The following is a 50963-nucleotide window of genomic DNA, read 5'->3' as shown; positions in this document are numbered from 1 at the left end:
AAAGAGACAGAGTTGAAGGAACTAAAAGAAAAAGAGGAAAATACAAGCAGACAGGTGAAGGAAGTAAACAAAACAACTCAAGACCTGAAGATAGAACTAGAAAAATTAAAGAAAACACAAATGGAGGAAATAATGGAGAGGAAGAATTTAGGGAAGAAAACAGGAAGTACAGAGGCAAGCATAACCAACAGAATACAAGAAATGGAAGAAAGAATCTCAGGTGTAGAAGATACAATGGAAGAAATCGATGTATCTGTCAAAGAAAATGTTAAATCCAAAAAATTCCTGACACAGACCGTCCAAGAAATCCAAGACAATATGAAAAGACAAACTCTAAGAATAATAGGAATAGAGGAAAAAGAAGACTCCCTTCTCCAAGGCCCAGAAAATATTTTGAACAAAATCATTGAAGAAAATTTCCCCAAGTTAAAGGAGAAGCCAATAAGGATAAATGAGGCCTACAGAACACCCAACAAATTTGACCAGAAAAGAAAATCCTCCCGCCACATAATAATCAAAACAGTAAGTATACAGAACAAAGAAAAAATACTAAAAGCTGCAAGGGAAAAAGGCCAAGTAACATATAACGGCAAACCCATTAGAATCACACCTGACTTTTCAACAGAAACTGTGAAAGCCAGAAGGGCCTGGACAGATATCATGCAGACCCTAAGAGAACACAGATGTCAACCCAGGCTACTATACCCTGCAAAACTCTCAGTCCTCATAGACGGAGAAAACAAGATATTCAATGACAAAAACAAATTTCAACAATACCTACACACAAATCCAGCATTACAGAAGACACTGGAAGGGAAAATACAACCCAAGAAAATTAGCTTCTGTCAAGAAAACACAGGAAATAATTAACTTTACTACAGCAAAACAAAAAGCAACCAAGCACACAACCTTATGAACACAGCCAACATCAATATCAAAGGATCTATCAGCCACTGGTCATTAATCTCTCTCAACATCAATGGACTCAACTCTCCAGTAAAAAGACACAGATTAACAGAATGGATATGTAAACAAAACCCAGCAATCTGTTGCATACAAGAAACACACCTAAGACACAAAGATAGACATTACCTGAGGGTAAAAGGTTGGAAGACGACTTTCCAAGCAAATGGACCCAAGAAACAAGCAGGAGTAGCCATTCTAATATCTAATAAAATAGACTTTCAACCATAATTAATAAAAAGAGATGAGGAAAGACACTTCATATTCATCAAGGGAAAATTCCACCAGGAAGACATCACAATCCTGAACATCTATGCCCCAAATACAAGAGCACCCACATTTGTAAAAGAAACATTGATAAAATTTAAACCACATATACATCCCCAAACATTAATAGTGGGAGACTTCAACACACCACTCTCAACAAAGGATAGGTCAACAAAACAGAAATTAAACAAAGAAACAATATCTCTGACAGAGGTCATGAATCAAATGGACCTCACAGACATCTACAGAACTTTACACCCAAACACAAAAGAATTTACCTTCTTCTCAGCACCTCATGGAACCTTCTCCAAAATAGACCATATAGTTGGTCACAAAGCAAGCCTCAACAAATACAAGAAGACTGAAATAATCCCTTGTATCCTGTCTGATCACCATGGAATAAAGCTGGACTTCAACAACAACAGAAATAGCAAAAAGCCTACACACACATGGAAACTGAACAACTTGTTACTAAATGACAGCTGGGTCAGGGAAGAAATAAAGAAAGAAATTAAAGCCTTTCTAGAACTCAATGAAAATGAAGACACAACATACCCTAACTTGTGGGACACAATGAAAGCAGTGCTAAGAGGAAAGTTCATAGCACTAAGTGCCTTCAAGAAGAAATTCGAGACAGCTCATTCAAGCAACTTAATGGCCCACTTAAAAACCCTAGAAAAAGAAGAAGCAGACACAACAAAAAGGAGTAGACGGCTGGAAATAATCAAACTCAGGGCTGAAATCAATCAATTAGAAACAAATAAAACAATTTAAAGAATCAATGAAACCAAGAGCTGGTTCTTTGAGAAAATCAACAAGATCAACAAACCCTTAGCCAAGCTAACTAAAAGGCAGAGAGACACCACCCAAATCAACAAATTCAGAAACGAAAAGGGGGACATAACTACAGACACTGAGGAAATCCAAACAATCATTAGGACTTACTTCCAAAGTCTATATGCGACAAAATTTGAAAATCTAAATGAAATGGACAATTTTCTTGATCGATTTGACTTACCAAAGCTGAATCAGGATCAGATAAATCAATTAAATAGTCCTATATCCCCAAAAGAATTAGAAGCAGTCATCAAAAGTCTCCCATCCAAAAAAAGCCCAGGACCAGATGGCTTCAGCGCAGAATTCTACCAGACCTTCAAAGAAGAGCTAACTCCAATTCTCTTCAAACTATTCCACAAAATAGAAACAGAAGGAACATTACCAAACTCATTCTATGAAGCCACAATCACCTTGGTACCTAAACCTCACAAAGACTCAACAAAGAAAGAGAATTTCAGGCCAATCTCCCTTATGAACATTGATGCAAAAATACTTAACAAAATACTTGCAAACCGAATCCAAGAACACATCAAAGATATTATCCACTATGACCAAGTAGGCTTCATCCCAGGTATGCAGGGGTGGTTCAATATACGGAAATCCATCAATGTGATCCACCATATTAACAAACTGAAAGAAAAAAACCACATGATAATCTCCCTAGATGCTGAAAAAGCATTTGACAAAATCCAACATCCATTCATGTTTAAAGTACTGGAGAGATCAGGGATACAAGGCACATATCTAAACATAGTAAAGGCGATATACAGCAAGCCTATAGCCAACATCAAACTGAACGGAGAGAAACTTAAAGCAATCCCTCTGAAATCAGGGACAAGACAAGGCTGCCCACTGTCTCCATATCTCTTCAACATAGTGCTGGAAGTCCTTGCTAGAGCAATAAGACAGTCGAAGGAGATCAAGGGGATACAGATGGGAAAGGAAGAAGTCAAATTATCACTATTTGCAGATGATATGATAGTATATATGAGTGACCCCAAAAACTCTACCAGGGAACTCCTACAGCTGATAAACACCTTCAGCAAAGTGGCCGGATACAAAATTAACTCAAAAAAATCAGTAGCACTCCTGTATACAAAAGACAAAAGGGCTGAGAAAGAAATTAGAGAAACAACACCATTCACAATAGCCACAAATGACATAAAGTACCTTGGTGTAACCCTAACCAAGCAAGTCAAAGACTTGTATGAAAAAAATTTCAAGTCTCTGAAGAAAGAATTAGAGGAAGATATGAGAAGATGGAAAGATCTCCCATGCTCATGGCTTGGCAGGATTAACATAGTAAAAATGGCCATCTTACCAAAAGCAATCTACAGATTTAATGCAATTCCCATCAAATTGCCAACACAATTCTTTACAGACCTGGAAAGAAAAATTCTCAACTTCGTATGGAATAACAAGAAACCGAGAATTGCTAAAACAATCCTCTACAATAAAAGATCTTCTGGAGGTATCTCCATCCCTGATCTCAAGCTGTACTATAGAGCAACAGTTATAAAAACTGCATGGTACTGGCATAGAAACAGAATGGTGGATCAATGGAATCGAACAGAAGACCCAGAAATAAATCCACACACTTACGGACATCTGATTTTTGACAAAATGCCAAAACCATACAATGGAAAAAAGATAGCATCTTCAACAAATGGTGCTGGTCCAACTGGATGTCTACATGTAGAAAAATGAAAATAGATCCATACTTATCACCCTGCACAAAACTGAAGTCCAAGTGGATCAAAGACCTCAACATAAAACCAGACACATTAAATCGGCTGAAAAAAAAGTGGGGAATACCCTAGAACTCATTGGTACAGGAGAAAACTTCCTGAACAGAACACCAACAGCACAGGCTCTAAGAGCAACAATCAATAAATGGGACCTCATGAAATTGAAAATCTTCTGTAAAGCAAAGGTCACCGTCATCAAAACAAAGCGACTGCCTACAGATTGGGAAAGAATCATCACCAACCCTTTATCTGACAGAGGACTCATATCCAATATATATAAAGAACTAAACAAGCTGAAAAGCAACAAACCAAGTAATCCACTTAAAAAATGGGGAACAGAGCTAAAGAGAGAATTCTCTGTAGAGGAATATCGAATGGCAGAGAAGCACTTAAAGAAATGCTCAACCTCATTAGCCATTAGGGAAATGCAAATCAAAACAACCCTGAGATTTCACCTTACACCCATCAGAATGGCCAAGATGAAAAACTCAAGGGACAACACATGCTGGAGAGGTTGTGGAGAAAGGGGAACCCTTCTCCACTGCTGGTGGGAATGTAAACTGGTACAACCACTCTGGAAATCAATCTGGCGCTTTCTCAGACAACTAGGAATAGCGCTTCCTCAAGATCCAGCCATACCACTCCTAGGCATATACCCAAAAGAGGCACAAGTTCACAAAAAGGACATTTGCTCAATCATGTTTGTAGCAGCTTTATTTGTAATAGCCAGAAGCTGGAAACAACCCAGATGCCCCTCAACTGAAGAATGGATGCAGAAACTGTGGTATATCTATACAATGGAGTATTACTCAGCAATGAAAAATAAGGAAATCATGAAATTTGCAGGTAAATGGTGGGACCTGGAAAGGATCATCCTGAGTGAGTTGTCCCAGAAGCAAAAAGACACGGATGGTATATACTCACTCATATAAACATACAATATAGAATAAACCCACTAAAATCTGTACATCTAAACAAACTAAGCAAAAGAGAGGACCCTAACTAAAATGTTCAATCCCCATCCTGAAAGGCAAAGAGGATGGACATCAGAAGAAAAAGAAAATAGGAAACAACCTCGAAACCTGCTACAGAGGGCCTCTGAAAGCCAGAAGAAAACAGGAAACAACCTTGAAACCTGCCACAGAGGGCCTCTGAAAGCTTCTGCAGTTTAGACTGTCAAAGCAGATGCTGAGCCTGATGGCCAACTGATGGGCAGAGTGAATGGAATTCTATGTAAGAAGTGGGAAATAGTAAGAGCTGGAGGGGACGGGAACTCCACAAGGAGAGCAACAGAACAAGATAATTTGAACACAGGGAACTTCCCAGAGACTCATACTCCAACCAAGGACTATTTGTGGAGATGACCTGGAACCCCTGCACAGGTGTAGCCCATGGCAGTTCAGTGTCCAAGTGGGTTACATAGTAATGGGAAGAGGGACTGCCTCTGACATAATCTGATTGGCCTGCTCGTTGATCACTTCCCCCTGAGGGGGGAGCAGCCTTATCAGGCCACAGTAGAGGACAATGCAGCCATTTTTTATGAGAACTGATAGACTAAGATCAGAAAGGAGAGGAGAACCTCCCCTATCAGTGGACTTGGGGAGTGGCATGCATGCAGAAAGGGGAGGGAGGGTGGGATCGGGAGGGAAGGAGGGAGGGGCTTATGGGGGGATACAAAATGAATAAAGTGTAATTAATTAGAAAAAATAAAAAAAAGAAGGTATACTCTTTTGAATATGGGTGAAAAGTTCTGTAGACATCTATTAGGTCCATTTAATTTACGGTCTCTCTAAGTGCCTTTATTTCCCTATTTAGCTTCTGTCTAGATGATCTGTCCCTTGGTGAGAGTGGAGTGTTGAAGTCTCCCACTATTAAGGTGTTGGGATCAATGTGCGATTTCAGCTTTAATAATGTTTCATTTACAAATGTAGGCGTTCTTGTATTTGGGGTGTAGATGTTCAGAATTGTGATGTCCTCCTGGTGGATTTTTCTTTGGATGAGAATGAAGTGCCCCTCCTCATTTTTTTTTATTAATTTTCTTTGAAAGTCCATTTCATTAGATATTAGGATAGCCACCCTAGCTTGTTTTCTGGGTTATTTGCTTGAAAAACATTTTTCCAGCCTTTTATTCTGAGGTAGTGTTTATTTTTGTTGCAGAGGTGTGTTTCTTGGATACAGTAGAATGCTGGATCCTGTTTCTGCAACCATTCTGTCTCTTTTTATTGGAGAGGTGAGTCCATTGATGTTAGATAATATTGACCAATGAATGTTCATTCCTTTTATTGTGGAGTTGGTAGTGTTACTGTGATTCATTGCTTGTTTTCCTTAATTTTTTTTTTTTTGTGAAAGTTATCTGCATCCTATGTTTTCTTGGGTGTAGTTGTTTTCGTTGGATTGGAGTTTCCTTCTAGTGCCTTCTATTGGGCTGGGTTGCTGTATAGATAGTGTTTAAATTAGTTTTGTCATGAAACATTTTGCTTTCTCCATCTATGTTTTTTGAAAGCTTTGCTGGGTGGAGTAGTTGGGGTTGGCATCTGTGGTCCCTTAAAGTCTGCATGACATCTGCCCTGGCCCTTTTGGCTTTCATAGTTTCTGATGAGAAGTCCAGTGTGATTCTGATAGGTCTACCTTTATATGTTACTTGGCCTTTCTCCCTTGCTGCCTTTAATATTTTTTCTTTGTTCTGTAGGTTTTTAGTGTTCTGACTACGATGTGATTTGAGGTTTTTTTTTTTTTTTTTTTTTTTTTTTTTTTTTTTTTTTTTTTTTTTTCTGGTCTAGTCCATTTGGTGTTCTGTAGGTTTCTTGTATGTTTATGGACATCTTTTTCTTTAAGTTGGGAAAATTTTCTTCTATGATTTTCTTAAAAATATTTTCTGGACCTTGGTGCGTGGAATCTTCTTTTTCATCTATTCCTATTATTCTTAGATTTCGTCTTTTCATGATGTCTTTAATTTCTTGAATGTTTTGTGTTTGGGACTTCTCCAGTTTTATTTTTTCTTTGAGAGAAGTATCAACTTCTGCAAGTATATCTTCAGCACCTGAGATTCTCTCTTCCATCTCTTGTATTCTATTGGTGATGATTACCTTTGTGGTTCCTGATCTTTTCTGTAAGTTCTCCAGCTCCAGGGTTTTCTCTGTTTGTGTTTTCTTTATTGATTCTAATTTTGTTTTCATGCCTTGCACCATTTCCTTCATCTGTTTGAATGTGGATTTCTGTCTTTCTGTGATGGCTTCTATTTTTTGGCTTGTTTCCTCTGTATACGCCATTAATTGTGCCTCTATATTTTTGGCTGTATTTATCTGTGTTTCTTTAAGAGCTTTGTTCATCTCCTCCTTATTTGCCTCCATTTGTGTGGCTATTTCTTTGAGATCTTTGTTCATCGTCTCCTTATTTTCCTCTACTTGTGTGGCTATTTCTCTGAAAGCTTTGTCCATTTCCTCTTTATGTGCCTCTAATGACTGGATAAGCATAGCTTTAAAGTTATTTTCCTATGTTTCTCATGAATTGAAATATCCATTGTTTTTTGGGGTTGCTGGTGGAGCCATGATGTCTTGAATTTTGTTTGATGTGTTCTTACGCCGACCTCTGGCCATCTGCTTATCCATAACCTTCACTGTTTGTTCTTGTAGTCTGTACTTCAGACTGGGTTCATCTTTCTCTGGTGCGTGGAGTATTCTCAGGAAGATGAGAGAGGTCCACTCATTTGAGAGTGTGTGTTGGTGGCTCAGCTGTACCTAAGGAAGGAAGAGACACTGGGGCAGAGTCACAGTTGTGGGGGAAAAAGCGTGTGTGTGAGAGTGGAAGTATGTCTTAAAGGAGAGAGTGCTAGAGAATGTAGATGCTTGGAATGTGGGAGGGGGTGCAGGTGCAGCAGGGGGTGCTTTCCTGAATTCATCAGTGGTCTACAGTCCTGTCATACTGTCCTTCTGGAATTCAGATCTGTCTGGGCTCCAGGAGTTGTTTGCTTCCACTTCACTGTAGACCCGCAGAGCAGGGGCTTTAATGATGAAATGCTGTCCCACGAATCCCTATGTTGCAGCAGAACTTGGGGGCTGGTGTTGCGGTCCACTGAGAGTCCAGCCACCGTGGCAGAACTAAGAGGCCGCTGGGACAAATGCCTTCTAGAAGGCCCTGGGGCCCTGGGGGCCTGGTTGGCCTGGTGGAGCCACCAGCACTGCGCTCTGTGCTAGGAGCTGCGCCACTGTGTACTGCACACTGCGCTCTGTGGCAGGTGCTGTGGGCCGCCTCTGAAACCTCTGCCTCCACCAAGGAGGGAGGAGGGAAACCTGTCAAGGGGAAGTGCCTGGGGATTGAGGATTCTCTGTCTCTAATCTCAAACACAGGGTTCTGTGCTAGGAGCAGCCAGCACTGTGCTCTGTGCTAGGAGCTGAGTGCACTTGGACCTCTGCGGCCTCAGGCCTCAGGCTGCTGCCTTTGTGCCTCCACCATTGAGTAGGGAAGCATTTTAAAGGGGAAGTGCCTGGGAATTGAGTCCTGTGGAGAAGTCCACGGTTCACCTGAATCCTAATGGGTCTCAGTTCAGGGTTTGTCCCCTTTCTCCCCGGAAACCTCAATTTCTATGTTCTGAGCTTCCACTCACCAATTTTGGAGTTTCAGTTCCTCTGTCCCTCAGATACGGTGTGCACTGCTCACCACCATCATGGATCCTCCTCTTTTTCTGTTTCTAATTGGACTTCTATGGGACTTCTACAGGTCTATAGGAATGTCTCTTAGGATTTTGTTATTGGCTATACTGGGCAGCATAACAGCGTTAAGAACAATTCACTACTCTATGTATGCTTTAAAGATTGACTTGCAAACCCTAAAAAGAAAAAACAAAACAAAACTGCAATGAATCATGGAATTAGTCTGGTCTAGCTGCTTTGAAAAACGTATGTCATAGGTTTTTCAGGTTAACATTCCATGGCTTCTGGGACACTGTGAACCTTTCAGTTCCTGAGAACCCAAGGCACCCCCTCAGACTTTAATGCAATCTGGCTGCTTTAAAACCTTCTACTCCTACCTGGTTAAGATTCATTTCTCATCAGCCAAATTAGGTAACCATGGCCAGCTGTAAGCAACCGCTGGTGCCTACACTGAGCAGCACTAAAATATCTTGATACATTGTAAATTAAATAAGGCTAAAATGTCTAATTCATAATTTAAAAAGATTAATATTGCCCACCAGATAAGTCAAGTGTTTAAAGGGTTCAGAAATACATTTATAATAAAACCCTGCTAAGACCTGATACAGTTAATTACAAGGTTGAACTTTATCTAGCCTCTTGCTTTATGTTTTCATGGCTAAGCCTAGAATGGGTAATTAAATATAAACACAGGTTGTTTAGCTCAGCTATGCTTAACAGACACTTCAGAGATCTGCTGAATATGGCATTTAAATGTTTAATGAAAAAGCTTAACAGTAACCCAAAGGTCCCCTAGAAAATATGGCCAAGGCCACAAAGAACTGCACATGAATTGTGGTATAATAATCACTGAGCAGGACTGTCCCATTGTCTCACCTGCTGCTAGAGCAAATACAAGGAACTGTATAAAAGGACCACAGCGTTAGGAAAGCTGACAACTACTCTCTTAAAGTTTCTGTAGACTTTTCAGACGTCTCCTCAGCTGGGGAGGAAGTGTTCAACTACACAAGCCTATGGAGGCATTTCCTACTAAAACCATCACAGCACACAGTGAAAAGCGTTTAGAGAACGGACACATTTCTCTCCGTCCGTATTAGTAAAGGAAAATGCTTGCTTTTCTTCTGCCAATATCCTTAAAAAGATAAGCATGACATAAGAAACATTTATTATGTCTGTCATTTCCTTTTATTCCTATTTTCATCAGGATGCTTTGTTATTAAGAAAAGTATCTTGTTTCCTGTTTTCTTCTTCTTCTGATGTTCATTCTCTTTGCCTTTCGGGATGGGGATTGAGCATTTTAGTCAGGGTCCTCTCTTTTGCTTAGTTTGTTTAGATGTACAGATTTTAGTAGGTTTATCCTATATTGCATGTCTATATGATTGAGTATGTACCGTGTGTGTCTTTCTGCTTCTGGGACAGCTCGCTCAGGATGATCCTTTCCAGGTCCCACTATTTACCTGCAAATTTCATGGTTTCCTTATTTTTTATTGCAAAGTAATACTCCATTGGGTAGATGTACCACAATTTCTGCATCCATTCTTTAGCTGAGGGGCATCTGGGTTGTTTCCAGCTTCTGGCTATTACAAATAAAGCTGCTACAAACATGGTTGAGCAAATGTCCTTATTGTGTACTTGAGCCTCTTTTGGATATATGCCTAGGAGTGGTACAGCTGGATCTTGAGGAAGCACTATTCCTAGTTGTCTGAGAGAGTGCCAGATTGCTTTCCAGAGTGGTTGTACAAATTTACATTCCCACCAGCAGTGGAGGAGGGTTCCCCTTTCTCCACAGCCTCTCCAGCATGTGTTGTCACTCGAGATTCAGAGGGCCTCTGAAAGGCTCTGCCCTGCAGACTATCAAAACAGATGCTGAGACTTATGGCCAACTGTTGGGCAGTGTGCATGGAATCTTATGTAAGAAGTGGAAAAAAGTAAGATCTGTAGAGGACAGGAACTCCACAAGGAGAGCAACAGAACCAGAAATTTGAACACAGGGGTCTTCCCAGAGACTCATACTCCAACCAAGTAACATGCATGGAGATAACCTAGAACCCCTGCACAGATGTAGCCCATGGCAGTTTAGTGTCCAAGTGGGTTTCATAGTAATGGGAAGAGGGACTGCCTCTGACATAATCTGATTGGCCTGCTCTTTGATCACCTCCCCCCTGAGTGGGGAGCAGCCTTACCAAGCCACAGAAGATGACAATGCAGCCACTCCTGATGAGATCTGATAGACTAAGATCAGAAGGAAGGAGAGGAGGACCTCCCCTATCAGTGGACTTGGGGAGGGGCATTCGTGAAGAAGGGGGTGGGAGGGTGGGATCAGGAGGGGAGGAGGGAGGGGCTAATGGGGGGATACAAAGTGAATAAAGTATAATTAATTAAAAAATATTAAACAAAAAAGAAAAGTATCTTAAAAACAAAACAATAAACAATAAAAAAAACAAAAAAGAAAACAAAAAGCAAACAAACATTTCTTTTCTTTTGTTCTCTTTTCTTTTTTTTCCTTCTGACTCTCCTTCACAGAATTACAAGGAATCAACTTCTTGTCTGCCATATTTCCCAGAAGTTGCTCCGATTGATTTTATTTTCAGTCCCTCTGCTTTGAGACAACTTAAAGCTTTTTGTTTTGTTTTTTGCTTTTATTCTGCAAGACTTTTTTCTTACTTTGAAATTCAACAGATTACCCAAATATATTTTAGGTGTAGAGATGGAATGGATTTCTATGGCATTTTTCACTTCCTTGTGGTTTTATTTCTGGAAACATTTTCTGTCTTTCTTTTTTTCAATGCTATTTTTTTTAGTTGTTTCCTTGAGTTTTGACGTCTGTGTTGCACACAGTAGTTTTCAGACCCACTGTTTTTCTTCATTAAACATTCTATCTCAGTTTCTGTAATGTAATGTGGTTGGAACATCAGTTTTATTTAAACATTTATGCTAGAGCCTGGCCTATAAGCTGGTCAAAGAGGTCACCTGCAGTTATTTGTTCCACATTGCCTGGACAAGGTGAGGTCAGCCTCTCCCATGTTCATCTTCCAGAAAAGGACTCTCAGGTGGCTGGGCCCGACTGCCAAATACCACTATTGCCCTGGACCTGTGCCTCCAATAAAGCCATCAACACCACAGTAGCCTCAGGAGATAGCCAATTGGGTAATGGGTAAGCCTTTGCCATTTTAGTTGATACAGAGGATATTTCCTGCTATAATGTATTCTTTTCTGGTCTCTGATGCATTTAAGGACTAGACTAATAAAAGAAGCAACTATTACTATTCCTTTTTCTGAGTGAAACATTACTGCTTCTGGTAATCAACCATTTATCTCATGGTAAATAATTATATTTAAAAATGTTTAAGGATACCTCAATCAGTAGAGTCTTTCAGAGGTAGGCTGAAAATGTGGTAGGCTCCTATGTTGGTATAATATTCTTGTGGAATGTATATAATTTACCCTTGTTCATTCAAACGCTGATTTCTCTACCCCACTAACTGGTTTCAATCCAGACATTGCATTGTGATGTTTATTCTAAGCATCACCTGTCTCAAGTTTGTGTAAACATGCCACCATTTGTTCTCTGTGTTGTCAATAAAACAATCAGCCTCAAGGCTGAGCAATGGAGAGAACAGGGTGGGACATCCTGGTCTAGAGGGAGGAGAAGGAAAGGAGTAGGAGGAAGAGAGGAGAGATTAGCAAAGCAGGACTTGGAACCATGAGGAAGGGTGAACCAGACTTAAGATATTACTAAAATCAAGTATAATGGGTGAAATCTGAATGGTAGGAAACTATGTGGGCTTGGAGGTTTAGTATGGAGTAACTATTGCCTAGCATTGTGCTCTAGGTTAAATAAATTAATCTTAGTCTCTGTGTGATGATTTGGGCATACAGCTGGATTAGAAATAACTGCTGTATAACTCCAGATAAATCAATAATAAATATTAATAACCCACAACACTCTGTTTTGTTTCCTGTCTTTTCCCACTTCTGATGTCTGTCAGGTTTGTCATTCTGAATGAGGATTGAGCATCTTCCCTAGGGTCTTCCTTGTTGCTTAGCTTCTTTAGCACTGTAGATTTTAGTATGTTTATCCTATATAATATGGCTAATATCCACTTATATGTGAGTATAGACCATAGGTGTCTTTCTGCTTCTGGGCTACCTCACTCAGGATGATATTTTCTAGTTCCCACCATGTGCCTGCAAAATTTCATAATTTCCTTGTTTTTAATAGCTGAGTAGCATTCCATTATGTAAATATACCACAATTTCTGTATCCATTCCTCTGTTGAGGGACATCTAGGTTGTTTCCAGGTTCTGGCTATTACAAATAGAGCTACTATGAACATGGTTGAGCAAATGTCCTTATTTGAATAGTTGAGCATTAGCAGAGGCTGAGACTCATAGCCAAACTTTGGGCAGAGTGCATGGAATTTTATGAAAGAAAGGGGGGATAGAAAGAACTGGAGGGGACAGGAGCTCCAAAAGGAGCCAAACAGAGCCCAACAAAACAAAACAAAATAAAACAAACCCCCCAAAACTAGGCCATGGGGTCCTGCAGAGACCAACCAAGGACCATGCATAGAGAGGACCCAAAACCACTGCTCAGATACACCTTATAGACTCAGTCTCCAAGTAGGATCTCTATAAGATGATCAGGAGTTGTCTCTGGCATGAACTCAGTGGCAGGCTCTCCGAAAACCTCACCCTGGCGGGTACAGCCTTGCCAGGCCACAGAGGAAGACAATGCAGCCAGTCCTGATGAAACCTAATAGACTAGGGTCAGATAGAAGGGGAGGAGGACCTCCCCTATCTTTGGACTATGGGAGGGGCATAGGGGGAGAAGAGGAGGGAATCTGGGATTGAGAGGAGATGAAGGAGGAGGCCACAACTAGGATACAAAGTGAATAAACTGTAATAAATAATAAATGAAAAAAATTTAAAAATACTTAAAAAACCCCAAAAATGTTTAAGGTTGGTAACTAGAAGAATACTTTAATATTAATAAATAAAAATTATAGAGGTCAAAGAGTGTAAAAACTTCAATGATGATAAATAATTTAAGGTACTATTGTATTAACACTGTGTAAGGCTTTAACATTAATCAGATTTTAAATTGTTTCCCAAGCCAGTTTGTTTCCTTTCATAAGCTTAAAAAGATTCTTATAATCTTCAAACAAGCAAGCAAACAAACAACAACAACAACAACAAAACCTAAGGACCCACCAGCTGCTATAGGTCAAATGTACTCCAGATAAGTAGACCCACCTGTTTCTGAAAATGGGAATTTTCCTTGGTCTTGGGATTCTTCATGTTCCCTAAATCTGATGAGGCCCCTAAATCTGTTCCTCCTGGTTATGTATCATGCCCTTTGCATGATTACATATGACACCCTCCTAACACTCAGGTAATAAAGTTGTCTAATTCCCTAGGGATGAAAAAGACTAACCTTCTGGTAGCTTCTAAAGGTACCTGGCTTGCATGTACCATGGGTTTCAATCCCTGTCTCTCTGTGAGTCATTTCACAAACAAACAAAAATCAGAGTTATCTATACTTATTCACATAGTATCACAGGTAATCTACTATGAAGGAACAGCGGCTGAGATCACATGGCCTTTCTCCCCACTCATATCCTCAAAGGGTCCTGATCCTAGTACCAGGCTAATTGGGATGGGAATTGCAGTTTCAGCAGCCACAGGGACCTCTGCTATGGTCACGAGGCAGATAAACTTTCACCAACTAGGTGAACAGGTAGATAAAGATTTGACTCAGTTACATTCAGCCACCTCATTCCTAGAATAACAAGTAGACTCATTGGCTGAAATGGTCTTACAGAACTGATGAGCATTAGCCTTACTGTTCCTCAAGAAAGGAGGATTGTGTATGGCCCTAGGTAAACAATACTGCTTTTATGTTAATTATTCTGGAATAATTAAAAACTTTGACTAAACTCAAAACAGATCTCAATAGAGAACAAAAAAGACAAGATATAAACTAGTTTGCAAAATGATTCAATTGTTCCCCTTGATTAACATCCTTAATTACTGACATAGTAGGCTCTCTATGTATGTTGCTATTAGCCCTAAACTGCAGATCATGCTTAACAATGCCCTCATGTCCTTCATCCACAGGAGAATCTCAACAATTAGACTTATGGTCTTACGGATCCAATATAACTCTCTGGATGTAGAGGAAGAATGAGAGTCAATGATTTGACTCTAGGCCCAAACTCAAAAGGGGAAAATATTGTAGCCTGCTACTTGAGCCAAAGCTGTACCATTGTATTCGGCTTCCATTTTGTTAAACTTTTCAACTCTGCTTCCTGGAAGTGCTTGTTCATAGCTGACCTTGTGATTCAATCCTGTCATAACACATACTTTGTTATCTATTCATTGGCTACATTCTGGTTGCACCCTTCTTTTTTTTCTGTTATTTTTTTAATTCTTTATTAATTTCAATTTATTCACTTTGTATTCCCCCTATGGTTCCCTCCCTCCTCCCATCCAATCCCTCCCTTCCTCCACCCTCTGCATGCATGCCCCTCCCCAAGTCCACTGATAGGGAAGGTCTTCTTTTCCTTCCTTCTGATCCTAGTCAATTAGGTCTCATCAGGAGTGGCTGCATTGTCTTCTTCTGTGGCCTGGTAATGCTGCTTCCTCCTCAGGGGGAGGTAATTAAAGAGCAGGCCAATCAGTTCATGTCAGAGACAGTTCCTGTTCCTATTACAGTGGAATCCACTTGGATACTGAACTGCCATGGGCTATATCTGTGCAGGGGTCTTAGGAATATTACTCAGCAATAAAAAAAACAAGGGAATCATGAAATTTGCAGGCAAATGGTGGGATCTGGAAAAGATCATTCTGAGTGAGCTATCCCAGAAACAGAAAGATGCACACGGTATATACTCACTCATATAGACATATAATATAGGATAAACCTATTAAAATCTGTACACCTAAAGAAACTAATCAAGAGGGAAGACTCTTGCTAAAATGCTCAATTCCTAGCCAGAAAGGCAAAGAGGATGGACTTCAGAAGAAGGAGAAAAGAAGGAACAAGTCAGGAGCCTGACACAGAGGACCTCTGAAAGGCTCTGCCCTGCAGACTATCAATGCAGATGCTGAGATTTATGGGCAATGTTTGGGCAGAGTGCGGGGAATCTTAGGAAACAGTAAGATCTGGAGAGGACAGGAACTCTACAAGGAGAGCAACAGAACCAAAAAATCTGAGCACAGGTGTCTTTCCTGAGACTGATACTCCAACCAAGGACTATGCACCCTTCTTAAGTACACACCTGGCTACACTTTGGATATACTCTAGAAGACCCTAAAGCCCTGCATTACTTACCTCACTTAGGACTAATCCGCTTAAAGGATAGCTGATAATACTTTGTCTAGTTAGTCAAAAATGTAATGTTGCTCTGTACAGTTAGCCAAAATGTTTTACTGCCATTTTGCATTTCCATGTATTTTGCATTTGGTTCTTTCTATAAAAACCCTGCTGTGAGAACTTGTAGATTTCAGTTAGTCTCTTGAGTCCTTACTATGACTCTGATTGATCAGCTTGGAAAAGACGTTCCAATAAACCATTCATATCTAACTGAGACCGTAGTCTGAGTGATTTCTGTGGCTATTTTTATACCAGAACACTCCCTATGTTTTTTTTTTCTTTTATATGTTTTTTAGCCAGAAGAAAACAGGAAACAACCTTGGAACCTGCCACAGAGGGCCTCTGAAAGCCTCTGCAGTATAGACTGTCAAAGCAGATGCTGAGCCTGATGGCCAACTGATGGGCAGAGTGAAAGGAATTTTATGTAAGAAGTGGGAAATAGTAAGAGCTGGAGGGGACAGGAACTCCACAAGGAGAGCAACAGAACAAGATAATTTGAACACAGGGAACTTCCCAGAGACTCATACTCCAACCAAGGACTATTCGTGGAGATACCTAGAACCCCTGCACAGATGTAGCTCATGGCAGTTCAGTGTCCAAGTGGGTTACATAGTAATGGGAAGAGGGACTGCCTCTGACAATCTGATTGGCCTGCTCGTTGATCACTTCCCCCTGAGGGGAGAGCAGCCTTACCAGGCCACAGTAGAGGACATTGCAGCCACTTTTGATGAGAACTGATAGACTAAGATCAGAAAGGAGAGGAGAACCTCCCCTATCAGTGGACTTGGGGAGTGGCATGCATGCAGAAAGGGAAGGGAGGGTGGGATCGGGAGGGGAGGAGGGAGGGGCTTATGGGGGGATACAAAGTGAATAAAGTGTAATTAATAAAAAAATAGATAAATAAAAAAATTTTATTTAGGTATGTGCCTTCATCATCTAAGGAGATAATCATGTCGTTTCTCTCTTTCAGGTTGTTTATATGATGGATTATTTTGATGGATTTCCATATATTGAACCACCCCTGCAGGCCGGGGATGAAGCCTACTTGGCCATGGTGGATGACATCTTTTATATGTTCTTGATTTCGGTTTGCCAGTATTTTATTGAGTATTTTTGCATCAATGTTCATAAGAAAGATAGGTGAAGTTCTCTTTTTAGGTTGGGTCTTTGTGTGGTTTAGGTATCAAGGTGACTGTGGCTTCATAGAATGAGTTTGGTAATGTTCCTTCTGTTTCTATTTTGTAGAATAATTTGAGGAGAATTGGAGTAGCAGCTTTATTCATAATTGCCAGAACCTGGAAACAACCCAGATGTCCCTCAATGGGGGAATGGATAAAGAAATTGTGGCACATTTACACAATGGAATACTACTCAGCAATTAAAAACAAGGAAATCCTTGTTGTATACTTGAGCATCTTTTGGATATATGCTTAGGAGTGGTATAGCTGGATCTTGAAGAAGCACTATTCATAATTGTCTGAGAAAGTGCCAGTTTGATTTCCAAAGTTGTTGTATAAGTTTACATTCCCACCAGCAATGGAGGAGGCTTCCCCTTTCTCCATATCCTCTCCAGCATGTGTTGTCATTTGCATTATTCATCTTAGCCATTTTGATGGGTATAAAGTGAAATCTCAGGGTTATATTAATTTGCATTTCCCTGATGACTAAGGACGCTGAACATTTCTTTTTTGTTTGTTTGTTTTTAATTTAATTTAATTTTATTAATTACACTTTATTCACTTTGTATCTCCCCATAAGCTCCTCCCTCCTGCCCTCGGGGTCCTACCCCCCTCCCCCTTCTTCAGGCATGCCCCTCCCCACGTCCACTGATAAGGGAGGTCCTCCTCTCCTTCCTTCTGATCTTAGTCTATCAGATCACATCAGGAGTGGCTGCATTGTCATCTTCTGTGGCCTGGTAAGGCTGCTCCCCCCTCAAGGGGAGGTGATCAAAGAGCAGGCCAATCAGACAAGAGAAGGCTGCCCACTCTCTCCATATCTCTTCAACATAGTTCTGGAAGTCCTTGCTAGAGTAATAAGACAATTGAAGGAGATCAAGGGGATACAAATTGGAAAGGAAGAAGTCAAAGTATCACTGTTTGCAGATGATATGATAGTATACCTGAGCGACCCCAAAAACTCTACCAAGGAACTCCTACAGCTGATAAACACCTTCAGCAAAGTGGCCAGATAAAAAATTAACTCAAAAAAATCAGTATATAAAAGACAAAAGGGCCGAGAAAGAAATTAGGGAAACAACACCCTTCACAATAGCCACAAATGACATTAAGTACCTTCATGTGAACCTAACCAAACAAGTCAAAGACTTGTATGAAAAATTTCCAGTCTCTAAAGAAAGAATTAGAAGAAGATATCAGAAGATGGAAAGATCTCCCATGCTCATGGCTTGGCAGGATTAACATAGTAAAAATGGCCATCCTGCCAAAAGCAATCTACAGATTCAATGCAATTCCCATCAAATTACCAACACAATTCTTTACAGACCTTGAAAGAAAAATTCTCACCTTCATATGGAATAACAAGAAACCCAGAATTGCTAAAACAATCCTCTACAATAAAAGATCTTCTGGAGGTATCTCCATCCCTGATTTTAAGCTGTACTATAGAGCAACAGTACTAAAAACTGCATGGTACTGGCATAGAAACCCGAGTGGTGGATCAATGGAACCAAACAGAAGACCCAGAAATAAACCCACATACTTATGGACACCTGATCTTTGACAAAGATGTCAAAACCATACAATGGAAAAAAGATAGCATCTTCAACAAATGGTGCTGGTCCAACTGGATGTCTACATGTAGAAAAATGCAAATAGATCCATACTTATCACCCTGCACAAAACTGAAGTCCAAGTGGATCAAAGACCTCAACATAAAACCAGACACATTAAATAGGTTAGAAGAAAAAGTGGAGGAAACCCTAGAACTCATAGGTACAGGAGACTACTTCCTGAACAGAACACCCACAGCACAGGCTCTAATCAATAAATGGGACCTCATGAAACTGAAAAGCTTGTGTAAAGCAGAGGCCACCATCATCAAAACAAAATGACTGCCTACAGATTGGGAAAGAATCTTCACCAACACTTTATCTGACAGAGGGCTAATATGCAGTATATATAAAGAACTAAAGAAGCTGAAAAGCAGCAAACCAAGAAATCCAATTAAAAAATGGCGAACAGAGAACTCTCTGTAGAGGAATATTGAATGGCAGAGAAACACTTAAAGAAATGCCCAACCTCATTAGCCATTAGGGAAATGCAAATCAAAATGACCCTGAGATTTCACCTTACATCCATCAGAATGGCCAAATGAAAAACTCTAATGACAACACATGCTGGAGAGGTTGTGGAGAAAGGGGAACCCTCTTCCACTGCTGGTGGGAATGTGAACTTATACAACCACTCTGGAAATCAATCTTGCACTTTCTCAGACAACTAGGAATAGCGCTTTCTCAAGATCCAGCCATACCACTTCTAAGCATTTTTCCAAAAGAGGCTCAAGTACATAATAAGGACATTTGCTCAACCATGTTTGTAGCAGCTTTATTTGTAATAGCCAGAAGCTGGAAACAGCCCAGATGCCCCTCAACTGAAGAATGGATGCAGAAATTGTGGTACATCTACACAATGGAGTATTACTTTGCAATGAAAAATAAGGAAATCATGAAATTTGCAGGTAAATGGTGGGACCTGGAAAGAATCATCCTGAGTGAGCTGTCCCAGAAGCAGAAAGACACACATGGTTTATACTCACTCATATAGACATATAACATAGGATAATCCTACTAAAATCCGTACATATAAAGAAACTAATCAAGAGAGAGGACCTTGACTAAAATGCTCAATCCCCATTTAGAAAGGCAAAGAGGATGGACATCAGAAGAAGAAGAAAACAGGAAACAACCTAGAAACTTGCCACAGAGGGCCTCTGAAAGGCTCTGCCCTGCAGAGTATCAAAGCAGACGCTGAGACTTAAGGCCAACTGTTGGGCAGAGTGCATGGAATCTTATGTAAGAAGTGGGAAATAGTAAGATCTGGAGAGGACAGGAACTCCACAAGGAGAGCAACAGAAGCAGAAAATTTGAACACAGGGGTCTTCCCAGAGACTCATACTCCAACCAAATACCAGCCATGGAAATAATCTAGAACCCCTGCACAGATGTAGCTCATGGCAGTTTAGTGTCCAAGAGGGTTCCATAGTAATGGGAAGAGGGACTGCCTCTAACATAAGGTGAACATTTCTTTAAGTGATTCTCTGCCATTCGATATTCCTCTATTGAGAATTGTCTGTTTAGCTCTATACCCAATTTTTTAATTGGAGTACTTGATTTGTTGCTGTTTAACTTCTTGAGTTCTTTATATAGACTGGATATTAGTCCTCTGTCAGATATAGGGTTGGTGAAGATCTTTTCCCAATCTGTAGGCAGTCATTTTGTTTTGATGACAATGTTCTTCACTTTTCAAGGACAGAGCTTTTCAAGGACATCTGTTCAACCATGTTTGTAGCAGCTTTATTTGTAATAGTCAGAAGCTGGAAATAGCCCAGATACCCTTCAGTCAATGAATGGATACAGAAATCGTGGTACATCTACACAATGGAATATTACTCAGCCATAAAAAAACAAAAAAACCAGGAAAATAATGAAATTTGCAGGTAACTGGTGGGAACCGGAAAAGATCATCTTGAGTGAGATATTCCAGAAGCAGAAAGATACACAGGGTATATATTCACTCCTAAGTGGATATAAGACATATAATATAGGATAAACCTACTAAAATCTGTACACCCAAGGAAGCTAATTAGGAAGGAAGACTCTGGCTAAGATGTTCAATCCCCGTTCAGAAAGGCAAAGAGGATGGACATCAGAGGAGGGAGAAAACAGGGAACAGGACAGGAGCCTACTACAGAGGGCCTCTGAAAGGCTCTACCCTACAGGGTATTGAGGCAGATGCTGAGACTCAGCCAAAGTTTGGGCAGAGTGCAGGGAATCTTATGAAAGAATTGGGAGATAATAAGATAATAAGACCTGGAGAGGACAGGTGCTCCACAAGGACAGCAACAGATCCAAAAAGTCTGGGCACAGGGGTCTTTCCTGAAATTGATACTCTAGCCAAGGGCCACCCATAAAGATGGCCTGAAACCCCTGCACAGAGATAGCCTATGGCAGTTCAGGCTCCATATAATGGGGACAAGGACTGTCTCTAACAGAAACTGATTGGCCTGTTCTTTGATCACCTCCCCTGAGAGTGGAGCAGCCTTGCCAGGCCACAGAAGAAGACAATGCAGCCACTCCTGATGAGACCTGACAGACTAGGATCAGAGGGAAGGAGAGGAGGATCTCCCTTTTCAGTGGACTGGGAGAGGGACACGGGTGGGGAAGAGGGAAGGTAGGACTGGGAGGGGTGGAGGGAGGGAGGTACAGGGGGATACAAAGTGAATAAACTGTAATTAATAAAACTAAAAAACAAGAAAATCATGAAATTTGCATTCAAACAGTGGGATCTAGAAAAGATCATCCTGAGTGAAGTATCTTAGAAACAGAAAGACACACACAGTATATACTCACTTATAAGTGGATATTACACATATAATATAGGTTAAACCTACAAAAATCTGAACACCTAAAGAAGGCAAGCTAGAAGGACGATCCTGGTAAGATGATCAATCCTCACTCAGAAAGGCAAATGGGACAGACATTGGAAGAAGGAGAAAAACAGGAAACAGGACAGGAGCCTACCACAGAGGGCCTCTGAAAGACTCTACTCTATTGTATAAAAGCAGATAATGAGAATCATAAACAAACTTTGGGCACAGTGCAGGGAATCTTAGGAAAAAAGGGGGATATAGTAAGACCTGTAGAGAACAGGAGCTCCACAAGGATAGCAACCAAAATATCTGGGCACAGGGGTCTTTTCTGAGACTGATACTCCAACCAAGGACCATTCATGGGTATAACCTAGAACCCCTGCTCAGATTAGCCCATGGCAGCTCAGTGTCCAAGTGGGTTCCCTAGTAAGGGGAACAGGGACTGTCTCTGACATGAACTCAGTGGCTAGCTCTTTGACCGCCTCCACTGGGATAGGGGAGCAGCCTTTCCAGGCCACAGAGGAGGACATTGCAGCCAGTTCTGATGGATCGGGTAAGCTAGGGTTAGATGGAAGGGGAGGAGCAACTCCCCTATCCATGGATTTGGAGAGAGGCATAGGAAGAGATGAGGGAGGGAGGATGGGATTGGAAGTGGACAAGGGAGGAAACTGTAGCTGGGATACAGAGTTAATAAACTGTAATTAATATAAAAAATTTAAAAATGTATGTATGTATTTATTTATTTATTTTCTTTCCATCCTGGTTGTAGCTTTCCTCCTCTTCTCCCAGTACTGCCCTTCCTTCCACCTACCCCTCTTCTATTCCTCAGAAAAGGGCAGCCCCCTATCCATCCACACCAAGTCATCAAATACCAGGAAGGACCCTGACGTTTGAGGATGCAGTCCTCCCAGTCTGGATAGCCATTCTGAGGGGGGTGTTAAGGTGCAGGACCCCCTCTCTCCAGCAAGGCCTCCTGTTCTCTGCCTGACTTCATCCGGAGAATGTCTCTAGATAGATGCATCTAGCCACATTTGATATACCTTTTACACAGCCCCAGCTAACTCTCACCTTTCCTGTGCCTGTAGAATAACTAGGTCCTGTGTTCCTGTTCTTATGATAGGAGCATGCTGTTTAATGCAAATCAAGCATCCTTGAAGTGCCTAGTTCCAATCAATTATGTACGCCTATCCTTGGACCCCTCCCCTCTCCAAGGAGAATATAACATTTGTTCTCTGGAATTAAAGTTGAACTAGCTCCCTGAAATGGTTCCCAGTGTGTGCAATCCCTGTACAGTGCTCGCCAGCCATTCCAGGAATGCTCCTCTGTATTCTGCCCCTCCTGACTTCAAGGCTGGTGGGAGACAGCCCCAAGGCAGGAGGAGAACCACACATGAAGACTGAGTTCATCCTCTTCCCCTGTGTCCTGGTAAGGCAGTCCTATCAGGGGAAAGTGATCAAAAAGCAGGAAACAGAGTCCATGTCCATCAGTTCCTGCTCCCCTTGCTAGTGGACCCATATGCATCCTGAGCTTCCCATTGGCTACATATATGTCATGGGCCTAGGTCCAGTCCATACATGGTCCTTGGTTGGTGCTTCAGATGCCACAGGCCCCTCTAGACCCTGGTTAGTTGGTTGTGTTGCTCTTCTTGTGGAGCTTTTGTCACCCCTAGGTCTTTTATCTTTCCTCCCATTTCCCACCACACTCTCTACGCTTTTCCCAATGTTTGGCTGTCAGTCCCAGCTTCTGTTTTGAAACATTGCTGACTGGAGCCTCTCCTAGGGCAACTCTGATAGGCTCTTGTCTGCAAGTATAGCAGAGTATTGTTAATGGTGTCAGAGGTTGGCTCTCTTGCATGGGGTGGGTCTTGGTTTGGGCCAGGAATTGGTTGGACATTCCCTCAATCCCTGATCTATCTCTTCTCATTTTGTTTCTGTGGGAACTGTAGACAGGATAAGTTTTGGATTGAAGTTTTGTGTGTGTGTGTGTGTGGGGGGGGTGTTGGTGTTCTCCCTCCACTAGGAGTCTTGTCTAGTTAGAGGGTGTCCTCTTCAGTCTCCATGGCCCCTGATACTAGGAGTCTCAACTAGAGTACCCCTCATATCCTTCCAGGGACCTCTTCTGACTTATGTCTCCAGATTGTCAAAATGGCCCCACCCACAGCTTCTCTTTTCTCTGAAGGCCTTCTAAGGCCTCCTGCTCCCACTCCCCCCAGGTATGATCTCCACCCTTATTTCTCTCTGAGCTCTTTCTCCTACCTTGTTTCCTCTCTTCAAGCACTCCCTCTGTCTAGTCTATTTTCTCTTCTTAGTGAGATTTGTGCATCATCCCTTGGGTCTTCTTTGCTTCTTACAGTCTTTGGGTCTATGAATTGTAGTATGTTTATCTTGTACTATAACTAAAACCCACTTATAAGTTAGTGCATACCATGTGTGTCTTTCTGGGTCTGTGTTACATCATTCAGGATGATCTTTTCTAGTTCCATCCATTTGCCTGCAAATTTCATGGTTTCCTTGTTTTTAATGGCTGAGTGGTATTTTGCTGTGTAAATGTACCACAATTTCTTTATCCAGTCTTTGGTTGAGGAACAGCTAAGTTGTTTCCAGATTTTGGCTATTACAAATAAAGCTGCTATGAACAAATGTTCTTGTTGTGCAGTGCAATATCTTTTGTGTATATGCCTAGTGGTGGTATCTCTGGGTCTTGAGGTAGAGCTATTGCAGTTTTCTGAGAAAACACCAGATTGATTTTCAAAGTGGTTGTACCTGTATGTACTCCCAGCAGCAATGGAGGCATGTTTCCTTTCTCCACATCCTTGCCAACATATGCTATTGCTTGTGATTTTAATCCCAGTTATTCTGACAGGCCTAAAATGGATCCTGAAGTCATATTGATTTGCATTTTCCTGATGACCAAGCATGCTGAACATTTCCTTAAGTGCTTCTCAGCCATTCAGTATTCCTTTGTTGAGAATTCTCTGTTTAACCCATGTGACTCATTTTTTAATTGAAGTAATTTTTTTGGTTGGCATTTATTGTTTTCAGTTCTTTATATGTTTTGAATATTAACCCTTTGTCAGATGTAAGGTTGGTAAAAATCTTTTTCCAATCTGTACACTGCCATTTAGTTCCATTGACAATGTCCTTTGCCTTATAGAAGTCTTTTAGGTGCAAAATGTCCTTGTATTAAATGTTGATCTTAAGTCCTGAGCTGTTGGAGTTCTGTCCAGGAAGTTGTCTCCTGTGCCAATGAGTACAATTACGGTTCTCAATCTCCCTTCTAGTAGTTTTTGTGTTCTGGTTTTACATTCAGGGCTTTGATCCACTTGAACTTTTTGTACAGGACAATAAAGATGGATCTATTTGCATTTTCTACATGCAGATATCCAGTTAGACCAGCCCCATTTATTGAAAATGTCTTTTTCCCATTGTATGGTTTTGGCTCCTTTGTCAAGAATCATGTGTCCATAAGTGTGTGGGTTTATTTCTGGGTCTTCAATTCAATCCCATTGATCAAGCAGTCTATTCTGTGCTAGTACTATGCAGTTTTTATTACTATTTCTCTGTAGTATAGCTTGAACTCAAAAAACATGGATATACCTCCAGAAGTTCTATTATTGTGTAGGCTTGTTTTAGCTATTCTGAGTTTTTTTTTGTTTGTTTGTTTTTCCATATGAAGCTTAGGATTGTTCTTTCAAGGTCTGTGAAGAATTGTGTTGGTATTTGATGGAAATTGCATTGAATCTGTAGATCGCTTTTGGCAAGATGGCCATTTTTCTATGTTCATCCTTCCAGTCCATGAGCATGGGATATCTTTTCATCATATGTTAGTTCTTCAATTTCTTCAGAGACTTGAAGTTCTTGTCATACAGGTGTGTCAGTTGCCTAGTTAGAGTTACGCCAAGATTCTTTATATTATTTGTGGCTATTGTGAAGCATTTGGCTTCCCTACTTTCTTTCTCAGCCCCCTTGTTGTTTACAGAGAGGATACTGATTTTTAAAATTAATCTTATATATAGCCACTTTTCTGAAAGTGTTTATCAGCTGTAGGAATTCTCTGGTGGAATTTCTGTATATTATCATATCATCTGTAAGTAGCAATACTTTAACTTCTTTTCTGATTTGTATCCCCTTGATCAATTTTAGTTGCATTATTGCTATAGCTAAAACTTTCAATACAATATTGAAGAGATATTGTGAGAATGGACAGCCTTATCTTGTCTCTGATTTTAGTGGGATTGCTTTGAATTTCTCTCCATTTAATTTGATGTTGGCTATCTGTTATCTGTATATTGCCTTTGTTATGTTCAGGTACGGGCCTTGTATCTCTGACCTGTCCAATACTTTTATTATAAAAGGGTGTTAGATTTTGTTAAAAGCTTTTTTCTGTATCTAATGAGATGATCATTAATTTTTTTCTTTCAGTTTCTTTATATGTTAGATTACATTGATGGATTTTTGTAACTTGAATCATCCCCACATCCCTGAGATGAAGCCTACTTGGTCATGATGGATCATGTATTTGATGTGTCCTTGGATTTTGTTTATAAGTATTTCATTGAGTATTTTTGCATCAATGTTCATGAGTGAAATTGGTCTCAGAGTCTCTTCGTGTAGTTTAGGTATCAAGATGACTGGGGCCTCATTGAGTTTGGTAATGTTCCTTCTGTTTCTATTTTGTGGAATAGTTTGGGGAGTATTGGTGCTAGCTCATCTTTGAAAGTCTGGTAGTATTCTGCACTAAATCCATCTGGCCCTGGGAATTTTTGTTTGGGAGCCTTTTGATGACTGCTTCTATGTCTTTAGGGGTTATAGGAATGTTTGAACCATTTACCTGATCTTGATTTAACTTTGTTAGGTAAATCTATCAAGAAAGTCAACCATTTCCTTTACATTTTCCAATTTTGTGGAGTACAAGCTTTTGAATTGAGACCTAATGATTTCCTTAGTGTCTGTTGTTATGTTCCCCTTTTCATTTCTGATTGTGTTAATTTAGGTATTGTCTCTTTGTCTTTTAGTTAGTTTGGTTAGGGGTTTGTCTATCGTGTTGATTTTCTCCAAGAACTAGCTCTTCATTTCATTGAGTCTTTTTCGATTGTTTTCTTTGTTTCTAAGTTATTTATTTCAGCCTTGGGTTTGATTATTTCCTGCTGTTTATTCCTCTTGGGTGTGTTTGCTTCTTCTTTTTTTTTTTTTCTAAAGTTTTCATGTGAACTAGTTTCAAGTTGCTAGTATGGAATCTTTCCAATTTTTTTAATGAAGGCACTTATTGCTATGAACTTTCTTAGCACTGTTTTTATGGTATCCCATAATTTTGGGTATATTGTGCCTTCATTTGCATTGAATTCTAGGAAATCTTTAATTTGCTTTTTAATTCTTCCCTGACCCAGTGGTCACTGGGCAGTTTCCATGAGTGCATAAGCTTTTTGTTATTTCTGTTGAGGTCTAGCTTTAATCCATGGTGATCTGATAAAGAACAATGGGTTAATTCAATTTTCTTGTTTTGTTTGAGATTTGCTTTGTGACTGACTATATGGTTGAGATTCCTGTCCCCAGTTTGTTGTAATTCAGTCACCTAATGTTCCCACTAATGCATTTTTCAAAAAGACTCTTGATTCATGAAGATTAATTTTTCAATGACTACAAAACTTTATCAGACTGGTACCACATTGGAACATGAAAGAGTGTATGAAAAGGCCATATGATTACTCTGCCTAGAAGGCAACAACACATTCTTAGCAGATACTGCTGAGTCCAGCCTGTTAAAAACAGCACACATTGGCTAGGAATAAAAAAAAAAAAAACATCTATGGCCACTGCTGGATGATTCACCATGAAAGACTTTTTATTTGTTGCTCTGTATCCGGAGGCATCTACTAGTGTTGTTTTTCTAAAGCTCATGTTGTCAAACTGTCTTCTAGATATGCATATTTATGTCATAACTAGCACTGTACTCTGTCTTCATCAGAGAACTGCTTGCACCAGTAGGCAGTGGTTAGTTAATACAGGCTCTATAACTGGCCAAAGTGCTGCAAAAAAGATGACAGAGGACATGATACCATTTCATAACCTCCAAGGCTTAGGAGACATCTTGGCCAAGTGGGTGGAAAGAATGTATTGTTGATGTTTTTATGTGAATTGATGCCTGCTCAGATGGAGAGGTGGCAGACGGTGTTTCTTGTTCTATAATCTTCTACTCACTTGAACTTTATTTTTTTTTCTACATCTTTACATTTTCAAGTCATTTTTATCAGTTTTGGTCTAATTTTCCAAGCTGTCCTTGCCTATATCTGGATCAACTACTTTTTCAGGACTTATACTATGGTCTGTGCTATACTTTAAAATGATTTGGGGGGGATTGTTGTAAATTAATAATAAATGAATGGGTGTTGGGCTATATAATGTTATTTATTAGCCCTAAGATCGTTATGGTTGTATTACCTAACCTGCTATCACAAATAATAAGACACAGACACTTGTTAGATTTTTATAATTGCCTTATTTACCTTGGGCCAGGCAGATTTTCATACCTAGGGTGTCTGAATAACCTCACCATCCATCTCCCAGCCCCCATCCAATGTCATCCACCTTAATCATTTCAATCTGGACTACCTTCCATCCATAATCCCATGATACTTGCTTGTATTCTTCATCTGGGCCTTTCCACACCATTATTGAAGTTCTTCTTCTTCTCCCATGTGGTTCTAGCTCCAGTTTAACCCATTGTGGCATCCTCCTTCCTTTTGTCTTTCCATTCATCTGATTCCCATGATTCTCTCTTGAACTCCAAAGCCCAGGATCCTTAGTCATGCCCACCCCATTCTGCCCTGCCCAGGTATAGGCTGTTTAATCAACCACTCAGGTATAATGCCTTAGGCAAGTTTACACAACAAGAATAGGTTTATACAACAAAGATAGGTTTACGTAAGAATGTGCTCATCTGAGCAGGGACAAGCTCTTGGGGCCAGTAGTTAACACCAAATACATAGTACTAGGCCAACCCCCAACAAGGGATATGAATTATTAATCTTTTTTGTGTTCTATACCCATAATGTAATTTTCTGATTCCAAATATATTAAATTTTCTTTTTTTCTTCTGTAATGTATTTTGACGTCATAATTGAGTCATATGGCTGTAGATGCATGCTTTAGTTTTGATTCTTTTGATATATTTGTTGGTTTCATCCCTTTTTAAACCAGTACCATGATGGTCTTATTTGGTACTGAGGAATTTAATGGAAAATAAAACATTGTGACACTTTTAACATTGTTCTTTCTGAGATGGATTGTTTAAAATAGTCAGGGGATTTTGTGTTTATATTCAGATTTGAGAATTTCTCTCTCTATTTCCCTGAAGATTACTTTTTTAGAACCTTGATAGGAATTTCCCTGAATTTGTTGACTTTTTCAGTAATATGAGTATTTTGACAATATGTTTCTTGTCATTTCATGAGAATAGGTGCTTTTCCTAACTTTTAATGTCTTATTTATTTTCTTCAAAGTTTTAAAGTTTTCATTGTGGGGGTTCTCACATCACTTTATTTAGGTGATTGTCACCTTGACGTAGTCTACAGTCACCCGGAAGATAGATTCAGTGAGGTGCTGTCTACATTGGATTGGCCTGTGCTCATATCTGTGGGTTATCTCAATTAAGTTAATTGATAATGGGAAGTCACAGACACTATAGGCAGCACCCTTTTCTAGACAGGCGGCCTTGAATTGTGTGAGTAAGAGAGGACAATCAAATAGGCAGTGAGCATGCATGCATTCACTACTCTCTGCTCTTACCTATAGCTCCATGCTTCTTTGCTTGAGTGCCCAATAGTGATGGACTGTAACTTGGAATTAACAGTTAAAACAAATTCTTTCTACCTTGGGTTGTTTCTTGTCAGGATACTTTTTCACATCTATAGAACTGGGCAGGCACATTTGAAGGTATTTATTTCATTGAGGCTATTTTAAATGTGTTGTATTCTTAAACTCTCTCTCAATGTGTACCTTATGGGTATATAGAAATGCTGATTGTTCTTGTATGTTCTCTTTCACATCCTAACATTTTTTGATAGAGTTTTTGTTTTTGTTTTTATTTTTGTTTTTTCTGATCTAAGGGTTTTCTGGTAGAGTCTGTTGTAATTATTGAATCATGTCATCCCAAACAGGGATAATTTGGTTTCTTCCTGTGTTCTTTGGGACACATTCTTTTTATGCTGATTTTCTTGCCTAAAAATTTAGGCAACTCTAACAGTTATTCTTCTATCACTGTGATAAAGTTCTCTGACAAGAAGCAAGTCTGGGAATAAAGGCTTTATTCTGGTTTGAAGTTCAGAGTGTTAGAGTCCATCACAACAGGGAAGAGAAAGTGACAGGTAAGAAAGACATAGCAGCAGGGACAAGCAATTGAGCACATTTTTCATTTGTACACATGAGTCAGAGAAGGGAAATACGATGTGGAAGAAGACATTAAAACCTCAAGTCTTCCTTGAGTGTCTTTCTTCTAGCAATGTGCAGCCTTCTAAAGTAGTTGTTCTGAATCTGTGGGTTGTGACCTCTTGAGTGTCAAAAGACCCTTTCACAGGGTACACATATCAGATATTTTGTGTATCAGATAATATCAGACGCTTACTTTATATTCATAACAGTAGCAAAAAGCCGGAGACTGACTGCCCAAGTAAAATTCCTATGACTCGAATCACCCTGTTCCTGGCCTTGAGTAATTGCCTAACAAATGGCCTTCAAGATAAATGGCCTTCAAGATAAATTGTCTCCCTGGGCAGGCAGGCTGGAACTTCCCAAGAGAAACTGCAAGATGTTCCTTTTCCAGGCCTGCTGAGGCTGACTCCCCCCGCCCTGCTCGCCTACTTCCTGGTAAGACTGTCTTAAAAAGAAGTAGCTTTCTTTCAACAAACGAGACCTTGACAAGACTTTGGTTTGCTTGGTCTCATCTTTCTCAACCGTTTCTTTTTTTTTTTTTTTTTTTTTTCAGGTATAGACCTCCTCGGATCCCCCACGAATAACTGGGTCCCACGGGTTGGGGCAGCAAAATTATAGTTACAAAGTAGCAATGAAAATAATGTTATGGGTGGGGGTCATCACAAATACAAGGAACTGTATAAAAGGACCACAGCGTTAGGAAAGCTGACAACTACTCTCTTAAAGTTTCTGTAGACTTTTCAAACATCTTCCTCAGCTGGGGAGGAAGTGTTCAACTACACAAGCCTATGGAGGCATTTCCTACTAAAACCATCACAGCGCACAGTGAAAAGCGTTTAGAGAACGGACACATTTCTCTCAGTCCATATTAGTAAAGGAAAATGCTTAATTTTCTTCTGTCAATATCCTTAAAAAGATAAGTGTGACATAAGAAACATTTATTATGTCTGTAATTTCCTTTGATTCCTATTTTCATCAGGATGTTGTGTCATTAAGAAAAGTATCTTAAAAACAAAACAATAAACAATAAAAAAACAAAAAGCAAACACTTTTCTTTTGTTCTCTTCTCTTTTTTCCTTCTGACTCTCCTTCACAGAATTACAAGGAATCAGCTTCTTGTCTGCCATATTACCCAGAAGTTGCTCTGATTGATTTTATTTTCAATCCCCTCTGCTTTGAGACAACTTAAAGCTTTTTGTTTTGTTTTTTGCTTTTTTCCGGCAAGACTTTTTCCTTACTTTGAAATTCAACAAATTACCCAAATATATTTTAGGTGTGGAGAGGGAATGGATTTCTATGGCATTTTCACTTCCATGTGGTTTTATTTCTGGAAAATTTTCCTGTCTTTTTTTTTTTCAATTCTATTTTTTTCAGTTGTTTCCTTGAGTTTTGACTTTTGTGTTGCACACAGTAGTTTTCAGATCCACCGTTCTTCTTTTTTATTTTATTTTATTGATTACACTTTATTCACTTTGTATCCCCCTATAAGCTCCTCCCTCCTCCCCTCCCGACCCCACCCTTCCACCCCCTTTTTCATGCATGCCTCTCCCCAAGTCCACTGATAGGGGAGGTCCTCCTCTCCTTCCTTCTGATCTTAGTCTATCAGATCTCATCAGGAGTGGCTGCATTGTCATCTTCTGTGGCCTGGTAAGGCTGGTCCCCCCTCAGGGGGAGGTGATCAAAGAGCAGGCCAATCAGATTATGTCAGAGTCAGTCCCTCTTCCCATTACTATGTAACTCACTTGAACACTAAACTGCCACGGGCTACATCTGTGCAGGGGTTCTAGGTTATCTCCATGCCTGGTACTTGGTTGGAGTATGAATCTCTGGGAACACCCTTGTGTTCAAATTTTCTGGTTCTGTTGCTCTCCTTGTGGAGTCCACTGTTCTTCTTCATTAAACATTCTACCTCTGTTTTTGTAGAGTAATGTGGTTTTATTTAAACATTTATGCTGTGTATACTATTTGTGTTGCTGGTGACTGTAGCACAGTCTTGGAAGTGTTTTTGCTTTTCTTCATTTGCTTGGTCATCCATAAAAGGCAGCGACCCTCCTAACCTGAACTTTCTGAAGCACTTTCATATGTCCCCTAGAGCAAGCACCTGCCAGACTGGAGCACATGGGCCACGTTTAGAACAGTAAGCAGTGGGCATCAATAACCCCCTCCTTTCCTTCTCTCTCATTTTCTCCTGTGTCCCGATGTGGTACAAAGCCATGATCATTTTACTGGGGAAGAAAATGCGGAAATAATCACAGAGATGTAAGGAAAGGCCACTAATTATAACTGAATATGTGGTTTTGATTAGGACACAAGCTTGCATGTTATAATTATTGTTTGAGAAGTTGTGCTGCATTTATGTAAGAAACAGAGAACATGGTACATCAACTTCAGTGAAGCTTCTGACAACCAGGGCTTTTCTTTCCAAATATGGAGCTTGTCAGAAGCAGTACCTTGGCTTGAATGGGGAAGATACTGACTTGGAGTGCTTAAGCTGTAAATGGTGATTTGTAGAGGGGTAGCAATGAAACTGCTTAATATGGTGGCCACAGGAGAGTCCAGTGTTTGATGTCATCATTGATCATTTTTCTTTATGGCCACAGCAATGGGAAACTTACTTTCAGGGCAGTGTAGGACAATGCTTGACCAAACACAGTGTTCCTGATGCCCGATCCTTAGGCTTGATAGTCGTGTTGATAGAGAGGATCTCTGTACCTTATTACCATCACTGAAAATGCAATTTTCACAAATCAAAGCCCATTCAGTGCAAGACCCAAGACTTAGGATAACAACAGACAGATTGTAACATGCTAGGAGAGTAATTTATTAGTGCAAGATGTTGAAACCTTCACATTGCTCAGGGAAAGTCAGGTGACTACTAGGTGATGTCTGATCGATGGAAAATAATGCTGAAGATCCTGAAAACCACATGTTATCAAAAGTTGAATCTGGAAATAAACAGAAAGTAAGAGAAGAAAAGTGAGGAGAGGCAGGAAGCTCCTGGAGAAGAAATCTTAACAAACCAAGAGACCAAGGGAAAATGCAATGTGTGCCAGGGGAAATAACATCAAATAATGCATAGTAGTCGATACTCTTTTCAAATTCAGGCAAATACACTCTGACTGGAGTCAACAGTGTGGCACAAGTCCCTGTTTCTCTGTGCAATCTCTGTGATCAGGAGATAAAAGAGTGGGCCACTGCTCCCCAGGTGACCCTCTGATGATATAGAATTGTGAACTCTACTCTCCTTCCAATGGAATAACCAGGGGAGACCCATGGCAGAAGTGGGTGGGTAGTATTGAAACAGGAAGTTTTCAGGTTCCTGGCAGGGCCAGCTAGGTTGGCAGAGAAATATGTCCTGCCAATACTCTGCTCATCAGGATGTTGTCTCCAGTTTCTTTCCTCCAATCTGTCTGATTTTTATTCACTAACAATTCCAACACATTCAATAGAGATAATATCCACTTATTGTACAGATGTTAACTTCAGGAAAGCCCCCAGCAGATTGACAATAGAGGTAGCCTCGAATACTCCCTTTGTGGGCCCTGTTTGTCCTTGTTAGGATGTCATGAGAGTGTTACATGTAGGGTGGAACTCTAGAAGGATGCATCCATCCCAGGTAGTGTTTACAACTGAACTCACATCAGCAGTGTATCCCTGAACCAACCTATCACTGATGTCCTGTGTTTCCCCCATATGTGTGTTCCCCACAGAATGTCAGGTCAACTTACTTTGTGACCTTCTGAGTGTATTATGCAAAATAAACATACCAATACAAATGTTATTTTATTTCTATGTCTTTCGTCCATCATGTCGATACATTTCTTCACTTCCATTTTTGCATCAACAGCCTCTTGAGGTGCATTATATCTCTCAAGTTCCTTCCTCAATGTTGTCTTTTTCCCCGCTACGAAGATGAGGACTTCATGTGCATAAGCTTTGCAGACATGGTCAGCATTAGCTGAAAAGTGTAAGGAGAAAGAGAAAGAGTTACAGTTAACCAATTTTGCTTTGTTTAGTTTTGTTTTTCTGGGACAGGGTTTCTCTGTGTAGCCCTGGCTGTCCTGGAATGCACACTGTAGAGTAGGCCGGCCTGGAACTCACAGAGATCTGCCTGCCTCTGCCTTCTGAGTACTTGGATTAAAGGCATGTGCCACCACCACCTGGCAACTTCTTAATTTTAATTAATTTTTTCACATGAGCCTCTGTGACTTGAGACGGCAGATGAGAGAGTGTACACAGCATATTGTAACCCACTCCGCGACTTTGCTGGTGTAAGATAGCGTGACTTCCTCAAGATCACACAGCAAGGACAGAAGAAAGATAATTGTTGGCTCTCTATATTTCTGTATTTAGTCCACACCCATGACTCCCACAACTTCTATGGCTTGCTGAAATTCCCCTTTCTAGCATTAAAAGTTTGAGGTTTGACTGAATCTTCAGTAGCACTTTTGTGACTCTTGGATAGGTGAACAAAAGGATCTTTTTGCATCATCCAACATAACATGAATAACAGAATTAGAATTTTACCAAGAGACAAAAAAAAGTAAAAAGCAAATAGACTGATCATATGTAGAATGGTAACATTTTGAAATGGACAGACTAAGATCATGGCATCAGGTACAGTTCAAGGTTAAAAGCTAAAGTTCTAAGAGGTGATCAGTTTTGATACACACCAGAGCTTATCTGGGAAATCTGGATAGAAAAGGAAATCCTTTTCTACAGTGATGGTCAGATTACTTCTAGGGAGTACCGATTTTAAAGATCTATCATGAATGTTTGTATAGAACTGAAGAAATCAACTTTCCTAATCTATGTTCTACATTCTCTTTATGGTTCTTAAAACAAACAAACAAAAAAGCAAATCTCCAGAGGTTGCCTGGACTGGCCTTAGACCGAAGTTCCTCTTGTTTCAACCTCCTCCAGCTTGGATGGCAGGATGTGTTACCGTAGCCAATTTTCCTATGGACATGACAATAGTATACTTAAGAAGTGCCTGAATAGGGTCTGATGTGAGACTTAAGCAGATTACCACAGTCTGTAGGGAAATGTGGTAGGTTATAGGATGAGGGGTAGTTAGGCAGACAAGAGGAGATCCAGGAAGGAGAAAGTAACTATTAATGAAACTCAGTTCAGTTTGAAGGTACAGATATGTAAGAATGTTCTGTTTATGTGTAAATGTTTGCAAAGATATAGTTAATTTAAGAAAATGGATGGACACGCCATTTCTTTCTTTTTTTTTTTTTGCTGTTAATATTCATGATTTCTTTTCTTTTTTAATTTTTTTATTTTATCATATCATCTGCAAATAGTGATACTTTGACTTCTTCGTTTCCAATTTGTATCTCCTTGGTCTCCTTTAATTGCCTTATTGCTCTAGCAATGGCTTCAAGAACAGTGTTGAAGAGGTACAGAGAGACTGGGCAGCCTTCCCTTGTCCCTGATTTCAGTGGGAATGAGTTAAGTTTCTCTCCATTGAGTTTGATATTGGCTATGGGTTTGCTGTATATTGCCTTTACTATGTTCAGGTATGTGCTTTGTATCCCTGATCTCTCCAAGACTTTGAACATGAATGGATGTTGAATTTTGTCAAATGCATTTTCAGCATCTAAGGAGATGATCATGTGGTTTTTCTCCTTCAGTTTGTTTATGTGGTGGATCACATTGATGGATTTTCGTGTATTGAACCACCCCTGCATGCCTGGGATGAAGCCTACTTGGTCGTAGTTGGATGATGTCTTTGATGTGTTCTTGTATTCAGTTTCCAAGTATTTTGTTGAGTGTTTTGGCCACGCCATTTCTATCAACATTCTATCAACAGGACCCTCAGGAAACTGACCAACCTACACCGGTCTGACTATCCCCAGAGTCTAGTTGAAGGATTTGAAGATATTTAACTCACAGATTCAGAGAATATTGACTGTTGGGAATAGAGAGCTCTCTCAAGTTACCTTTCCAGATACAAAGACAATAAACTGCAAAATAACACAACAAACAAAATCCCTTTAATAAAAATATTTCCTCAACTTGGTTCATAGTGGCCTTTTTTGGTTGTTTTATCCCTCTCCCCTGCATCGAGCTTCTCAAGTAAGAGAAAAATTAGTTGAATATTGGCCTATAGACAACATCAAACCAAATAGAGAGAAACTTAAATAAATTCCACTGAAATCAGGGACAAGGCAAGGCTGCCCACTCTCTCTGTATCTCTTCAACACAGTACTTGAAGTCCTAGCTAGAGCAAAAAGCCAACTAAAAGAGATCAAGGTGGTACAAATTGGAAAAGAAGAAGCCAAAGTATCACTGTTCACATATGATATAATATTAAACATGAATGACCCCCAAAATTTTACCAGGGAACTCCTCCTTCATCAAAATGGCTGGATAAAAAAAAATAACTAAAAAAAAAACAGTATCCCTCCTGTATACAAAAGTCAAATGGGCTAAGAAACAAATTAGGGAAACAACATACTTCACAATAGCAAGAAAAATCATTTAGTATCTTGGTGTAACTCTAACCAAGCAAGTGAAAGACTTGTTTGAAGAAAATGTCAAGTCTCTGAAGAAAGAAACAGAAGAAGATTTCAGAAGAAGGAAATATCTCCCATGTTCATGACTCTGTGGGATTAACATAGAAAAATGGCCACCACACCAAAAGCAATCTACAAATTCAATGCAATTCCCATCAAAATACCAACACAATTATAAAGACCTTGAAAGAACAATTCTGAACTTCATATGGAAATTTTTTTTTAAAAACCCAGAATATCTGAAGCAATCCTGTACAATGAACTATCTTCTGGAGGTATCTCTATTCCTGATCTCAAGCTGTACTATAGAGCAACAGTAATAAAAACTGCATGCTACTTGCATAGAAACAGACTGGTGGATCAGTGGAATCACATTAAAGACTCAGAAATAAACCCACATACTTATGGACACCTGATTTTTGACAAAGATGTGAAAACCATAAAATGGAAAAAAAAAGATAGCATCTTCAATAAGTGGTGCTAGTCTAACTGGATGTCTACATGTAGAAAAATGCAAATAGACTCATATCTATCAATATGCACAAAATTAAAGTTTAAAGGGTCAAAGACCTCAACATAAAACCAGACAACTAAATCTGTTGGAAGAAAAAGTGGGGGCAAACCTTGAACTCATTGGCACAAGAGACAACCTCCTGAACAGAACACCAACAACTCAACCACTAAGATCAACAACTAATGAATGGGACCTCATGAAACTGAAAAGCTTCTTTAAAGCAAAGGACCCTGTCAACAGAACAAAACGACATCCTACAGACTGGGAAAAGATCTTTATAAACCCTACATCCGGCAGAAGGCTAATATCCAGAATGAATTCAAGAAATTAAACACCAACAAACCAAACAACCTAATGAAAAATTGAGCAGAGAGCTAAACAGAGAATTCTCAACAGAGGAATTTTGAATGGCAGAGAAACACTTAAAGAAATGCTTTTTGTCTGATGTTCTTCCATTCTATTATCACCCTGAACAAAACTAAAGTACAAGTGGATCAAAGACCTCAACATAAAACCAGACCCATTAAATCAGTTAGAAGAAAAAGTGGTGAAGAGCCTTGAACTCATTAGCACAGGAGACAACTTGCTGAACAGAAACAAACAGCACAGGCTCTAAGAGCAACAATCAATAAATGGGACCTCATGAAACTGAAAAGCTTCTGTAAAGCAAAGGACACCATCATCAAAACAAAACGACTGCTTACAGATTGAAAAAGAATCTTCCCCAACCCTTTATCTGACAGAGGGCTAATATCCGGTATATATAAAGAACTAAAGAAGCTGAAAAGCAGCAAACCGAGAAATCCAATTAAAAAAATGGGGAACAGAGCTAAACAGAACTCTCTGTAGAGGAATACCGAATGGCAGAGAAACACATAAAGAAATGCTCAACGTCATTAGCAATTAGAGAAATGCAAATCAAAACGACTCTGAGATTTCACCTTACACCCATCAGAATGGCCAAGATGAAAAACTCAAGTGACAACACATGCTGAAGAGGTTGTGGAGAAAGGGGAACCCTCCTCCACTGCTGGTAGGAATGCAAACTTGTACAACCACTCTGGAAATCAATCTGGCGCTTTCTCAGACAACTAGGAATAGCGCTTCCTCAAGATCCAGCTATACCACTCCTAGGCATATATCCAAAAGATTCCCAAGTACACAATAAGGACATTTGCTCAACCATGTTTGTAGCAGCCTTATTTGTAAGAGCCAGAAGCAGGAAACAGCCCAGATGCCCCTCATTGGAGGAATGGATGCACAAATTGTGGTATATCTACACAATGGAATATTACTCAGCAATAAAAAAAAAAAACAAGGAAATCATGAAATTTGTGGGTAAATGGTGGGATCTGGAAAGGATCATCCTGAGTGAGCTATCCCAGAAGCAGAAAGACACACAAGATATATACTCACTCATATAGACATATAATATAGGATAAACCTACTAAAATCTGTACACCTAAAGAAACCAATCTAGAGGAAGGACTCTGGCTAAAATGTTCAATCCCTATTTAGAAAGGCAAAGAGGATGGACATCAGAAGAAGAAGAAAACAGGAAACAAGTTAGAAGCCTTCCACAGAGGACCTCTGAAAGGCTCTGCCCTGCAGACTAATTTTCTGAAAGTGAAAAATTTGCCCCCTTTTTTATGTCCAGTACTTCATTATACGAATATAAATTTTCTTTATCTGTTTGTTTATTAATGTGCACCAAGATGGATGATTTTATTAACATCAAGATTAGCATATTGCCATGAGCATAATGGATATATGGTTGCATAGGGTATACCATAACTATGTAGAAATCTGTGTGTCTGTGTGTGTATGCGCACCTGTGTGTGTGTGTGTGTGTGTGTGTGTGTGCATGTTCCTTCAAACAGATTCAAGTAGTATCTTGGCTTGGATATCTTTTTATTTGCATGTAATTTAAGACAGATTGAAGTCTTCCTTTTAGGATTTAAATAAAAATCCATTTTACTTGAAAAAAAAAAAAAGAAATGCTCAACATCCTTAGTCATCAGGGAAATGCAAATCAAAACGACTCTCAGATTCCATCTTAAAATTATCAGCATGGCCTATGATCAAAATCTCAAGTGGCATCTCATGCTGGAGAGAATCTCGAGAAAGGAAAACTCTCCTCCATTGTAGGTGGGAGTGCAAACTTGTATAAGCACTTTAGAAATCAGTCTGTCGCTTTCTCAGTAATAGCTCTACCTCTTACCTGCAAATTTCATGTAAATGGTGGGATCTGGAAAAGATAATCCTGAGTGAGCTATCCCAGAAGCAGAAAGATGCACACAGTATATACTCACTCATATAGACATATAATAAAGGATAAACCTACTAAAATCTGTACACCTAAAGAAACCAATCTAGAGGGAGGACTCTTGCTAAAATGTTCAATTCCTATCCAGAAAGCAAAGAGGTTGGACATCAGAAAAAGGAGAAAAGAGGGAACAAGTCAGGAGCCTGACACAGAGGACCTCTGAAAAGCTCTGCCCTGCAGACTATCAATGTAGATGCTGAGACTTATGGGCCACCTTTGGGCAGAGTGCAGGGAATCTTAGGAAAGAAGTGGGAAACAGTAAGATCTGGAGAGGACAGAAATTCCACAAGGAGAACAACAGAACCAAAAAATTCTGAGCACAGGGGTCTTTCCTGAGACTGCTATTCCAACCAAGGACTATGCATGGAGATAACCTAAGACCCCTGCGCAGATGTAGCCCATGGCAGTTCAGTATCCAAGTGGGTTCCATTGTAATAGGAATAGGGACTGTCTCTGACATGAACTGATTGGCCTGCTCTTTAATTACCTTCCCCTGAGGGGGAAGCAGCATTACCAGGCCACAGAGGAGGACAGTGCAGCCACTCCTGATGAGACCTAATTGACTAGGATCAGAAGGAAGGAAAAGAACTCCTCCCCTATCAGTGGGCTTGGGGAGGGGCATGCATGCAGAGGGGGGAGGAAGGGAGGGATTGGGATGGGAGAAGGGAGAGAACCACAGGGGGGATACAAACTGAATTAAGTGTAAAAGAAAAATAGCTCTACCTCAAGTTCCAGCTATACTACTCCTGGGTATATATCTGAAATTGCTCCACCGTTCACCAAGGGCATTTGCTCAACTATGCTCATAGAAGATTTATTTGTAAAAGCCAGAATCTGGAAACAACCAAGATGTCCCTCAAAAGAGCAATGAATACAGAAATCGTGGTACATTTACACAATGGAATACTACTCAGCTATTAAAAACAAGGAAATCATGAAAGTTGCAGGCAAGGGGATGGAACTAGAAAGGATCATTCTGAGCGAGATAAACCAGAACCAGAAAAACACACATGGTATATATTCACTTATAAGCAGCTATTAACCATATCATATAGGATAATGATACTAAAATTTACAGACCTAAAGAGCTAAAGAACAAGAAGGACCCTAGGGAGGATGCTTAAATCTCATGAAGAATGGCAAACAGATTCTGGCTGTATGAATAAAACTGTTATGCACATAGTTGAGTATCCTTGTTATATGGTTGAGCATCTTTTGGATATATGCTGAGGAGTGGAATAGCTGGATCTTGAGACAACACTATACCTAATTTTCTGAGAAAATGACAGCTTGATTTACAAAGTGGTTGTAAAGTTTACATTCCTACCAGTAATGGAAGAGGGCTTCCCTTTCTCCACAACCTCTCCAGCATGTGTTATCCCTTGAGATTCTCTGCCATTTGATATTCCTCTGTTGAGAATTCTATGTTTAACTCTGTATCCCATTTTTTAATAGGATTCCTTGGTTTGTTGGCCAGAATCTGCAAAAAACCTAGATGTCCTTCAACTGAAGAATGGATACAGAAACAGTGGTACATTTATACAACGGAATATTACTCAGCAATTAAAAACAAGGAAATCATGAAAAATGCTGGAAAATGGATAGAAGTAGAAAAGATCATCTTGAGTGAGGTCACCCCAAAGCAGAAAGACACATATGTTATATATTCACTTAAAAGTAGATAATAGCCACATAGTACAGGATAAACATACCAAAAGCCAAACAACAAGGAGGATCCTAGGGAAGATGCTTAATCCTCATTCAAAAGAGCAAACAGGATAGACATCAAAAGCAAGGGAAGACAGGGAACAAAACAGGAACCTTCCACAGGGGGCCTCTGAAAGAATATACTCATCAGAGTAGTGAAGTTGATGCCTAGAGACTCATAGCCAAACTTTGGCTAGAGTGCAGGAAATCTTACGGAAGAAGGGGAAGATAGAAAGACCTGGAGGGGACTGGAGCTCCACAAGGAGACCAACAAACCAGAAAATCTGGGCCCAGTGCAGAGACCAATACTCCAACCAAGGAAAATGCATGGAGAGGAACTAGAACCCCACTCCTGTTCATATGAAGCCCATAGGCTGCTCAGTTTCCAAGTGGGTACCCTAGTAAGGGGAACAGGAGCTGTCTCTGACATGAACTCAGTGGCTGGTTTTTTGATCACCTGCCACTGGGGCTATAGCCTTGCCAGGCCACAGAGGAAGATGATTCAGCCTCTCCTGATGAGACCTGATAGCCTAGGGTCAGATAGAAGGGGAGGAAGTACTCTCCTATCAGGGGACTAGGGGAGGGGTAGAGGGAGAGAAGAGGGAGAGAAGAGGGCTGGTTGGGATTGTGAGGAGATGATGGAGGGAGCCTCAGCAGGTAAACAAAATGAATAAATTGTAATAAATAAACAAATAAAATGTTAAAAAATGACAAGAAACCCCATAAAAGAATAGCAAACAGGATAGACACCAGAAGTGGTGGAAGAGAGGGGACAGGCTAAGAGCCTAACATAGAGGTCCTCTAAGAGACTCCATCCAATGAAGGATCGAAGGATCAAAGCAGATGCAGAGACTCACGGCCAAACTTTGGGCTGAGCACAGGGAGTTTTATGGAAGAAGGGAGTGGAGAAATTAAAGGACTCAGAGAGAGTAAGAGCTCCACAAAGGGACCAACAAAGCCAAAAAACTTTTCCCAGTGTGTCCTACAAAGACATGCACCAACCAAGGACCATGCATGGAGAGGACCTAGACTCCCTGCTCAGAAGTAGCCTATAGGCAGCTCAGTCTTCTTGTGGGTGTCCCAGTAAGGGGAGCAGGGGATGTCTCTGACATGAGATGTCTCTGACATGAACTTTGTTGTCTGCTCTTTGATCACTAGCCCCTGGCGATGGGACCTTGCCAGGCCACAAAGGACAAGGATCCAGGCAGTCCTGATGAGACTTGTTAAGCTGGGGTCATTTGGCAGGGGAGGGGACTCCCCTGTTCAGTGGACTGTGGGAAGGGGTTAAGGGGAAAGAGGCAGGGAGTGTGGAAGTGGGAGGAGATCAGGGAGGCGATGACAATTGATATATAACATGTAAAAAATAAAATAAAATAATAGAGAGAGAGAAAAGGAGGGTTAGTAAAGGAGGTTGGAACAAATTTTAGATTATTAATCTTTTCCTAACATGAACCTTATCACACATAAACTTGTCAACTGTTCAAAGAGGTGAACTCACCAGGAGCTGTGGCTGGATGAATCATAAATAATACTCACCTTCATAGCAAAAAACAGCCAGGATGAGTAAGAGAAAACACAGGCTCAGCCTCATGGTGCTCAGTTTGCTTTTAGACTTAGCAAATATGAGCAAATGGAATCTACCAGAACCTGTGGAGACCAGGGATATTTATACATGGTGAGGTTTACAGGTCCTTCCCTCAGGCAAATGAGCTCAGAAAGCCTGTGTAGGCCCTCCTTCTGTGTCACTGAGGCCTGATCCCCTCACCCCATCCATCCTGTTGGGCTCTAGCCTGGAAGAATAACCTCGTGGGATCATTACTCTTCCTTCAGGTGACTTTCACATTAACCAGGAAGCAATCTGTGATGTTTCAGTTTACCTTTGAGCTTTTGATTATTGCGCTTGATTTCTCTCTTGCTCAACAGGCACAGGTGGCTTCTGACATCAGGATGACCTTCTCTAGGGCATAGAACCTCCAAATACCAGCCCTGGAAATGAGAGCTTTGCAACTGGACTCTGCCATCATTCGTACAAATTCCAGAATAGAACTACATCAAAAGACCAGGAAGATCTGCAGAAACAACCACAACACACTGGAAACAAATATCAAAATACACTCCAAATTTGTTAAAGAAGGAAACATTGGATAAGAGAAAGTAAAACTGCTACAGAGGGCCTCTGAAAGCCAGAAGAAGAAAACAGGAAACAACCTAGGAACCTGCCACAGAGGGCCTCTGAAAGCCTCTGCCCTGCAGACTATCAAAGCAGATGCTGAGCCTGATGGCCAACTGTCGGGCAGTGTGAATGGAATTTTAGGTAAGAAGTGGGAAATAGCAAGAGCTGGAGAGGACAGGAACTCCACAAGGAGAGCAACAGAACAAGAAAATTTGAACACAGGGAACTTCCCAGAGACTCATATTCCAACCAAGGACTATTCATGGAGATAACCTAGAACCCCTGCACAGATGTAGCCCATGGCAGTTCAGTGTCCAAGTGGGTTACATAGTAATGGGAAGAGGGACTGACTCTGACATAATCTGATTGGCCTGTTCTTTGATCACCTCCCCCTAACGGGGGAGCAGCCTTACCAGGCCACAGAAGATGACAATGCAGCCACTTCTGATGAGAACTGATAGACTAAGATCAGAGAGAAGGAGAGGAGGACCTCCCCTATCAGTGGACTTGGGGAGGGGCATGCATGCAGAAAGGGGAGGTAGGGTGGAATCGGGAGGGGAGGAGGGAGGGGCTTATGGGTGGTACAAAATGAATAAAGTGTAATTAATAATAAAAAATATTAAAAAAAGAAAAAGTAAAAATGATAGAGCATAAAGCATAGAAAACATCAATGAAACAAAGACACAGCACTAAAAAACTAAACCAGAGAAATACATATGTAGACTAACATAGAGAAAAAAATGAAAAAAAAATCTGAAAGAAACTATGGAACAAAACGGGAGCCATTACCAATTATACAATGTGTGGCTGGTGTCCTTATGATAAACTTCATGCCAACAAATGTCATCACCCAGAATGCCAGAGCCATTTATGAATATATATGTGTATATATACATATATAGTGTACCAAGATAGAATCATGAAGAATTTTTAAAAACTTGAATAGACAACAATGTGTGTTTGAGTGTATATGTAACAAAAATTTCCATCCCATGAATAATAACTCCAGAACAAAATGGCTTTAGTACTGAAGTCTACCAAACATTTGGACAACTAACATTATTTACTGTTATTATTATTATTATTATTATTATTATTATTATTATTATTATTTGCAAAACTTCTCTTTAGGGAATTGTTTCTAAAATCTTCTACGAGGTCAGAATTTCTCTAATCCAAAATAACACAAAGGCACACTCACGTACACACATAGATCAAACCCACAAAACTCCAGTATCTTCGATGAACATGGTTGTAAAACTACTCATCAAAATTTCAGCAAACAAAACCCAAGAGCTCCCTGGAAAGATTCATTGACATCAAAGGTGTTGCAAGAAGCAATCAATATATGCAAAAAGCACTCATATATCATCACTAGGCATGATATGCTACATCAGTATAATGAAGTAGAAAACCCCTTAATCGTCCTACTAAATGCAGAAAGGGCATCATTTAAAGCTTCAGAAGAACACTTTTGGGCTGGAAAAATAGTTCATCAAAGAAAGAAGCTTGCCACCAAGCCTGATGACCTCAGTTTTCATCCCTTGGATCCACATGGTGCAAGGGAAGAACTGTCTCCCACTGATTGTCCTCTGACCTTTACATGCTTACACGACACATGTGTGCCCCCCCACAAGTGCATAAATAATGTCATACTAACTTTTAGATTAACAATTATCTCGTATAAAACATGGAGTGAGCTTGCATTCAAAAATGTAGCTCATGATGAAAAGACTGCTTATAATAAGACAAAGACAAACATCATCATGAAGGAGGAATAGTTGAAAGCTTTCCTGTCACATCCTGTAACGAATGGTGTCACTTTCTGTGTTTACTGAACGCGTAGGTGTCCTACACACAGCAAGCATACATAAAAAAGACACAGGCAGCCATACTGGAAAGAGGACAAAACACTGTCAGTGTCTGAAGATGCCACATCTTATATGTAGACACAAAGATTCTACCAGAAAAGTTACACTTTATAAATCAGCTAAGCAGGTCTTCCAGGGACAAACCGCATACGGCGGTGGTGACAGTAAACATTAACAACCAGTTATCTGAACTATGGAAACAAGTTAGGAGCCTCCCACAGAGGGCCTCTGAAAGGCTCTGCCCTGCAGACTATCAAAGCAAACGCTGAGATTTATGGCCAACTGTTTGGCAGAGTGCATGGAATCTTATGAAAGAAGTGGGAAATAGTAAGATCTGGAGAGGACAGGAACTCCACAAGGAGAGCAACAGAACCAAAATATTTGAACACAGGGGTCTTTTCATAGACTCATACTCCAATGAAATACCATCCATAGAGATAACCTAGAACCCCTGCACAGATGTAGCCCATGGCAGTTTAGTGTCCAAATAGATTCCATAGTAATGGGAACAGAGACTGCCTCTGACATGAACTGATTGGCCTGCTCTTTGATCACCTCCCTCTGAGGTGGGAGCAGCCTTACCAGGCCACAGAAGAAGACAATGCAGCCACTCCTGATGAGATCTGATAGACTAGGATCAGAAGGAAGGAAAGGAATACCTCCCCTATCAGTGGACTTGGGGAGGGGCATGCATGAAGAAGGGGGAGGGAAGGAGGGATTAAGAGGGGAGGAGGGGGGGTTATGGGAAGATACAAAGTGAATAAAGTTTAATTAATAAAAATTAAATTAAAAACAATTAATTTTATTTTTGAAACTCTAAAAAATAAAACTGCAAGATTAAATTTAACTGAAGATTAAAAATCATAAAAATAGGAGGCGGGGCAAGATGGCGGCGCCGGGAGGACTCTCATTCTGAGGAGCAGCACAGCAGGATTGGCACAGTGACCAGCAATCAGAACTCGCGGCCATAAAACACAAGTGGTTGTGTTTCTCAGGTGAGAGGATACCCCATGGTGGGGGATTCGATCAGCTTTAACTCACCCAGCTAAACCGGGGAAGAGATCTCGGTTCCGCCAGGCGCTTGGTCGCCAGCCCAGAGCTACCCGCCAGCGCGATCTGGTCACGGTCCCAGACTGAACTGTGGGCCCACAACACCATAGACTGGATTTCCCAGTCGAGAGATAACCCCACGGAGCAGGAAACAATTGGGACCGACCCCAGGTTACCCAGACATCCCCTGGAAAAGACTCGGGTTCCGCGGGTGCCCCAGGAGCCAGCCCGGACCCAGAGCCGGGACAAAGGCGCCTGCACGGAGCCCTGTCTGCGCCCCTGATTCGCCGCCTCAGATAGAACTGTGGGCACCAGGGCAACAGGGCACCAGACTGCGTGTCTCTGGCAGGAGGAAACCCCCAGCGGAGGGGGTCAGCAGCTCTAACGCTTAGGACACCCAGCACCAAAACACTTCCTGGACTCACGCAGACTCTAGTGCAGGCAGAAGCGCTGTGCTCTGCCGCCATTGTTGCGTTCCCCTGGGGCACTGGGACACACAGCTGCATCCTCGGACCTGCAGGAGCCGAAGAGCCATTACAGCAGCCCTCAGATACTGTGCCAGGGATCGGCCAGTTGTCCCTGGCTGGACTGCCAAAACTGTAGGAATCCCTGATCCTTCAGGGGGGCTGCACCCACAGCGTCTGGACCAGAGCGGTGCCTACAGCCGCCATCCCAGACAGAGACACACAGGTTCTGGTCCAGAGTGAGGCACCCAGCCTCCAGACCAGAGCAGTGCCCCCAGGTGCCAACTCAACCTAGGTGCACATTCTCCAGGTCCAGAGCAGAGCAATCAGCCTTTGGCCCAGAGATTTGCTGAGTGCACCTCCCACTTTCTCAGACAGAACTGTGCGCCCCAGGATAACAGACTGAGTTTTCCTGTTGGGAGAAAACCCCACAGCTAGGGAATCAGCAGTCTCTTCAAGAGGACTGTACATGGAAATTTAGTGAGCAGCAGCACACTAAATTTATAACAAGAAACCCAGCAGTGGGGCAGCTGTCTTGAGAACTTCTATGGGTAAGAGGAGATCCCCCCCTGCCTAACATAGACCACAGCTACTACTCAGGGCTATAAACCTGAGGTGAGCAGTGGCAACTCCTGAGAAACATTGGCCATACAGTGACCATAACCAAAAAGCAGAGAAGGACTCCTTCAGGAAAAATCATCTTCTGGCCAAGGGGATACTCCCTACCTCAGGACTCCAGGAAGCACAGAAACTAACAACCAAAACCTAAATCAGCCCAATGGGTAGAGGTCAGCGTAAAGGCTCAACCAACAAAAGACAGAGCAATATGGCATCTCCAGAACCCAGCCATCCAGGGGCAAACAGCCCTGAACAATGCAGCATAATAGAAAATCAAGAAGATGACCTTACATCTATGTTGATGAAGAGAATAATAGAGGAAACAGATAAAATACGTAAAGAATTAGAGGAGGATAAAACCAAACAGATCATGGCTATCCGTAAAGAAATGGAGGAAGATAAAGACAAGCAAATTATGGCCATCCGTGAAGAAATACGGGAAGATGCAGCCAAACAGCTTGTGGCCTTCAGAGAAGAAATAATTAAATCACTCAAAGAAATAAAAGAGACAGAGTTGAAGGAACTAAAAGAAAAAGAGGAAAATACAAGCAGACAGGTGAAGGAAGTAAACAAAACAACTCAAGACCTGAAGATAGAACTAGAAAAATTAAAGAAAACACAAATGAAGGAAATAATGGAGAGGAAAAATTTAGGGAAGAAAACAGGAACTACAGAGGTAAGCATAACCAACAGAATACAAGAAATGGAAGAAAGAATCTCAGGTGTAGAAGATACAATGGAAGAAATCGATGTATCTGTCAAAGAAAATGTTAAATCCAAAAAATTCCTGACACAGACCGTCCAAGAAATCCAAGACAATATGAAAAGACAAACTGTAAGAATAATAGGAATAGAGGAAAAAGAAGACTCCCTTCTCCAAGGCCCAGAAAATATTTTCAACAAAATCATTGAAGAAAATTTCCCCAAGTTAAAGGAGAAGCCAATAAGGATACATGAGGCCTACAGAACACCCAACAAATTTGACCAGAAAAGAAAATCCTCCCGCCACATAATAATCAAAACAATAAGTATACAGAACAAAGAAAAAATACTAAAAGCTGCAAGGGAAAAAGGCCAAGTAACATATAACGGCAAACCCATTAGAATCACACCTGACTTTTCAACAGAAACTATGAAAGCCAGAAGGGCCTGGAAAGATATCATGCAGACCCTAAGAGAACACAGATGTCAACCCAGGCTACTATACCCTGCAAAACTCTCAGTCCTCATAGACGGAGAAAACAAGATATTCAATGACAAAAACAAATTTCAACAATACCTACACACAAATCCAGCATTACAGAAGACACTGGAAGGGAAAATACAACCAAAGAAAATTAGCTTCTGTCAAGAAAACATAGGAAATAATTAACCTTACTACAGCAAAACAAAAAGCAACCAAGCACACAACCTTATGAACACAGCCAACATCAAAATCAAAGGATTTAACAGCCACTGGTCATTAATCTCTCTCAACATCAATGGACTCAACTCTCCAGTAAAAAGACACAGATTAACAGAATGGATACGTAAACAAAATCCAGCAATCTGTTGCATACAAGAAACACACCTAAGACACAAAGATAGACATTACCTGAGGGTAAAAGGTTGGAAGACGACTTTCCAAGCAAATGGACCCAAGAAACAAGCAGGAGTAGCCATTCTAATATCTGATAAAATAGACTTTCAACCAAAATTAATAAAAAGAGATGAGGAAGGACACTTCATACTCATCAAGGGAAAATTCCACCAGGAAGACATCACAATCCTGAACATCTATGCCCCAAATACAAGAGCACCCACATTTGTAAAAGAAACATTGATAAAATTTAAACCACATATAGATCCCCACACATTAATAGTGGGAGACTTCAACACCCCACTCTCAACAAAGGACAGGTCAACAAAACAGAAATTAAACAAAAAAACAATATCTCTGACAGAGGTCATGAATCAAATGGACCTCACAGACATCTACAGAACTTTACACCCAAACACAAAAGAATTTACCTTCTTCTCAGCACCTCATGGAACCTTCTCCAAAATAGACCATATAGTTGGTCACAAAGCAAGCCTCAACAGATACAAGAAGACTGAAATAATCCCTTGTATCCTGTCTGATCACCATGGAATAAAGCTGGACTTCAACAACAACAAATAGCAAAAAGCCTACACACTCATGGAAACTGAACAACTTGTTACTAAATGACAGCTGGGTCAGGGAAGAAATAAAGAAAGAAATTAAAGCCTTTCTAGAACTCAATGAAAATGAAGACACAACATACCCTAACTTGTGGGACACAATGAAAGCAGTGCTAAGAGGAAAGTTCATAGCACTAAGTGCCTTCAAGAAGAAATTCGAGACAGCTCATTCAAGCAACTTAATGGCCCACTTAAAAACCCTAGAAAAAGAAGAAGCAGACACACCAAAAAGGAGTAGACAGCTGGAAATAATCAAACTCAGGGCTGAAATCAATCAATTAGAAACAAATAAAACAATTCAAAGAATCAATGAAACCAAGAGCTGGTTCTTTGAGAAAATCAACAAGATCGACAAACCCTTAGCCAAGCTAACTAAAAGGCAGAGAGACACCACCCAAATCAACAAAATCAGAAATGAAAGGGGGGACATAACTACAGACACTGAGGAAATCCAAACAATCATTAGGACTTACTTCAAAAGTCTATATGCCACAAAATTTGAAAATCTAAATGAAATGGACAATTTTCTTGATCGATTTGACTCACCAAAGCTGAATCAGGACCAGGTAAGTCAACTAAATAGTCCTATATCCCCCAAAGAAATAGAAGCAGTCATCAAAAGTCTCCCATCCAAAAAAAGCCCAGGACCAGATGGCTTCAGCGCAGAATTCTACCAGACCTTCAAAGAAGAGCTAATTCCAATTCTCTTCAAACTATTCCACAAAATAGAAACAGAAAGAACATTACCAAACTCATTCTATGAAGCCACAATCACCTTGGTACCTAAACCTCACAAAGACTCAACAAAGAAAGAGAATTTCAGGCCAATCTCCCTTATGAACATTGATGCAAAAATACTTAACAAAATACTTGCAAACCGGATCCAAGAACACATCAAAGGTATTATCCACTATGACCAAGTAGGCTTCATCCCAGGTATGCAGGGGTGGTTCAATATACGGAAATCCATCAATGTGATCCACCATATTAACAAACTGAAAGAAAAAAACCACATGATAATCTCCCTAGATGCTGAAAAAGCATTTGACAAAATCCAACATCCATTCATGTTTAAAGTACTGGAGAGATCAGGGATACAAGGCACATATCTAAACATAGTAAAGGCGATATACAGCAAGCCTATAGCCAACATCAAACTGAACAGAGAGAAACTTAAAGCAATCCCACTGAAATCAGGGACAAGACAAGGCTGCCCACTCTCTCCATATCTCTTCAACATAGTGCTGGAAGTCCTTGCTAGAGCAATAAGACAGTCGAAGGAGATCAAGGGGATACAGATGGGAAAGGAAGAAGTCAAATTATCACTATTTGCAGATGATATGATAGTATATATGAGTGACCCCAAAAACTCTACCAGGGAACTCCTACAGCTGATAAACACCTTCAGCAAAGTGGCCGGATATAAAATTAACTCAAAAAAAATCAGTAGCACTCCTGTATACAAAAGACAAAAGTGCTGAGAAAGAAATTAGAGAAACAACACCATTCACAATAGCCACAAATGACATAAAGTACCTTGGTGTAACCCTAACCAAGCAAGTCAAAGACTTGTATGAAAAAAATTTCAAGTCTCTGAAGAAAGAATTAGAGGAAGATATGAGAAGATGGAAAGATCTCA

At 40.5% G+C, this 50963-nt stretch overlaps 1 protein-coding gene across 1 annotated transcript; it reads right to left on the bottom strand.

Moving 5' to 3' along the window:
• Positions 1-32739: 32739 nt before the first annotated feature.
• Positions 32740-42552, bottom strand: LOC129681992 (prostatic steroid-binding protein C1-like). The gene is made up of 3 exons (XM_055614207.1): positions 42483-42552; positions 33643-33833; positions 32740-32820 (listed from the first exon to the last, which is right to left on the bottom strand). The coding sequence occupies exons 1-3, from the start codon at positions 42535-42537 to the stop codon at positions 32740-32742; spliced, it is 327 nt and encodes a 108-aa protein (XP_055470182.1). The 5' UTR covers positions 42538-42552.
• Between the last annotated feature and the right edge of the window lie 8411 nt (positions 42553-50963).

This window comes from Psammomys obesus, unplaced genomic scaffold (assembly GCF_907164565.1).
Source record: "Psammomys obesus unplaced genomic scaffold, mPsaObe1.curated_primary_1811, whole genome shotgun sequence".
In the NCBI taxonomy this organism is placed as follows: Eukaryota; Metazoa; Chordata; class Mammalia; order Rodentia; family Muridae; genus Psammomys; species Psammomys obesus.
This window is presented reverse-complemented; position numbering and strand designations above follow the sequence as displayed.

Coding starts and splice junctions, on each gene's coding strand:
- LOC129681992 (XM_055614207.1), bottom strand. CDS start 42,537: ATGAGGCTGAGCCTGTGTTTTCTCTTACTCATCCTGGCTGTTTTTTGC. Junction 33,834..42,482: donor GGCTGTTTTTTGCTATGAAG/GTGAGTATTATT, acceptor TACACTTTTCAG/CTAATGCTGACCATGTCTGC. Junction 32,821..33,642: donor ATAAAATAACATTTGTATTG/GTATGTTTATTT, acceptor GTTTATTTCCAG/ATTCAACTTTTGATAACATG.